This window comes from Diabrotica virgifera, chromosome 3 (genome assembly GCF_917563875.1).
Source record: "Diabrotica virgifera virgifera chromosome 3, PGI_DIABVI_V3a".
Taxonomy (NCBI): Eukaryota; Metazoa; Arthropoda; class Insecta; order Coleoptera; family Chrysomelidae; genus Diabrotica; species Diabrotica virgifera.
Genome location: NC_065445.1, coordinates 227,180,901 through 227,252,989, shown reverse-complemented (window position 1 = coordinate 227,252,989; position 72,089 = coordinate 227,180,901). Strand labels below are relative to the sequence as shown.

The 72,089-nt window shown below is 32.5% G+C and overlaps 2 protein-coding genes across 2 annotated transcripts in view; both read right to left on the bottom strand.

Moving 5' to 3' along the window:
• Positions 1–21,277, bottom strand: part of LOC114338959 (uncharacterized) — a 24,975-nt gene extending 3,698 nt beyond the window's left edge. Inside the window, exons 1-3 of the mRNA XM_050645885.1 lie at positions 21,250–21,277; positions 9,932–10,111; positions 3,700–3,944 (exon numbers count right to left, since the gene is read on the bottom strand). Coding sequence (XP_050501842.1) covers positions 3,700–3,944; positions 9,932–9,986 — 300 coding nt within the window. The 5' untranslated portion in view covers positions 9,987–10,111; positions 21,250–21,277. The remainder of the gene's footprint in view (positions 1–3,699; positions 3,945–9,931; positions 10,112–21,249) is intronic.
• Positions 21,278–37,748: 16,471 nt separating this feature from the next.
• LOC114338960 (uncharacterized) lies at positions 37,749–60,226 on the bottom strand. The gene is made up of 3 exons (XM_028289585.2): positions 59,983–60,226; positions 46,365–46,579; positions 37,749–38,095 (listed from the first exon to the last, which is right to left on the bottom strand). The coding sequence occupies exons 1-3, from the start codon at positions 60,041–60,043 to the stop codon at positions 37,790–37,792; spliced, it is 582 nt and encodes a 193-aa protein (XP_028145386.2). The 5' UTR covers positions 60,044–60,226; the 3' UTR covers positions 37,749–37,789.
• Positions 60,227–72,089: the final 11,863 nt, after the last annotated feature.

The window sequence follows — 72,089 nt, the reverse complement described above, 5'->3', positions numbered from 1 at the left end:
TATAGGACAGCAAATAGGTTAGATGGTTTGCAAAGAATAATGTCCCGCATATCAGATATAAGTAGTGAAGATGTGCTTGATCTAAATAGGAAAAAAACCAAGTATATGGTAGTCACTAAAAGAGAAGTATTAAATACACGGCTTTTGGTTAACATACAACTAATTGGTAGGCTGGACACCTACACATTCCTTGGTACCAACATAAACAGCCAATGGAACCTATCTACTGAAACAAAATAGCGTATAGGAAAAACAAGATCAGCGTTCGTAACGATGAAATCTTTTTTCAAAAGTTAGAGACCCTGAAGTACATAGAAGGTTGGACACTTCCTAAAACTTGTGACTAATATTGGTTAATCGTGTGACTAATGTTGAGGTCCTAGTTAGAATGGGCAAGAAATACTAGATTATTAACACGATCAAAGAACGCAAATTGGAATATCTTGGCCCTAATATGAAGAATAAAAAGAGATAAATATGGCTTATTGTAACTCGTTCTCCATGACAAAGTATTTGGAAAGAGAAGACAATAAAGAAGAAGCATATCTTGGCTTCAAAACCTGAGAAAGTGGTTCAATACATCTACAATTGATTTATTTCTACGATTTCTAATAACAGCAAGCATTTAGGCAACGGATAGGCACCGTAAGAATACGTAAAAGTCAATTTAAATCGTTTGTGGCAAACTCGGGTTTAAGTGATCTGCAACTATCTGTACGTTAATTTAGTTTTTTCTTTAATTGGGGACCGTGTTGGGGGAGATTTCCCTTATCCCCCTCGTATATCCGCCACTGTTCAGTAATTTTCTGAAGTACGGCGTAACTGCAGCTATACTGGTATTGGATAAGAAGTGCGAAGCATTCATGAAAACATGATAATTGTTATATCGCTCTAGCAGCATATTTTCTATCGCTTTTCTTCAGTTTTCTGAGGTCTTTTCGGAGGTTTCCTGAAGACTGAAATATGATACATCTATTTTTGACCAGGGATTCATATACAGCACGTAAATATGCATGAAAGACGTGTCTCTCTTCTTTTAATATAGTGCAGTCACTGAAGGTGGATATGAGCTATTACCTCCGATTTCGTTGAACCTCAATCGATTTGCATGAAAATTGGTGAGTGGTTAGAGGATATCTCAAGGAACAAAGGTGACATGGTGCCAACTTGCGCTTTTACCCTGGGGGTGGATGCCACCCCTTCTCGGGAGTGAAAATTATTTTATTAAAAATAACCCCATAATTCGATAGAGGGACAAAATATAATAAACAAAATTTGTTATATAAAGTTATTAAAATAAATCAAAACTTTTTGAGTTATTAAAGAATCAAACATTTTATTTTTTTGTGAGAAAAATGCATGTTTTTAACCGATTTTTGATAAATAACTCAAAAACTATAACTTTTTACAAAAAAGTTATTATTTCCAAAATTGAATCTAATAAAAAATCAAGTAAACTCCTTACTAGAAAAACCTTTTAATGTTAACTAAAAGTGAGTCATAGGTAACTGAATGTATACTTTTTTCGGCGAGTACCCAAATCTAAGTATACAAGCTTAAATAATGGGAAAATGATGCATTTTATAACATAAACTTATTAAATATTTGTCAAAGTACTTAGAAATATCTATCAAATGAGCCCCCGAATAAGTTGTTAAAATATATGCAACAAAAATTTTTCAAAATTTATCTTTTAAAATTTTTTCCAAAAAAATGTTATTTTTTTTAATAACTCTGTTAATATTTACGATCTCAGGTTCAGCTAAAAACCATTAGAAAGTTAATTTCAAGGGCTATTGAACCCCATTGAATTTAATCTTTTATATCCCTTACGTTTTTAAAAATAAAAGGTTAAATGGCCCCGGTTACATGGTTCTCGCAGCAAAATTTAAGTTTTAAACGTTTCTATCTCGGTTATTTTGTACCCTACAGAAATAGTAACACGGGTAAAATATTTGATACAGAAAAAACTAAAACTTGTTTATATATCATAGGTCTTGATCCCGCGTATGAAAAAAAAGTTGATTAATAGCAAGCTGAAAATTTGTTAATAGATTAAGGGTGTCTAGTCGGACAAACTTTGATATATGGGAACACTGGAATAGGGGAAGTTTTAATTTTGCAACAGTTTAAAAGTTTGGAACGGTCAGACCACGAAAACAGCACATGTATTTTGTCCGACAGAACAGACTTAAACTGTCCGAACAGAGATTAAACTCTCATGCAAAAATCAGACTGCTATTTATCACCAAATGGGCGTTTTAATGAGTGAAACATGTAGAATATGTCAAATGACAGGAATTATGACAGGTGATAAATAGCAGTCTGATTTTTGCATGAGAGTTTAATCTCTGTTCGGAGAGTTTATGTCTGTTCTGTCGGACAAAATAAATGTGCCGTTTTCGTAGTCTGACCGTTCCAAATTTTTAACCTGTTCTACAGTTAAAACTGCCCCTGTTCCAGTGTTCCCATATATCAAAGTTTATCCAACTAGACACCCTTAAGCTAATAACAAATTTTCAGCTTGCTATTTATTAATCAACTTTTTTTTTTCATACGCGGGATCAAGACCTAATTTTTTATGTATATTGAGTATTTTTGGAGTTATTATCAAAAGAAAATGAAAATTACGATAATTTTAAAAACTCTGATCTTTTGAATTATATCTTTTTTTCCAAAATATGCATTCTAAACCGGTTAAAATTATTGAAATCATTATTTATGCTAACATATAGAAATTCTTGTGAGGATTACTACAAATTTTAATTTTTGTGGAAATGTGGTTCTCTTATTTTCATAATAACTTGCTTAATTTTGATGCTATGAACTTCTTCTGGAGCTCATCTGATAGGTATTCTGTACTTTGACATGTGCTTAGCAGGTATATTTTATAAAATGCATCGTTTTTAAGTTATTTAAGCTTGAATACTTCGATTTAAGTACTCGTCGAAAAAAATTTACATTGAATTACCCATAAAACACTTTGAAATAATATTAGTTTAGTTCTTTAAGTGAGGAGTGTAATTAGTTTTTTATTATCTTCAATTTTCGTAATAATAACTTTTTTGCAAAAGCTTATAGTTTATGAGTTATATGTGAAAAACAGCTTTAAAACATGCATTTCTTTCGAAAAAACACATTTTTTGCTATTGGGGACACCTGGGGTCACGTAGGGAGTTAAAAATTTGGTTAGGGGGGTTTTTAAATATGTACTTTCGATTGCCTTATCCGAAGTAAGAATCCAGCCGAGTAAAGATTTTACCATTTTATCCCGCTATAGCCTTTTGCTTAGAATTTGTTTCTCTATCGATTTGTGGTACTATTTTAAAAAAAATAATTTTCACCGCCGAAAAGGGTTGGTATCCACCCCAGGGTAAAACCGCAAGTTGAAATTATATCACTTTTGTTCCTTTAGGTATCCTCTAACTACTCACCAATGTTTATGAAAATCGATGAAGGTTCAACGAAATCGGAGGTGAAAACCTTCAGCGACTGCGCCAATAAAAAATATTTTTGATCACTTGACTGTGAATTAGTGTACTTGACCTACACTTAACACCTGTATCCAATAAATTCAGAAGGCTATAGCTTCAGAATAATAGTGTAGTGTTGCGGGGTCCTTTGCTTTTTTGCTTGCTTTGAAACATATAGGTATTATTAACACTTACAATTATACTTAAAACATTGTTAATACATTACCTCAATTCCTTCTGTAGCTGTATGAACCTTTTGGAATAGCACAGTATCTAAAGACACAACTCCTTCTCTAAGATTCCCGGGAACGTATCCTTTTGCATCTGTGGTATAGTTCCAACTGGACTGGTTTGTATTGGTGTTTAAGTAGACACGTCCAATATATATAGTGTTATTGTTAGCATCCTCTCCAGCTGGTACAGCGTTGTCTGGTATTGTTCCATCGTAGCTTACCCAACGGAGATAATCATCTAAAATAAATATATATAATTAAAAACTAGGTAAATTTTGTGTCGAATTTTGACAAATATCTGTTGTTTTATTTAAAAAATATAACCAAATACAAATGAAATAAAGAGAAATACCGATCGCTACGTTGAACGTGGTCCAGAAATTTTTTGAAAGACATTTGAGAAAACAGTCAAGATGGTTTTAGTTATTAAGACGAAGTGGAAAGCACTCCTTTGTGGATAGTTGTTAATAGGATAGATGTAGAATATGATTTTAATTAAGTTTTGTTTTTTCGAAGTGTTTTCTGAATTTATTTCTACCATCGCAGATACATAATATATGATCGGGCGAGTAGGATAATAAAATCTGAAATAATTTGTGCTTTATATTATTTTTTATAAGAATATCTTAACGATGGGCAGCGTATGTGAAACTAAGAGACGTGTGCGTTCAAACCTTTGCGTACAAACAAACCAGTGCCTACTTCTAGTGTTCACTTATGGAGCTCAAACACTGACATTAACTAAAGCATCAATAAAAAAATTACAAATAGCACAATGAAAAATGGAAAGAATTATGCTTGACCTAACTTTGAGAGACAGAATACGAAATGGTGAGTTACGGCGAAGAACTGGAGTGGAAGACATCATAAAACGCATTACGAAGTTGAAGTGGATATGGCCAGAACACGTTGCAAGACAGAGGGATAAAGAAGATTTTAGAGTAGCGGCTAAAGGCAGACAAGCGAAGTCGGGGAAGACCACCAAACAGAATGACCGACGACATTAAAAGAATAGCGCCGAACTGGATTGCAGCTGCGCAGGACAGAGAAAGGTAGAGACATCTTGAGGAGGCCTATGTCCGACAGTGGACAAATTTGGCTGTGTGATGATCGGGAGGGTACAGTAACAGCTGCCCTCAACGCGTATCAAATTTATTTTTAAACATTTTTAAATTTCAACTCAGTCATTTCATTCATAACTAATTAACAAAAAAAATCTGAAAAGAATTGTTTTAGCAACTAAGCCGTTTTTCGTCTCATCACCCTCTGAAGACGACCTCATCCGCAGGACAACATCCTCTGACATAAGATACCATCAGTGATCAGAAACGAACAGTGCCATCACCCAAATATTAAACATCTTTTTCAATACATTTATTATTAATGTTTCTCCTTCTTCTTTGATTTTTCTATGACTATCCCATCTTCTCCAGGTGACTTATTGTAGACGGAGAGGCAGCGCTGAAAAATCTCTTTGAATTTACTAAAGCTAGATTTTTCACAGTTAATTACTGTGAGTAATCAACTAGAGAAATATACTGCGGCCGGTCAAGCGAAACGTAGAACAGGGGGTACTGAGAGGGTATCAAAGTTTCTTTCGTACGAAGGCAATTAAATCCATTTACTAATGCTGAAAATCAGTACACACATTCTAAATTAAATATAAATAAAAGTTATTATAGTCGGTCAGCTGTATGATGGGACAGAGCCGGTCGGTCGGCCCCAATAGTCGATTGAGGAAATGAAGCATTTTGGCTCGCAATTTTCTCGTCCAGCATGGATTTACTTGAAATTTTCACAGAAGGTAGGGAATAGTCCAAGGATCATTTTCTATATCACGCCGCTATCATACGCTAAAACCTTGGGGGTTGCCACTCCATCTCGGGGGTGGGAATTTTTTATTACATTTTAACCATGTAATTCGATGGAAAAAGTGATTCTAAGAAAAAACTGTTTTTTACAATTTCTTCGTAAAACTAATATTTTTCGAGTTATTCGCGCTTGAAAATAACAGTTTTTCGACGAAAAAATCGACTTTTTTAGAGGGTTTTTTGAGAATACCTCTAAAAATATGCATTTAATAAAAAAACTGTAGATATGCTTCTTTTCATGAGCATTTTTTAGTGCGTCACAAATGATAGAAAAAAAGGTAAGTCCGTGATAATACACATTTATAACATTTATTCTAACATGACAGTTTAGTTAAATATGACAATTGTCACATTTTATTTGCAATTTGGTATAAAAACAAATCAATTATGTTTATTGCATTTATAAAATGGTATTTTCTTTGATTTGTATAGTCTTATAAATTGTACAGATTATATTCGTGGATATATTATATTATTAGTAAATAATTTTTTTATCGATTATAGCGCCATCTATTGACAACTAGAATAAATGTTATAAATGTCACCGACAAAATGTAATCACCGACGTGCGTTTTTTTCTGTCACATACAATTTAATGCGTTAGAAAGAAATCGAAAAACTGTGACGCACTGAAAGATCCTCATGAGAAAAAGCATATCAAAATTGTATCTTTTAGTAACACAAACCAAACTCTTTTCCAATGATATCTTGAAGACCAATACAAACCGAGATACGGCATGTTAAAGCTTAGCTTTTTTCGTCAAATGCATAATTTGATATAGTCAAAGCCAAATACTGGGAAAAATTTGCATTTTTCGAGGAAAAGGTAAATAATCTTTTTTCAATTATACAATTAGACCTTTAAAAAAATAATAAAAAGTTTCTAGCATGAAAATTAAGCGACTTATAATCAAAAAAATCTCGGTACCTGTTTTTATCTATGAAAAAATCAGTGAAAACAACCCTCTAGCTACCTTCCTTATTCAAAATTGGTCTTCACCTTTCTGTAGTTCCCTTTATATTTATAATATCAATAAACTCAAGGAGTTTGACCTATTTAAATTGCCAAATTTTGGAAAAATTGGAGTTTAAAGACAAATTGATCTTTTGCAATTTGGTATTTTTCACCTTTTACTTCAAAATATCTCCGGAAATACTGAAGATATGAAAAAAGTTATAAACTTCTAAATTCTAGATTTTTTAATGTCTAAAATTACCCTGTGCATAGATTTTCATTGCAGTGAATAGTTAGCCAGATATTTATAGCTGTTTAAAATCTCTATTTACCAGAAAACACCCCCTTATTCGAGCCCTTTAAACCCGCCCCAATTAAAAACTAAGGGATTTTACGGAATTTAATTTACACAGTCTTATAGCTCTTTAAAAATTCTACAAAATCATTTTTAAAGAAACTTTTTATCGCCAAAAATATATAGAATATTTTTCGAGGTATTCTCGAAAAACCCTCTAAAAAAGTCGATTTTTTCGATTTTTGATTCGAATAACTCGAATAATGTTAGTTTTACGAAGAAAATATAAAACACATTTTTTTCTTAGAATTACTTTTTCCATCGAACTACAATGGTTAAGATGTGATAAAAAATTCCCACCCCCGAGATGGGGCGGCAACCACCCCCAAGGTTTTAGCGTATGATAGCGGCATGATATAGAAAATGATCGTTACATTATTCCCTACCTTCTGTGAAAATTTCAAGTAAATCCATGCTGGACGAAAAAATTGCGAGCCAAAATGCTTCATTTCCTCAATCGACTATTGGGGCCGACCGACCGACTCTGTCACGTCATACAGCTGACCGACTATAATAACTTTTATTTATATTTAATTTAGAATGTATGTACTCATTTTCAGCCTTAGTAAATGGATTTAATTACCTTCGTAGGAAAGCAAATTTGATACCCTCTCAGTAACCCCTGTTACTACGTTTCGCTTGATCGACCGCAGTATGTTTCTCTACTTTCTCTACACACTCACAGTAATCAACTGTGAAAAATCTAGCTTTATTAAATTCAAAGAGAATTTTCAGTAAATTCAAAGAGAATTTTCAGCGCTGCCTTTTGGTCTATTGTTTTTTTATCTCCGAGGTAGCTCTTTTTATTTGCTGTGTAGTGATATCTGGGATGTCTCCTGAGCCTACATTAGGTCTTTTAGTATTTGACTTTGGTCAGGATCTGGAAGTTCTTCTCCTTTATACAATTCTGAATAAAAATCTTAGGTAATTTTTAAAATATCTTGACTTCCGATATTTGCCTGGATCAAGAGTATCTACGAATCTGCTACAGCTTGTGTCCGACTTATGAAGATACCAAAAAGTTCCGAATAGAACTTGGAATTAGATAGGATGATACTGTCTCCCCGAAATTATTTAGAGCTGAATTCGAATGTTCAAGCGAATGGAACAATAGGATACTATGGGAATAGGGAACTTGCACATTTTCCTTTAAAAACTCATAATAACTTAGAAGTACAAATTTAAAGTCTTCTGTATTTTAAAATAGTTCAAACTACCCGTGACGTCACATAGTTTAACTATATCTTCCGTTTATGGTTATATTTAGGTATATTCTTCTGCTTCTTCTTTAGTTTATTGGCCTCCACTTACTTGGGTATTTGGCCAGCTCGTCGTCGCGGAATAAAGGAAAAATATTTATATTCTAATGACATTTATCGTATGTCATTGTAATAATATATACCAGTTTGTTGAGATTGGAGTTTGATATAGTTATTAAAGGAAAGGAAAGAAGGTTTACTATGGAAAATAAAACCATTTTGTAAAAGTACAAATTTTCCATGAATAGTTCAAACGATCAAAAATACTTGTAACGTCACATAACTGCATTTTCTACTGACGTTTAAAATTTCTAATTTAAAATTATATACAATTTTGTTTACTTTGTTGGTTCAGAATGTAAACATATAGCCCGATGACGTCACGACGCGTTTTGGGCTGGCTGGTATAATTTGAATTTTTAATCGTCTTTAGGGCCAAACGAAAAACAAACAAAACTTTTTTATCCTTGATACATGTTTTAAAGTAAGATTAACTATTTATATGGGAAATAAGCCACAATTAAACTGAAAAAAATAATTTTATTAACGTTTCGACGCCCAAATCAGGTGTCGTTGTCAAAATACAAAATACTACTAAATTAAACAAAAATGTTGTTGCTAAGTAAAATATTCTTCTAATAATTTATTTAATCTGACTCATTTAAACTGGCCATTCAGACATATATTATACATTTTAAAGTAGAAGACTTTAAAATGATATTGCCAGTATTTATGAGATGCGTTCCTGGGACGACTTTACTGAAAGATAGTTCATTCCATTACATGAAATCAACCCCAACTCAAGAATATCCGTCACAAAAAAATCATAGCATCTGATCTGTCTTTAAAAAGACAACCAAATGCAACGATGACAGTAAAATTCTCGCGTTAGAGATTCCATAGTAAATCACGAGGGAAAACCAGGAAAAAACCTCGTGATACTAACCCGTCATCGCAAGTATTTGGTCTTACATTTAATTTACTCTCAAGAAACTAGTGCCAAATTCTGACTTTAATATGTTTAAATTATAAATAATATTAATAATACATAGATATACAATAAGTAATACTAAAATATAAAATATGTACTAACTCAATATGTTATTGACTTACTAATTGTGATATTTTCTTTATATTGACTTCCTCTTTCAGTATGGGTAACCACATCCTACTGCTTTCTACCGAGGAATTTGCGACACAATTGGTTTCATTTAGCATAATTAGAGCCGCTTCTTTGATTTTTTTCATTGTAAAAAACAAGAGAATTTAAGCATTTTCTATTAAAATCGTTTTTTTTATTTAAACAATTAATAAACATAAAACAATTTTTTATTGACTATTCGTGTATTGTTCCCGAGAATGCATATGTCTGCAAATTTTCATTCATTTGCATTGAAGAAAAGTCAGTCAAATTAACGTCTAAATAGATTTGATGCAAACTATTGAAGTAAAGAAAAGCGTTTAAAAATATAACTTTCTATATGACTTTTATCTGTTATACAGTCTAATATATTCCTATTATATGCAATATAACTTCGAACTGGAACTTAATAAGTATATAATATAAATATGTAACAAAATGAACAAGCAACAAAAAAAAAAAGAAACAAGCAAGATTAGTGTGAGTAGTAAATGGTAAATACAAGAAACTTTTGTAGATTTATACTGAAGATTAAAACAATGTATTAAAAAACAGCATTATACAAAGAGAGAACAACAATTTTCTAAGAAAGCATTTTTGTAATACGGTAAACGACAAATACAATTCTCTATCTATATACTGACCTTGGTTTGCATAAGCAACTGCAAAAACTGCTGCCAGAACTAGAAAATTTTTCATTGTTAATTAGTAAAACTGATCTTACTTTCCTAATCAAACAACGTATGAATTAGTACTGGATTTTACAACAGAGAGTAAATTTATATATTCATCTTTTATGTGCAAATTAATAGTCTTAAAAATACCTAAAAGATAAGATAGATTAGAGTACTTCAATCAGATCAGCAGTTTATTATTGGTTTTGTATTGGATTGAATAAAATATAACAGGAAGTATAACTTAAAATTACCGATAACACACCTGGGTCATTTATTCAAATTCAAAATCTTTATTGACAAGTCTTTCTATCCGTCCATCTAATAGTAACGATATCGATAACATTTTATTTAAATAAAATCTTAGTATACTTGAGATTGCCTGCCTAGGTACTTTGGAGAATTTTTTTTTTTTTTTTTTATTTAATTTAAATTTATTTTGCAATCTGTTGAGTGTCAACAATAAACAAAAGTAATTACATTGACTAAGGACAAGAAAGATTTTACCCACTGGCAAAATCAAAGTACAATTTTTATAAAGTTCTGTACAAAATAATTACATTTCATAACTACTAACTCATTAGTTTAAAAGTTTACTCTAAATGGTAAGTCCAATGGTTTGAACCTCTTTAACCTACGCTGTTCTTGGGAATTGTCTAGGAGGTTAAGTGCAAACTGGTTTTCATGATCCTCCAACTTGGCAATGTAAGCAGCGCTACGTTTTGTGATGACTTCTTGTACCGTATCAGTTTTAAGGTCTCGATGAATAATTCTATTGTTGATGTACCGAGGTGCATTAGTGATGGTTCTGAGGGTTTTTGATTGGAAGCGTTGGATGATTTCGATGTTGGAGTGACTGGCTGTTCCCCATAGTTCCAACCCATATGTCCAGATTGGCATAAGTATTGCCTTATAGAGCAGCAATTTATTATCCAGAGATAGTCTTGATGAACGGCCCATTAACCAATACATATTTCTGAATTGGAGACCTAGTTGCTTTCTCTTGGTCCAGATATGTTTCCTCCATGTGAGACTTCTGTCCAAATGAATACCAAGATATTTTACCTCGTTGGCTGATGGTAATTGGTGATTGTTTAAAGTTACAGGGGGACAAGTTCCTCTTCGTGTTGTAAATGTAACTTGAATAGATTTTCCTTCATTCACTTTAATTTTCCATTCCAAAAACCAAATTTGTACTCTGTCTAGATACGCTTGAAGGATATGCGAGGCATAAATAGGGTCTGTGTGTGAGGCTAGGATTGCAGTATCGTCGGCAAATGTTCCTAGCATCATTTCTTCTGTAAGTGGTCTCTCCTCTAGTGGTTCCTGAAGAGGCGGAGGTATATCTGCGGTAAACAAGAGATACAAGGTAGGTCCCAGCACGCTACCCTGTGGTACGCCAGCTTTGATAGAATAGAGTTTGGAAATTGCATCTTGGTATTTAATAAAGTAACACCTACCTGACAAATATGACTCAAGAAGAATGTAAAAGCTGTGCGGTAATGTCTTTTTTAGCTTGTATAGGAGGCCTTCATGCCATACCTTGTCAAATGCCTGCCTAACGTCAAGAAATGCCGCTGAACAGTACCTTTTGGCCTCAAAATCAGCATTTATATGTTTTACCACTCTGTGAACTTGTTGGATTGTTGAGTGATGGGATCGAAATCCAAACTGGTGGTCTGGAATTAGATTTTTGATCCAGGGTTCGAGTTTTTTTACTAATAGTTTTTCGAAAACTTTAGACGTGATTGGCAAGAGGCTGATTGGCCTGTACGATGTAGTTTCTTCTTGAGGTTTCCCCGGTTTTAGAATGGTTATTATCTGAGACACTTTCCATTGATCAGGAAAGTAACCTAAGTTTAATATGGCATTGAATATAAACGTTATAAGTTTTATGCATTTGATAGGTAATTCTTTCAATACTTTTCCACTGATCAAATCGTACCCTGGAGATTTTTTATCGTTTAAATTATTAATAGCCAAGATGACTTCGGACGACTTAAATTTCGGAATAGGCAAACTCATTTGATATGGACTTTGAAGAAATGAGAATACGTCTACTTCCACAGGTGAATTCACTTGATTGGGAGTAAATACTTCGGAAAAATACTCTGCAAAACAACTTGCTTTCTCTTGTGCACTACGAGCCCATTCTCTGTCCGATTTTCTAATTGGAGGTGACGGTTTCTGGGGTTGTTTCAGTTTTTTCGTGGCTTTCCATAGCGAATAATCGGTATCTTTAGTGGAATCTAAATTTTCCAAGTAGTACTGAAGTGATTGGTTTTTGAGATCTTCGAAGAGCTTTTTTAATTCCATTGATGCACTATTGAATCTACGCTTATCAGCAGGATCTCTGGTCTGTTGCCATCTTTTCCTCAGTCTTCTCTTTAGCAAAATTTTTTCTTTGACAACTTGTGGGCAGTCATTTATTATGCATTTATTTTGTATTGTTGGTGTTGCTTGCCAGGCAGCTGATTGGATATTTGTAGTTAGTTGTTCCACAGCAAGAAAAATGTCCTCTTTGGTTTTTAGTGGAATGTCTAGAGACACCTTGTTCTCCAGGACAGATCTGAATTTTGGCCAGTGTGTGCGTCTGTTATAAAGTGAGGGGGATATTTCTTTAATAAGTACCTGGGTTCCAACTGTGAATAGTATAGGCGAGTGATCAGAAGATAATTTGTAGCATGATGTAGCTTTTATATTAGACCTAGGGATGTTCTTAACTACAGCAAAATCGACCAAATCGGGGATTTTATTTCTGTCCGAGGGCCAGTATGTTGGTTCGCCGGTTGATGAATAATCCATATTATTTGACTCTATGATATTTAAGAGAACTCTACCTCTCGGAGTGATTAGTCTTGATCCCCACCTGGTATGTTTGGCATTATAGTCCCCTGCTGCTATGAAGCGGCTCCCAAGTGAATTGAAATAATCTTTAAATTGTTCGTTTGTGATAGAGTGTCGTGGGAGGCAATACAGCGCAGATACTGTAAGTGGTCCATCCCAGTCTTCAACCACAATATTGGTCGCTTGAATGTGATTTGTTTGGTACTCGCCAGCATTATGATGTTTTATTGTATTTCTAACTATAATAGCAGAGCCTCCATGTGCTGATCCATCTGGATAATTAGTAGTATATATAGTATAGTTTGGAATTTTAAGGTAACTTTTTTGTGTAAAGTGAGTTTCGGATACTAGCAGTATATCTATTTTGTGAAGGTGTAGAAAGTATTTGATTTCCTGTGTATGTTGTGATAAGCCATTGGCGTTCCATGAAGCTAGTTTTAGAAACGCCTCCATCTTAGGATTGAATAAAATATAACAGGAAGTATAACTTAAAATTACCGATAACACACCTGGGTCATTTATTCAAATTCAAAATCTTTATTGACAAGTCTTTCTATCCGTCCATCTAATAGTAACGATATCGATAACATTTTATTTAAATAAAATCTTAGTATACTTGAGATTGCCTGCCTAGGTACTTTGGAGAATAAAAACAGTATTTCATTTTCATTATTTCATAAAATATTTTTGATATCTAATAACGATATTCGAAAACACGTTTTAAGTGGTATTGGGTAGATACTCACATAATATGATTCCGATAGTGGACAGATTTGTTTCAAGGATGCGTTCCTGCCCACGCGAGCCTTGGTTTATCTCCTAATATCATACCGAGGAAACTGCTGTCCTAACCTCAGACCATATCCAAACCTATCATTTCCCTTCCACTATCCGGATGGATTTACCGATAATGATCATAGAGCAAGGAAATGATTTTGATTAACAAATAGGAACTACAGTCCTCAATAGAACTTGGCGTTGAGGCACCTGTCCTGCAACCTGACACTCTGAAAAAATCATTATGCAAAAAACAATCCAACACAATTTCGGAATTTGAACAGAAACAAGATACAACTTTGGCGAAGAAAAAGCACTATGAAAGTAGGAATATGGAATATACAAGGAATCGTAACGAAACAAAATAACATATTCCCGGAAATTAAAAGACTAAGCGTATTTATGATATATATCATATATAATATATATATCAACTAAATACATATATATATATATATATATATATATATATATATATCAAAATTAATTATATATATATCAACTAAAGGAAATTAAAGGAAAATATATAGACATATAGAGTGGCACTCACAAACTAGAAATAGCAGCAAAAGGAGTAACAATATTAACAAAAATAAATAAATAAAATACACACAAGATTATTATCAGCAAGTAAATGAACGAATAATGGAAATTAACATGAACCTATTAATACATTCTTTCACGGTTTTTGCTGTATATTTTAAAGAACCGCTTGGATTGACATGAAATTTGGCATACGCATAGCTAACATGTTAAAGAAAAAAAGTGATATTGTGCCTATGTGTTCTCTTGTCCTGTGGGTGAGTTTCACCCCCTGTTGTGGGTGCAAAAATATATGTGCAAAATAAGTCCGGAAATGAATAAACTGACTAATTTTAAGCAACTTTTGTTCTATAGAGTTTTTTCACTAAGTCAATACTTTTTGAGCTATTTGCGAGTGACTATGTTCATTTAAAAAAAATCTACGTTTTTAGACAGTTTTCGCAAATAATTGAAAAAGTACCTATATATTTTATCGAAAAAAGCATTCTCAGCAAAAATATAGCATGTAAAATAGTAAAACAAATAATGGTGTACGCACGAGGTCACTACACCTAGTAGAACCAGGGTTATAGCTAATGAAAAATAGAATAATGTTCGCCAAATTGCAAACGGAATATTTCAACGTGAAATATCCAACAAACTAAGCACTTTTTGGGGAAAACTCAGAAGAGCTTTTTTAAAGTGATTTGAAAAAGCTTTATTTCTGTTTTATAAAAAAGTCCCTAGCATCAAATGTAAGCAAGTTACGCACAAAATACAGTTGGTCAATTTTGGTTTGGCAAAAAAAATCGGGAAGATCAACCACTAACTAGCAACTTAAATGAAATTAATCATTATCGCTTCAGAATTTACTTTAATTATGTTGTGTTTATATGATCTGTAAGTTTCATCGATTTAAAGCGTTTATGTTGAAAAAAAATTGGTTTTAAAATAAATTTTTAAAAATTTTTAATTTTGAAAATTTTTTTTTAAATAACTTAAAAATTGTTAGAGATACCAAAAATCTCAAACAATAAAAAAGTCGGCTTTGCTTTTCTGAATATTTTATATTTTTTTGTTTGTCTGTAAGACAAAAATTGGTTACGAATTGGTGTTTCTCAATTTGCATCCACTCGTGATTAGATAATCGTTTAAGCCCTTTTAACTACAGCCCTTTCAAAACTAAGGACTTTGAACCGATAAAACTTACACTCTTATGCAAAATTTAATTACGGTGAATTTTTATTTGGGTGGTTTTGGTGTAAAGTTGAAATTTTTGGAGTTATAGAGCAAAAATTGAAAAAAAACACGATTTTCGGGCGCCATTTTGTTTATAAAAAAAGTAGCACAATATCTGCGGACTTTGCATACCTGCATTATTAATATATAGGGTGAGGCAGATAACTGGCCTATTAGAAATATCTCGAGAACTAAAGGCAACAGAATCATGAAAATTGGAATAAAGGGGTTTTGAAGGATGATCTATTAAATGAAAATATTTTCATCCTTTGCAACTTCCGCTTATACCGGAAGTTGCTTATAACTTCGTTTTTTTAAATAGGACACCCTGTATATTTTTACATTTTTGGATTCTCTTCGATGTCTTCTTTTTTAAAATATGAGGATTTGTAATATTACACAGGGTATTTTAAAAGATAATTACGTTTTTTATTAATTTCGTAGCAATATTCACACCCTGTAGAATTGTAGTAGTTTGACATCTAAAACTCTACTTACGTTTAAATGATTTTTAATATACTCTACTATTGTTAAGAATCATTAGTATAGCTAAATTTTTAATCTTAGTATACAGGTTCGTCGAAACTCGGAATGAGTATTTTCTGAGTTTTCTTAAATGGAACACCCTATATTTTTGTATTGTAATGAAATGATATTTTATAGTACTTTTTTACTTCTTAAGCATTCCCTATACCTAACTGCTTTAATTTGTGAGTTATTGGTGATTCAAACTAAACATTAATTGCAACAAAAAATACAATAAATTTTATAAGGTTGGTCGTGAAAACACTTAATCCCAAATAATTTTTCAGAAATAAATACATAATAATCCAGACTGGTCCTTAAAATTACCAATAATGGTTTAGCTATCGAAATACCTACGTAGTTAAGATTGTTGGTGCGATTAACAATTAAGCACAAATTAAAGCAGTTAGGTATAGGGAATGCTTAAGAAATAAAAAAGTTCCATAAAATATCGTTTCATTACAATACTAAAACACAGGGTGTTCCATTTAAGAAAACTCAGAAAATACTCATTCCGAATTTCGACGAACCCTGTATACTAAAATTAAAAATTTAGCTATGCTAATGATTCTTAACAATAGTAGAGTATATTAAAAATCATTTGAACGTAAGTAGAGTTTTAGATGTCAAACTACTACAATTCTACAGGGTGTTAATTTTGCTACGAAATTAATAAAAAAACGTAATTATCTTTTAAAATACCCTGTATAATATTACACAACCTCATATTTTAAGAAAGAAGACATCGAAGAGAATCCAAAAATGTAAAAATATACAGGGTATCCCATTTAAAAAAACGAATTTATAAGCAACTTCCGGTATAACCGGAAGTTGCAAAGAGATGAAAATATTTTCATTTAATAGATCATCCTTTAAAACCCCTCCATTCCAATTTTCATGATTCTGTTGCCTGTAGTTCTCGAGATATTTCTAATAGGCCCTTTATTTGCCTCACCCTGTATACAATTATAAGATTCGATTCCAACAATAAAATTGCTGGTAAATAACTTTTCCTTGTATTTTGCTAATTAGCCCAGAGTAATAAGCAGAATGGGGGAGACACGTGTGGTCAAAACAGCAAGAGATTGGAAATCGGTGGAAGTAACGACCGACCCCGCAAAAGATGAAGTAAAAACCTTCCATAGACGTATCAATCCGCAAATGAAGAATCAGAATTGCTGATAAAGAGGAAGAACAAGAAGAAGAATATTTTTAGAATTTGTTTTTAATATTGCTTTAAAGTTTCTATTATTTTTATTTTATTTGTGAATTTGTTAATACCTCAATTCTTTCCGTAGCTGTTTGCATTTTATGAAATAGTACAGTATCCAACGATACAACCCCTTCTTTAAGAGTCCTGGGAACGTGTCTTTTTGCATCATTAAACGGATCCCAGTGGTCATTTTCTGGATTGGTGTTTAAATAGACACGTCCAATATACAAGTTGTTATTGTTAGCATCTACACCAATTGATACTGCATTGTCTGGTACTGTTCCATCGTAGCGTATCCAACTCAATCATATTCAATAAAGAAACATATTACTACAGATAATTTATAACTAGAACTATATTTTATGTAGCAAAAAAAGAACAACTGTTAAGGTGCATTTAAATCAAAGCGAACTCGAACGAACGAAGTAACGAATTGGTAGGTGTTCGTTTATTATTCGTTCGCTACAAAGTAAAACCATTTACATTTTAGCGAACTAACGCATTCGTTGATCATCCGTCCGCAATAGGGCTTTTCATCGATTGTCATTTCTTTCGAGCTTCTGTCATGTGTCGTCTAATATTAATATATCTACGTCATACATTATTGGTATACGACTGACTATACCAATGATACAAACCAAATACGTATGACGTAGATATCTTTACGACACATAACAGAAGCTCTAAAAAATGAATATTGTTGAATAGCCCTATGTCAGACACAGATGAACATGTAATCATTAGCGCTGCTAGTTTTATAGTTATTGCGTGACGTGCCGAAATAAAGGGGAGAAGAGAGTATGGTGTTCAAATTTGATATGATTTGCTTACTTCGGTCTTTGTGGGTTGAAATTTATCCAATAAAAACAAAAGTTATAAATTGTGTCAGTACTACTACCTGACTTTTTTGAAGAGCCCTCTTTTTGTCTTTGTCTTCTAAATGATGCCAGAAGCGAATAAGTGTTTTTTTAGTTTAAAGACATCACAATTCATTTCAGTAGAAATTTTGTTCCAAGCATCAGTTTTTCTGTTTATTATTTTATATACAACTTTCAATTTCGGATTCCATAGACATTCGTCGTTTCTATACGATTCAATTAATTGAAATATCTTTTTATTCGTTCATTCCATATTGAAAAATTATTTACAAATACAAGTTTTGACAACTACACAATGAACAGCCCTCTCAAACTAATTCGTAAAGAAAAAACTGTACTTTCCAAATGAATCGTTTCCTTTGACGATTCGCTGACTTACCGACATGAATCGCTTTGAACATGTGCGAATGCGAACGAATTCATTAGGTCGTGCTTGATTCGCTAAACAAATACTATTCGCTATGTGCAAATAATTGGAGGGGATACGAGAAACGATCGTGCGCGAATCGCGGAGAAACCTTGCCACTTTCTAACATATTTCTTACATATTTTATATTGCCAAATTGACGTATATATCTGTCATTGAAGAAAATTGTATTTCGCAAATGCTGTGTTATAAATTGTAAAAAGTATATGTTGCTCCATAATATTGATATGATAGTGAATTTAATTAATCGTATTTTGCTTGTAGTACTGCATTTGAATAATTAATTTTATTTACTACATACCAACAATGTTTACGTTTTGGTAACATAACCTTACTTTTACTTTTTCTTATTATTCTTTTTTGGGCTCTGGCGTTGACAATTATCCTGTAACCAGGACTAATATAATTGGCTAATATACATAAAATTGCTAAAAATGTTGCTGAGCTATGAAACCAGGTGTCGCTCTTCCGAACTTGATGGACTGGACGATAAAGGGCTAAGAAGAAGGGAAACAGAAACGATAAGAAGTGGAGATTCATTCTCAACGGAATAAAAATAGCCTTCAGAAGTATAAAGAGTAGAATCCAAAATATTTGATTATAAAATAGAATCACTCAGAATTGTTAATACAAAATGGGGTTAGTTCAATTATGCAGACCAACAGAAAAAAAAACAGATAAATAGACAATAAACTGATTATTATAAAAAATACAATTGTTAACAAAATAGAAATGAAAATAATAAATTTAGTACAGAAAAGTAAAAATCCTGTTTGTTTAAAATACCCTCGTACTATATTATATACAAATAATAAGATGGTAGTTATAAAACTAAAATAATAAACTGAAAATAGAAAGTGCGTGGGAGCGAAAACAAAATAGAATTAATAAGAATATAGAGATTAATACGATAACAAACTGCATATACCTGGAGAATAGAAATTATTGAAAAATAGCTCTAAAGTAAGATGAACAAGGTCTAAATGTAGATATATAATCATAAGAATACAATGAATATATAGAAGAACCAGAATAGACAAACAAAACCCAAACATTTGTGAACTTGAGAAAAGTACTGAAGAAATCACTGGAAAAACTCTAAATTTAACATGTGTGTATATTTTCTTCATGGGGAAATTATAATTCTCAATAAAATACCCGAAGAATGAGATAAAAACAGCCAGAAAATTACAAAGATATAAACTAAATACTACCCTGAAACTTACAACTAAAATTTGAGAAGAAATTATGAACTAGAGGATAAGTTTAGCGGATGAACAACAGTTTTCTGAGATCGTGTACAGAGATGTAATATGAATTACATTGTCCAGCTATAAAGACCTGGAGAAGGAAGTAAGAAATCAAGTACAAAAAGCAAATATACTGGCAGGATACCTTAATAACACTATATGGCGAAACGGACAAATTAACACCGAGATGAAGTCAAGAATTTATACAGCCAGTATAAGACTAATAATGCCATATGCATCAGAAACAAGACTTGAACACAGGCACAACACAAATATTACTGGAAACAGCAGAGATGAGAGTACTGAGAAGAGTTACAGGAAATACGCTGAGAGATCGAAAGAGGAGTGAAGAAATTTGAAGAAAATTTAACGTAAAGGGTAAAAACGATTGGACACTAAACTGAAAAAACAAATAATGGAATAACTACATAAGCAGGATAGAGGAGACACGTATGGTCAAAATAGCAAGAGATAAATCATGTAGAAGAAGTATCTGCCGACCACAAAAGATGGAGTAACAACCTTCCATAGACGTATCAATCCGCAAATGAACAAGAAGAATTGCTGACAAAGAGGAAGAAGAAGAAGAAAAAAAAAAAAAAAAGAATGTGTGTGTACTTTGTACGCACGTAAGAAGTTATAATTTTATTATATGATTTCTTAAAAATAACTATACTTTAAATAGTTTTTTTTTTAAATAATAAATGATGGTTTTGCTTGTTTTCGATTCAGAGGGTTGCACACCAGCTAGATAGGCACTGTTTCTACCCTTTCAGGCGTCATCAGTAGCTTTCGAAAGTGTGCCCACCTCTGAACCGAAAAATTATTTTTATTTCCTTTACTCGGATTTGAGTACTGAAAGTTCCTCTGCTGTCCGTTTTTCCTAGACGAATGAAAGCGAAATGTGATCGTTTCCCTTTCGTTTTCTATATTCGTCGTCTGCTGTCTTATTAATTGAAAAAGTCGCAGATTAAGGATGTACCAGTAAGAACTTTCAAACACGAAAAATCTCAGTGTTAAAATACTATCTACCATTTTAATTTATTAAATTGGTGGATTCTGCATTTGAGATTCTTCAATTTTTCAAGTTTTTTTTTAAATTTTTTTAAACACCAAACTAATTTTGTGCTTGCTGCTTTCAAAAAAATAAAAAAAGTATAGGATTGCACTGGATTCGAACTCAAGACCTCTCGATCTCTGGCTGAATGCTATACCAAACACGCTACGACGACTGTGTTTTTATCGGTTCGGACATACCTAATCGTTACCTCACCGTAACAAACAGACAAGGCGTGAAGTATAATAAATATACAATAAAATGATTTAATAACACTCATCTTACTTCTGAGGAAGGCAAAGCCACAGACACAAAAATTATAATACATATATTTACTAAAAACACTAATATATTGTTTTCACACCTTTTCTTGCACTGATATATTCATACATAACTAGAAAGATTTAACAACTAAACACCATACTGTCTGTGTGCGCATGCGTGCAGTATTATGAAATTTTTCTCTCAATCGCGCCTAAAGAAGTATAACTTCAAAAAAACATGAAATATGCAACAAAAAACTTTTTAAAATTAATATTAGATTTATACTCACCTTGATTAGCATTTGCATCGAAAAAAAACACTGCTAGAAGAAGAAATGATTTCATTGTCAAAATTGATATTACTTAAGGGGATGGTACGAACTTTCGGCTTCAATGCTACTTAAATGGGTTCATTTTTTTCGTCTCCTGAGAAAACTTATAAGTATTTTTGAAAAATTTAAACGCAGAATGAAAGAATACGTTATTACCGAGGGCCAAAAGTCACTCCAAACTTCTATAATATTTATTTTAATAAGTTACAGGGGTGAAAAACTAAGAGAAAATTTAGTGTGATTTTTAATTTTAAATATCTCATTCAAAAGAAACTTTTTATTCATTCTAAGGGATTTTCGGCCCTGGGTAATAAAATAATCTTTCATTCTGCATTTAAATTCTGCGTTTAAATTTTTCAAAAATACTTATTAGTTTTCTCAGGATTTGAAAAAAAGATTACATTTAAAATACATTAAAAATTTTGACAGGCGTCAAAATGTTCCTTTCCTCTTAAAGGAATTGGTAATTTAAATCAATTTAAATAATCATGTATAAGATATAGAAAAAATAGGCGACCTTACATTGTATTCAAGAATTATAATTGTAATCTGAAGATAAGCAGGATGATTTTATTTCTTAAAAATTATACAATCAAGATGTCATATTTAAAATATTTATTACAAATAATTTGAGCGGAAAAATGTGGTCGGAAGTTCCATTCAAAATTATTAATGATGAATAATAAAATCGATAATAATATTAAAATTAAATTTTACGGAACAAATTTTTGTTTGAAAAAGCTAGAGCTAGAGCCTTATACTTTAAACTTACCTTAAATTTATACACAATTAAATTGTTATAACAATAATTGTTTAACTACTCGTATCGAAATCCACCCTCCAAATCGTAAGCAGCAGCCACTAATAGTGTTGCCCAAATGTTTAAAAAATATTCGATCGTTGGTGTAAAAAATATCTGCTTAATTTTTTTGGCATTTATTTCACATTGACTTCTTGAAATTAATGATTCCAAATGTCTCGGAATTTCAACATCGTCGTTTATTTTTATTACGTGTGACGTGAACGTAATGTGAGTGCTTTCAAATTGACTGAATTCTCTATTAGCTGTTAGAAGATCTCCCAATTTACTGCACATTTTTTTCACTTAAAATTTAGTCCAGTTACTGTTAACAAAATTAGAATTCCGTACAGGTTGGAACAAATTTTATATCAAAGTTTAGGTGAATACAAACCCAAAAAAAAAAATAAATGGGCCCAAAATAATTAAAAAGGGGTCATTTTTGCACAATATTTACTTTTTTAACTGTTGAGGTAATTTACATTTTAATGAAGGTCTTTAGGATTTTTTCTGCAAACCTGAAGAATAAATCTTTTATTTAAGACTTACTAAATTAAATTTGACCCCTATTTATTTAAATAATTATATACAAATTTTAAAAATAAAATTTGCAAAAAAATTTTATTTGCGTTTTAAATAAGCACTATAAATAATTTTATTTAATAGGAAAAGTTGCGCTATGTTACCAGTATTAAGCAAAAAAAATGGTTAAAAAATATTTAATAATTCATGAGATATTTAATTTGTTTATTAAATTCTACAATATTTTCAATTGCAAGAATGCGGTTGTTAGCAAAAGAATATAAATCTGTATAAAATCTCATTACTTTTATTTTTATATATGTGTTCGATAAATGTATTGATAAATTCAAATTTTAATTCAACTCTAAAATTGTTCTAATTTGTTTATACAGTCAAACCAGCTTATTGGAATAGCCTTTGTGCCAGGTAAAAGTATTCCTATAACCGGGATATTCTAATAACCGATCATTGGTTGCTCCTGTAAATGTTTCGAGACCTCAAATTTCTATTCCTTAAACCGGGATATTCCTTTAAGAGGTATTCTAATAAGCGGGTTCGACTGTAATTTCTTTTTTTAATAACGTCGCGGGGATTACACATTATGAAATGTTGTTCCGATAATCGGGTTCCTGGGAATTTTTCACTAATTAACAAATTTTTTTGTCGTTTTTTCTTCTTCTTTTTTTATAGTAAAAGATCTAGTTTTGCTTATAGAGGGGGTTTCATTAAAAATGTCCAATCTCTGAGTTGTAGATTCTAGACCTAAACATATTAAATTTAACCAAAATCACTTAAATAAAATATGTCTCCTTATTGAGTTACTCGGTGTTTTATTTACAAATTAAAAAAATATTTTTGCTCAGTATTTTAAAACTATTCGACGTATCCTTTTCATACTTGGTAGAAAGTGTAAGTATCATCCATGATACTACGACAACCAGTTGTAGTAGTAACATGGTATCATCCACCCTATGAAATTATGCTAAATACAAGTTTCCGGCTATTACCAGAGGCGTGCGACAGGGGAAAGCAAATGGTTGACTCTTCCCAAATTCTACGTCACTAGTGAAATTGCCATTTAAGCACAATTTTTAGATTCTTAAATACTCTGTATGTAAATAACACCCTCTTCACTCGTAACGATAAAGTCATTAGTTTTCGAGATATTTGAAGTTAAACATGTAACTTGAAGTTATTTAGCTATTTTTATTAATGTGTTGTGCGGCTTAATTTTTAGTTTCAATTTTCTCGAAAACTAATAATTTTATCGTTAAGAATGAATAATATACTGTTTAGTCTTAACGATAAAATCATTATCTTTCGACATATTTGAAATTAAAAATTAAGCGGCACAAAACATAATTCAAAATAACTGAGCCGTTACATATTTAACTTCAAATATCCCGAAAACTAATTACTTTATCGGTACGAGTAAAAGATTATGTTATTATCATAGAGAGTATTGGAGGATCTAAAAATTGCGCTAAAATACCAATTTCGCCAGTGACGAATTTGGGAAGGGTCAACCATTTGCTTTCCCCTGTCGCACGCTTCTGGTAATAGCCGGAAACATGTATTTAACATAATTGCATAGGGTATATAGTACCTATACTTCTTACCAAGTATGATAAGGATACGTCAAATAGTCGTAAAATACTGAGCAAACATAGTTTTTAAATATTTAAATAAAACACCATGTAACTCAATAAGGAGCCATATTTTATTAAAGTAATTTTGGTTAAATCTTAATATTTTGATGTCTAGAATCTACAACTCAGAGGTTGGACTTTCTTAATGAAACCCCCTCTATAAGCAAAACTATATCTTTTGCTACAAGAAAAAAAAAGAAGAAGAAAAAACGACAACAAAATTGTCAATTAGTGAAAAATTCCCAGAAACCCGATTATCGGAACAGCATTTCAAAATGTTTAATTCCCGTGACGTTGTTAAAAAAACAAATTTTAAACAAATTAGGACATTTTACAAATGCCATTTTAGAGGGGAGTTAAATTGAAATTTGAATTTATCAATACATTTATCGAAAACATACATCAAAATAAAAGTAATGAGATTTTACGCAGATTTATATTCTTTTGGTAACAACCGCGTTTTTGCAATTGAAAATATAGTAACATTTAATAAACAAATTAAATATCTCATAAATTATTAAATATTTTTTAATCAATTTTTTTTTGCTTAATACTGGTAAAATAGCGCAACTTATCCTATTAAATAAAATAATTTATAGTGCTTAATTAGAACGCAAATAATATTTCTTTGAAAATTTGATTTTTAAATTTTATATATAATTATTTAAATAAATAAGGGGTCACATTTCATTTAATAAGTCTTAGGTGAAAGATATGACCTTCAGATTTCTAGAAGAAAACCCTAAAAACCTTCATTAAAATGTAAATTACCTCAGCAGTTAAAAAAGTAAATATTGTGCAAAAATGACTCCTTTTTAATTATTTAAACAATAACCCCCTTATATGATTTGGATACTTTCTTGAAAATATATTTTGTACTCACCTAAACTTTGATATAAAATTTGTTTCAACCTGTACGAATTTACATTTTGATTTACATGTAGTGTAATCTTATTTTACTAGACTATATGCCACAATTGTTTTGTTGGCGGTTACGTCAGTTATTAATATAAGTAAGTTGAAATCACAAATATAATATGACTTTTCAATCGGAGGAGTTAGTTAAAAGAAGATAAAATATAGAGAGATTTGGTAATATAGATAAATACGAGTTGGTTACTAACTGTACTAAACTAACCAGACGCCACAACCTCGCACATCAGAAGTAACCATAAAAGAAGAAGTTACGATAAATACACGGGAAGATCGAAAAATTCGGAAAGGCGAAAAACAGAAAAGTATTGTATACAGTTATGACAGAACAATTAAGGACAGTTAACAAAATTATAAAAACCGAAAGAATGGAGAATAAGCGAAGTATTTCTACTGTTCAAAAAAGAGATAAAACAGCCGCCAGAAATGACAGAGGTATAAACTAATACAGAAATGTACCTGCAAAAACTAATCACTAGGAACTGAAAACATCTATAAAAATTATATCTGAGACCCAGGCGGCATTAAAAGCAGTGGTATCGAATCTAATTGACTCTGATTGAAGTTAGTTTAGAACCAGAGCCGGATTTAAGGCAGTGGGGGCCCCTGGGCAGAATTGGTGTGGGGGCCCTACCTCCTACCATTAAAAAATTGTTGATCTACTATTATAAATATAATTTTAAATAATAAAAAGTACAAGAACTGTAACTTGTTACAGTAAAATATTAAAAATAATAGTAAGATCTATGGTTAAAATCCGGGAACTTTTCAAGATATTTTAATTGAAAATTTCTTGATTATGTGGGACATATAAATATCTAGTTGCATTAAGACATCGTGGCCAATGCTCATTTTAGAGAGATGATTCAAACACTCTTGGGCCATCATAGACCGAAGTCGATTTTTAATTAACTTAAATTTTGAGAATAATCTCTATCTACTGCAGTTAGTTAGCATCAGAACTAAATATAAACAAAGTATCACCTCAACGTTTGGAAAAGAATAATTCATATTCTTTTCATTTAGAAGTTGGTACATTTGAAGTTCTTTGCTTATATTTGATGACCTGATTTAATCTTTAAATGAATTGAAGAATCTTACAAACTGTACCAGATGGACACATACGTCTTCATCTAAATCATTTCTATAAATGTTGGTAAGCTTTAGTAAGTGAGCTTCAATCTCATTGAGAGTTAAATTTTACAATTTTCCAAAATGATGTAAAAATCCAAAATTGGAATAAATGGTTTCATATGCAGAAAGCCTCTGACTTAAAGAGGTAATGAAGTGATCTATAATAGCGATCAAATTTTGGGTTTTAAACTTCTCTGATGTTGTCATATCTTTCGAAATTGTCACATCTTGACTGTATGATTTGGATCTTGAAGAATACGACTTGTGCTGTTTGTCCTCCCTAATGTCCTCTCTGTTTCTAGTAAACACACTCGATTATAGGTAGAAACCATTTGCAATGCTACGAGTTTTAAATTGTTGCTCCTAGTCTTCCAAAATTTTGGATAATGCTCCTTTAATCTGATTATAACTTTTGACTAGTTCTTTTGCGGCATTACGTCCATGAACATCTAGTAGTATTTGCTCTTTTAGGAACAATAATATTTTTGCCACGGTCTGCGTTGCTGTCGCTTAAAGACGCAGCTTTTAAACATTCTGTTAAGCTGTATCTATACAGTAAAGTAAGTGAAAAATAAATATAGCTAGTTCTTCTAAGAAATTCAAAAATGTTGTGCTATGCTAATGTATGATAGCACTCAGTTGCAGCTTTTGAAACTAAATTTAGAGAGTGGGCGACACAAGGAATCCACAACTCCAAGATATTAAGGTACTTATTCATACGTGGATGCTCCGTGCTCGGTATAGTATCTCCACATACACGTAGTGGATACGTTGGTGATCGCCACACGGCGCTAACCTTCTTTGATTCAACCGGTTTGCGGTTTATATGTATCTATATATATATATATATATATATATATATATATATATATATATATATATATATATATATATATATATATATAAGGAGAGGTTAGCGCGAGTTAATAAATATCGGCATGGCTCGCAATAAGTATGAAAAACAAAATATGCACAAGGTGGAATGCAACCATAGACACGTGTTTCTGACTTATTAGTCGTCATCAGTATGATATAGCTAAACAGGAGCAATGCAACCAATTTGTGGCTATAATGTTAGAAGACCCTCAGGATTCGAGAGCAACAACTAACAAATCCACGGAGGAAGCTACAGCTACCTGAGGCAAGGAATGCCAAACGTTTAGAACGTTTTAAACAATCAAACAAGGAGAGGTTAGCGCGAGTTAATAAATATCGGCATGGCTCGCAATAAGTATGAAAAACAAAATATGCACAAGGTGGAATGCAACCATAGACACGTGTTTCTGACTTATTAGTCGTCATCAGTATGATATAGCTAAACAGGAGCAATGCAACCAATTTGTGGCTATAATGTTAGCTTCCTCCGTGGATTTGTTAGTTGTTGCTCTCGAATCCTGAGGGTCTTCTAACATTATAGCCACAAATTGGTTGCATTGCTCCTGTTTAGCTATATCATACTGATGACGACTAATAAGTCAGAAACACGTGTCTATGGTTGCATTCCACCTTGTGCATATTTTGTTTTTCATACTTATTGCGAGCCATGCCGATATTTATTAACTCGCGCTAACCTCTCCTTGTTTGATTGTTTAAAACGTTCTAAACGTTTGGCATTCCTTGCCTCAGGTAGCTGTAGCTTCCTCCGTGGATTTGTTAGTTGTTGCTCTCGAATCCTGAGGGTCTTCTAACATTATAGCCACAAATTGGTTGCATTGCTCCTGTTTAGCTATATCATACTGATGACGACTAATAAGTCAGAAACACGTGTCTATGGTTGCATTCCACCTTGTGCATATTTTGTTTTATATATATATATATATATATATATATATATATATATATATATATATATATATCTATATATTTCGTATCCATTTGAGCAGCTACACCGAGCACGGAGCACCCACGTATGGATGGATACCTACCTTTTTGTTCTATAATTTCAGCCTGAACACTATTGTATTTTCCACTGATAACTGACGCATTAACGTAAGACGGTCTCCTGCAATTTTTCAAATCGATATCATGTTTTTGCAAAAATGTCATTAGAGAATTATATACATGTATATCTTCTGCTTTATAATTGCTATTTGGCAAAATATAGTAAACCTTTCAACGAAACCTTCGATGTAACGAAATATCACAGTTAATTAATTGGTATGAACTGAATAATATTTTGACTTCTTAATCCTTGAAACATTTTATTTAATACATTTTGGCCCATCGGATGTACAATTTCCTCACATATGGTTGATGAAAGTTTGTTGACATGTCCGCGTCCAGGATTTGAATATTTATTAATATGGTGCTTCAAAAATTGATCATATTCAACTAATAACTGGAGTATTCCCAAATAATTTTCATTTTGTGATGAACTCGATAACTCATTTTCGCTGCGAGATGCTAAATCTTGTTCACAAATAAATTTTATAACACTAAAATTAGTCTTTGAGTTACCATTTTCCAATAATTCTTTACTTGTTCGGCATGTTTTATTATTTCAGTATCAATACGCCCAATTCTTTCGTGTGCTTTAGACATTTCGTGATTCATAAGCGTACTCTCTCCATGTTTCCTATCACAAAATCCTCTGTGGCTAAAACACACTATGATTAAAAATCTGTACGAACACTAGATAAGAATTTACAAACGAAACAATACAGTCACCTGGTGGAAAGTGAAAAACATAACCATGAACAGAACAATGTATTATATTATCACTCCTACGCTTCTTCATTTTATAGCTGTCATACATTGTCGAGTTCCTGTATCTCCTGCCAATATCTGTTTAAATGAATCTCTTATGTTTGGGGCTTTGTGGGGGCCCCAGGCAGCTGCCCAGCCTGCCCCCCTTAAATCCGGCCCTGTTTAGAACTGTCTTCAGGATCTGATTCGGATCGTAAAAAACATCAAAGTAGAATCCATAAGGAAAAAATTTCCTGTAGCTGGCTGTATACCATTAATTACAAAAATTGAAGAAAAAAAATCTTCTGTGTAAAAGGTATATTTATTTGAAAACCCCAATAAAGGACTACATTAAAAAACAGAACGCTTTCGCTCTAAAGAGAGCATCATCACTGTTCTTTGTTCTACATGCTAAGCCACCAAAAGTACATGGGTTAAAACCCTTAAAATGTCGACTAAAAGTCTTACATTGACATGTTGCATACTAAATCCTGGCGATGGATGAAATTTAGAGAGATACCTCAAAGCATTATATGACTCATCCATGAAGCATGTGGGTGGTTAAGTCGATTTCTCTGCCTTCACAATGAGAAAGGTAAAAGCCAACTGTTGGCTTTTATCAGTTGGCTTCAGTTGGGTTTCACCTTTCTCTTTGTGAAGGCAGAGAAATCGACTCAACCACCCACATGCTGCGTGGAATAGTCATATAATGCTTTGAGGTATCTCTAAATTTCATCCATCGCCAGGATTTAGTATACGACATATCAATGTAAGACTTTTAGTCGACATTTTAACCCTCTACCGCATACGAAACCTTTTGTGGTTTTAAAATTTCGAAGTATTGTAGTATGCATAATATTTACTGCCCATAGAAAATTCCGACTGCATCATAACGAATACTCATTAGGTTTGTTCCAACACGACCGAGAACCGTCACGAAACGGTAATGCTCCTGCGCAGTAAACAAAATCCGTTCCAACAAAAATATGATCGTCATCGGATCGTCCTTCCCACTGTTCCAACAAGAATTGTGATCTTTCGGTGACGGTTTCGTGATGATCATTTCAGTAATCGGGCAAATGCATAATGTGCTGGTTGGACTGACTTGCGCACTAGGACTTAATTCTTTAAAGTTTTTGAGCCTTTGATCGACTAAAAGCACACAAGCTGTCATCAATAAAAATGACAAATATATGATTACCGTCATGGGACGATAACTGGGCGATACAATTACGAACATGCGCACAACAAACGGTACAAGTAGTTTCGTGACGGTTTCTGGACCGTCCAAAAGTTCATGTTAGAACAAACCTATTATATTATCCATATATATGTTTGGTTGCCTACCAGTCAAGAGAAAGATCGTTATAACCTCATTCATTCGTACACATGTAATGAATGTACGGTAGCTTGTGTAAGACTCCACTTTGAAGTAATATTTTTTATCGAAATAGTGAATTTATTTGTGGGAAACAATTTTTTGGAGAAAGTAAGTATTATTTTTTATTGTATAAATCTTTTTCTACATCGAATTTCACTTTACAATGTAGGTTTATGATGTCATCTATTATCAAACCATATATGGTTTCGTATGCATTCCGTCTAAATTGGTATAAATCAGTAAAATCCATAAATGGTTTCGAATGCATTCAATCTTACTTTAGTTACAGCATTTATAGAAAAATTATCATTTGGTTTTTGTTTTCAGAATGGACCCTGGGAAGTTTTATGGCTCGTCTAGATACGTTAACTGTATTCCTGATGATGGAGATCTAAGTGAAGACGATGTTGGTTCAGATTTAGATCATGAGTATATTCCTGATAATAAAGAACTAAGTGAAGACGAATTAGGTTCTGATTCGGATGATGAGTATATTCCTCGAAGTCGTCATTCCCAGTCTGATGATAGTGATAGCAATGAACAAAGCAATTTGGATGAAAATCTACCTGGTTGCTCTGGTATAAATAGAATTGTCAACAAAAAAAAAGAAACCTGAAAAATTTTTATGGAAATCAGGTCACTTGAAGCATTTTAATAAAAGTGATTATCCATTTAAAGGCGTTACAGAGCTGCCAGAATGTATCCTTGAGTTAGAAACTCCTGCAGATTTTTTCTTGTTTTTGTTTCCAAAAGAATTAATATCCACGATTGTTGAACAATCAAACATAAAAGCCCTGCAGGATGACATAAACAAACCTGCCAATATTAGCGAAAACGAAATGGAGCAATTCATAGGAACTGTAATATTTATGTCATTGGTGAAATTACCATCATCGAGGCTTTACTGGAGTGCAACTTTAGATCAACCACAAGTATTTGAATCTATGACCTGCAATAGATGGGAAATTATAAAGAAAAACCTTCATTTTAGTGATAATAGTAACTCCGTTCCTGTTGGTAATCCAGGCCATGATAAACTGTTCAAAATTCGGCCTCTATTAGACAAGATTAAACAAAGACTTTTATTGGTTCCCAACGAGGAACATCTAGCTGTGGACGAACAAATTATCCCTACGAAATGCCGGCACCACCTCAAACAATATAATCCGGCAAAACCTCACAAGTGGGGATACAAAAATCAAGTACTTAGTGGTGTATCAGGTTTTAGTTATGACTTTGACATTTTTGCTGGTGAACAAAGCAATACTTTTCCAAATGGAGCGCCTGATTTAGGAGTCAGTGGAAATGTTGTCACTAGACTGACAGAGACAGTGCCGAAGAACGTTAATCATAAAATATTTTTCGATAATTGGTTTAACAGTCCAAAATTGCAAATTTATCTTACAAAAAATGGATTGTTGCCTTTAGGTACGGTTCGATTAAACCGTGTTCCAAATTCAGGAATCCCATCCGAAAAAGAATTAAGAAAAAAGAACGTGGTTTCATTGTAGAAAAAGTTGCCCTTGTTGAAGACGTAAACATAAGTCTAACAAATTGGTTCGATAACAAGCCAGTAAATATGTTATCAACTTACGTTGGTAGTGAACCTAGAACCACAAAACGTAGATTCTTCCGAAAAGAAAAAACATACAAAGAGATTCCATGCCCTCAAGCTGTTGAAGTTTATAATCAGCTTATGGGAGGAGTGGACTTATTAGACTCGATGCTGGGGCTTTACAGAATCCAACTAAGATCAAGAAAATGGTATAAACGAATTTTTTTTCATATGTTGGATCTATGTGTGGTAAACGCTTGGATACTTTGGCGTAGAAAAAATGAAGAAAATTGCTATATGCCATTATTTGACTTCAAACAAGCCGTTTCTGAACATTTATGTAAATCTGGAAAGTCACTACCAAGAAAGAGAGGTCGTCCAGTATCACAAAATGGGACTACAATGTCTGGTGGTCCAGGAACTCCAACGTCTAGTCGTCAAGGAACTCCACCTGTGTTAACCAATGGAAGGACCCCAACACCAACGAAAAGAGCAAGAAAAACTCCCGCAAGACATCAGGAGATACCATTAAATTCTGTGCGTACAGACAACATTGGACACATGCCAGAATGGCAAAAACTTCGCCAAAAGTGTCAAATATGTACAAAAAAAACTTACACTAAATGTATAAAGTGTAAAGTATTTTTGTGTTATAATGAAAAAAGGAATTGTCTATTAGAATTTCATAACTAATACGTATTTTTGTATGTTAACATTTTATTAAAATATGTTCGTATAATGCATGCGAAACCATATATGGATTTTCAAAAAATCTTCCAGTTTGTAGTTATTGCATATGAAACCATATATGGGTTTTCAAAAAAACTTTTATATATAGGACTAAAAAGTTATTTTTAAGGTACTAATGCCTTTTCTATGCCTTAATAAAAATCATAATACATAAAAATATTTTTTATTTCATGTTTGCAATAATTCATGCAGTAGAGGGTTAAGGGTTTTAACCCATGTATTTTTGGTGGCTTAGCATGTAGAGCTTGCAAAGAACACTGATGATGCACTATTTAGAGCGAAAACGTGCTGTTTCTTAATGTAGCCCTCTATTGGGGTTTTCAAATAAATATACCTTTTACACAGAAATTTTTTTTTTCTTCAATTTTTATCAAAGTATGTTTACTCTGGGTCCCTGGACAAACTGGTTTTGTAGGGAAGGACAAAGTGAACCTACTTGCTAGAGGAGGAGCAAAATAATCATTCACAGGCCCAGAACCTGTAGTTGGTATAGCAAGTATCACAGCCAAAAGAACAATATCGGAGTAGGTGAAGCGATAAAACTTAACCATTGATACGAAAAATGGGTCTTACACATAAGGGATCCAAAGATCCCTTCGAAAGGAGTAGGACTGACCTGTGTATTATCGTAGGTTTCAGAACAGGACACCGCCTGCTCAACGGACACGTGAACAAAACCAGACTGGGGGAAAGCGTAAATTGCAGACTCTGTCAAGCTGATGACGAGTCGGTGGAACACGTTCTGTGCAACTGCCCAGGCTAGATAGGATAGGCTCAATACATTTGAGCATTATTAACTAGATCAATAAAACTTCGTAGAAGTAAACAAAGGAAGTTATCAATCGAAGTAGCACAGAAAACGACAATAAATATAGTTCCCATACCACCAGATTGACAACAGGTGGAATACTTTCTTTGGTTACACCTGCTGAGATTTTCAAAATTTATAAATCATACAGGATCCCGAGGAAATTAAGATGAGAGAATTTTAGAGCTCAGATTTGACCATAGTATTATGCAGCTTATGTTTATACATTTTTAATTCATTTACTCTTTTGTTTGAGTATTAAGGAATCTTTCTTGTTGGAGCTTTTACCACGCTGAGCAGATGAGTTGTGAATTATTTAAAATTCTCTCATCTTAATTTCCTCGGCATCCTGTATGATTTATAAATTTTGAAAATCTTAGGAGGTGTAACCAAAGAAAGTATTCCACCTGTTGTTAATCTGGTGGTATGGAGACGATATTTATTGTCGTTTTCTGTGCTACTTCGATTGATAACTTACTTTGTTTTTCGGTAGATGGCCCTAGTTCATCCGTGACATTTCTTTCTTTGCAATTCCGAAAGGCCCAAAGTGTAGTACGTGGAAGACTCTGAGAGAGGAGGATAAGGGACTACTGATGAGGGGGAAACAACCCCCGAAACTGGTATAGACTCTTCCTGCACTCTCAGATTTGACCATAGTATTATGCAGCTGCTGCATTTTCGTGTTGCAAAGAATTTGAGAATGTTTATACATTTTTAATTCATTTACTCTTTTGTTTGAGTATTAAGGAATCTTTCTTGTTGGAGCTTTTACCACGCTGAGCAGATGAGTTGTGAATTATTTAAAATTCTCTCATCTTAATTTCCTCGGCATCCTGTATGATTTATAAATTTTGAAAATCTCAGGAGGTGTAACCAAAGAAAGTATTCCACCTGTTGTTAATCTGGTGGTATGGAGACGATATTTATTGTCGTTTTCTGTGCTACTTCGATTAATAACTTACTTTGTTTTTCGGTAGATGGCCCTAGTTCATCCGTGACATTTCTTTCTTTGCAATTCGGAAAAGCCCAAAGTGTGGTACGTGGAAGAATCTGAGAGAGGAGGATAAGGGACTACTGATGAGGGAGAAACAACCCCCGAAACCGGTATAGACTCTTCCTGCACTCTCAGATTTGACCATAGTATTATGCAGCTGCTGCATTTTCGTGTTGCAAAGAAATTGAGAATGTTTATACATTTTTCTTTCTTCGTAGAAGTGTTACCTAAGGCCATAATAGCCACTGTTAGGAAGGCTGGGCTGAAGGGACAACTTTAACCTAGTGACGTGCGAAAATTGATCTCTAAGGCAGGCCGCACATCAAAGAAACATGAAACGTAAATTACGTTTCATGGAAATAAACCACTGCTAAACAAATATACGTCCGGCCATTTATGAAACTCTCCGAAAATAACAACGTGTCATGAGCATGAATCAAACTTGTTTCATTGGTAGGCGGACTTTGAGACTTGTTTAGCAGTGTTTTCTTTTCATGAAACATGTTTTTCGTTTCATGTTTCATCTTTTTCGTTTCATGTTTCTTTGCTGTGCGGCTTACCTTAGGTCGAGTGGAAGGATGATAAAGCGCTCAGTCAAACTGAACCTAAGCTAATCTAATATTTTTAACAAAGTACAAAAACTCGAAGACGTACCTCAAAGTTTTTTATTAAAAAGGTCAAAACAGGACGCGTTTCGGCTCAGCAAAAGCCATCATCAGCTTAAGCACAGAAACACAAACATAACGATCTGACCAGACCAGGAAGGAGGAAGGATTAACTAGTTTAAACGACACATATTGTTACACAAACATTCATCGTTATTTCATTCACCTAGTTGATCCTTCCTCCTTCCTGGTCTGGTCAGTTCTTGATGTTTGTGTTCCTGTACTTAAGCTGATGATGGCTCTTGCTGAGCCAAAACCTGTCCTGTTCTGACCTTTTTAATAAAAAAATTTGTGGCACTTCTTCGAGTTCTTTGTACTTTGTTACCTCGAGACCATATTTGCGAAATATGGATACCTCTCTTCATGTTAATTTTTTGATTTAATAAACACCAATAAATCTTTTTGTGGTGTAAATTACTACTAAAAACTTAATACTAACGACAAACTCAATATTATTCCTAAGTTCTGTTAATTTATTGCACAAATATTAACCTGTACCATTATCTGCACTATAATTATGTACTCTGATTTTCACTTAACTAACTCGAAGGGTTTCTTTCTCTTGACTCTTCTATTTATATCCGTGTTGTCGAGGAGCTGGATGGTCTCAATATTGACGTGTTGAAGAAGTCCTTGTTCGTGACCCTTTGCAAATTTTTCCAATGATCTTGTTAACTATATCCATTTCTAAGTTCTTGTTCTTATAGTTCCAAGGTACGTTGACAATGTTTCTCAGCACCTTGTTTTGAAATCGCTGGATGATGTCCAAATTACTCTTACTAGCGCAACCCCACAGCTGGAAGCCATATGTCCATATAGGTTGTAGAATCTGTTTACATAAAAGTATTTTGTTGTAGATTGACAGAGTGGATTATCTTCTCAATAGCCAACACATTTTTTTATACTTGATGTTAAGGTGTTCTCTTTTATATTTAACATCAGCGTAGCCTAGCATCTTATGTAATACCCAAATATTTTGCAGTACCAGCATAATATGGTATTTGAATACTATTTACATTAACTAGTGTTCTTTTTCTTGTTTGTAAAATTAATGTGCACTGATATCATTTCGTATAATTTAATTAGCTAACGTTTAGTCCAGTTTTTGTCTGTTAACAGAGCCTTGTAGACTTCTTGCTGCTTTTTCAGGGTCTTCACCTACGGCCAAGACGGCAGTATTATCAGTAAAGGTAGTTTTTTTTTATCTAATTCACGGATAGCTCTAGTGTATAATAGATACAAGACTGGTCCTATCACAGTACCTTGTGGTACACCTGCATTGGTATCTTTTAGTTGCGAGTAGGCTTCTTCTTGCTTAACCCTAAAAACTTTATCTGATATTCCAACAATTCTGTGTTTTGTCTTAGTAAAATCCTGCTTAATCTGTATTTAAGTTCTTCATGCCATACTTTATCAAAATCTTGCGCCACGCTAAGGAAGACAGCGGAGCAAACTTCCTTTTTTTTTTAGTGACCTCTCTATTATATCCGTTATTCTATGGACTTGGTCGATAGTTTAATGACTTCTTCGAAACTAAAATTTCTGCGATGGAATTGGGGCCTTAACGTCTATGAGATGTTTCAGCCTTTTAAGCAACAGCTTCTCGTATAGCTTCGAAATAAAGGTAGTAAGGAAATCGGTATGTATGATGATACTGTATTTGGTTGTTTCCGGGTTTAAGGATATTATGACCTCCGCCACTTTCCACATCTTGGGAGCATTATCCTATTCTTCTTCTTCGGGTGCTATGTCCGTTTATCGAACGTTAGCGATCATGTTGGCTATCATAACTTTATTCGCAGTAGATCTGAAGAGCGATTCCGAAGTGTGACCAAACCATTGCCTCAAATTTCTTAACCAAGATGTTCTTCTTCTTCCTCGACTTCTTCTGCCTAATATTTTACCCTGCATAATTAGATGTAGAATGCTATATTTTTCTGGATGTCTACAAACATGCGCAAAATACTCGAGTTTTCTAGACTTTATCATTTTTACCAGTTCTCTGCCTTTCTTCATCCTGCTCAGAATAATATCATTACGCATTATATTACTATTACATTATATACATTACATTACTATTAAAGGCATTTATAAGATACGCCAGCTTTACTATGGCTGTTCAAGAGAATTGTTTTAAGATTTTTCCAGTTATGAAATCAAACCCAGGTGCTTTCCTGGGATTGATATTTGCTTTAGTTTCATTGAATACTTCTTTTGGAGTGTTTAGTTTAATTTTACCTTCTTCCCATGTGCTGTTCTCCCATTCAACTATGTTATCACCTCCATTTGGCTAGACTGTTTCCTCGAGATATTCAGCAAAATTAGCCTTCTCTAATTTGCCCAGCTTCTATCGATATTTCTATATGGAGTATATTGTAAGCTCGGTCGTTTTAATTTCTTAGTCCCTCTCCAGAGAGAGTAATCATTTGTTAGTTCTCTTATATTTCGCTAATTTCTCTTTTAAGCTGTTGAGTAGTTAGATTTATCAGATGGACCTCTAGAGCACTGCCAGATCCTTCTGAGCTTTCTTTTCCCTCGATAAGCTAATCCAATGGTAAAAAATATTAAATAAAATGCATAGATCGTTTAGCTTCTAAATTTATTAGTCTCTTATTTTATATTATTATTCCGATTTGAAGTAATATACTAAAACTGAATAAGTACTGGTGTATGTTACTCTATCTTCGATAGGGAAGTACAATATATGATTACGTGCTATATCGATATTCGCAGAGTTAAAAATCTTTCCCACTTCTTGCAAAGTATTAAATTTTGTTTTTCCTATATACGTAGTAGAGTTAAATCCCAAGGCTTGCTCCCAACCGCCTCTGACTGGAAAGTACAGGTCGGAATCGAAAAGACTAGTGAAATCTTCACTCGTACTTGAAATCCAATCGACTTTTGTATCATCACCCACAGTGGTTAATACCTAAAAATAAAATGTATTTTAAATGTATGCTTTTTTAATGACATAGACATTAGTCATTCAACCAGTTGCAATTGGGACCGTGCAAGTTCGGAAAAGCGACACCTGGTTTCATAGCTCAGCAGCATTTTTAGCACTTTTCATTATATTGGCCAATTATACAGGGTGCGCCAAACCTCTGGTCTTCTTTGACTACGGCTAAACTATGAGATATACAAAAAAATGTTTATAAGAAAACTAACGTGTATCAAAGAGGTCTATAATTTAAAATTATTTTCAATTATACAGGGTGAGTCAGAACGACGGTATGAACCAAAGTTGTATTTTTTTAAATGGAACACCCTGTATATTAAATCATTTTTGAATATATTATTTAAAAATATGAAAAATTTGTATAAGGTCTTATAGGCCTAAAGTTAATAATTTTCGAAATATTTACATTTTTATTGAGAAACATGGTAATATTTATAGGGTTGTGGATTATGTTTCCAAGGAAATAAAAATTTAGGTGACAGGTCAAAGTTTTTAAAATATAGTGTTATTTTTAAATAATTTAATATTTTTTACTTTTAGCCATCAAATATACAGTGTGATCACTATTTGCAAATACAAAATTTTCTCATTTTTTTTAAATGGGACACCCTGTATATTAGTTTTGCGTTTTGTAGTAAATATTACAATCTTTCTTTTGGTATGAGGTTGTATGTACCTAGCATGTTTCGTTTTGTAGATATTTTAAAAAAACTATAGATTTTACGTGTTTGCGGATTTTTTATTTAAATTTTTTTTTTCAAAAAAAAATAATTATAATCCGGTTTTAGAAACATACACTAAAATATAAAATATGAAAATAAAAACGTAATTAAAGATTAAAATAAATCGTATGCTAGCACAACTCAATTGAATTTAATAACTTTAAATTATTTTACAAAAAATATTTTACCATATTAATGAATGCATAAATTAGTTACTAAATTAAATAAACAACCAAATTTTAAATCAACCGTAGTATTTTTCTACTACAGCAACTTTCCTGTACCAAATTAATTGTTAGTTATATTGTATTTACGAGTAAGATCAGTTAATAACTTTTTAATTTACCTACATCTTGAGAACGTATAAAGTATGCTTTGAAACAAATGAACGTTATGGAAGTATATTAAGAAGTAAATAGTATCTATGTACCTACTCGTGTCACAAAAGCTGGTAATAATTTCTAATGGTTTCGCCCAAAACAAATGTCATATCCAAAAATTTTTCGGTTAAAAAATTAAAATTTAAAATATAAAAAATTGTTACAAAAATTTCAACTACAAAAGTATTACCAGTTTTTGTGACACCAGTAAATACTATTTATATTAATAAATAATTTGGATGATACATTTAACATTCATTTGTTTCAAAGCATACTTTATAATAATTTTTATATTTCCAAGATGTATGTAAGTAAATTTAAAAGGTAAATTAAAAGTTTAACTAAATACAATTTAACTAACAATTAATTTGGTTCAGGAAAGTTGCTGTAGTGGAAAAATTACTACGGTGGATTTAAAATTTGGTTGTTTATTTAATTTAGTAAGTAATTTATGCATTCATTAATATGGTAAAATATTTTTTGTAAAATAATTTAAAGTTATTAAATTCAATTGAGTTGTACTAGCATACGATTTATTTTAATCTTTAATTACGTTTTTATTTTCATATTTTATATTTTAGTGTATGTTTCTAAAACCAGATTATAATTATTTTTTTTGCAAAAAAATTTTAAATAAAAAATCCGCAAACACGTAAAATCTATAGTTTTTTTAAAATATCTACAAAACGAAACATGCTAGGTACATACAACCTTATACCAAAAGAAAGGTTGTAATATTTACTACAAAACGCAAAACTAATATACAGGGTGTCCCATTTAAAAAAAATGAGAAAATTTTGTATTTGCAAATAGTGATCACACTGTATATTTTATGGCTAAAAGTAAAAAATATTAAATTATTTAAAAATAACACTATATTTTAAAAACTTTGACCTATCAGCTAAATTTTTATTTCCTTGGAAACATAATCCACAACCCTATAAATATTACCATTTTTCTCAATAAAAATGTAAATATTTCGAAAATTATTAACTTTAGGCCTATAAGACCTTATACAAATTTTTCATATTTTTAAATAATATATTCAAAAATGATTTAATATACAGGGTGTTCCATTTAAAAAAATACAACTTTGGTTCATACCGTCGTTCTGACTCACCCTGTATAATTGAAAATAATTTTAAATTATAGACCTCTTTGATACACATTAGTTTTGTTATAAACATTTTTTTGTATATCTCATAGTTTAGCCGTAATCAAAGAAGACCAGAGGTTTGGCGCACCCTGTATTAGTCCTGGTTGCAGGATAATTGTCAAGGTCATTCCCCAAAAAAAATTACGATTGAGGTTATGTTACTAAAAGGTAAACAATTGTATGTATGTACTAAATAAAATTAATTATTAAAATGCAGTACGGCAAGCAAAATACTTTTAATTAAATTTATTTTTATATAATAATTGCATATCCTATCAATATTGTGGAGCAACATATCATTTTTCTTCTTCAATGACAGTAGATATGAAATATACGTCAATTTGACAATTTAAATTGACAACATGAATCATTTAAGAAATTTACAAGATTTCACCGATATTCGCGCACGATCGTTTCTCGTATCCCCTCCAAGTACTTGCACACGGCGAATAGATTGTCCAGTCAGACAAATACACAACCTTATTCTCCTCCTCCTCTATCTGTTCTCCTTCGTAAGGATGTAGTGGCGTCATGTAAGTCGTTTGATTATTTCTGTCCAATTCTCTCTCTCCTGTGCGTGTTGTTTTGCTTCGGAGAATGAGTAACCAGTCATGTCCTTTATTTGGTCCGACCATCGTAATGGAAGTCTTCCTCTGGATCTTCTGCCTTCTACGTTGCCTTCAACTATCATTCGTTCCATGCCTTCTCTTCTTCTAGTTATATGTCCAAAATATCTCAGCATATTTTGATTGATAGTTGTGCTGAGTCTAGTTTTTATGTTAAGTTCGGCTAATATTGAATTATTTGTGCGATATGCGGTCCATGGTATGCGCAACATTCTCCGGTAGACACCCACATTTCAAATGCCATTATACGTTTTGAATCTACTTTTTTGATGGTCCAAGTCTCCGAAGCGTAGGTGGCGATAGGAAACATTAACGCTCGAACAAGGCGTAATTTTATGTTTTTTGTAATGTCAGTATTCTTCCATATTTTTGTGAGTTTGGCTGTTGCCGATCTGGTCATTATGATGCGCCTTCGGATCTCGTCTTCGCATCCTCCACTGTTAGTAATAACGGAGCCTAGGTAATTAAATTGTCTGACCACTTCGCTACCTGCCAAGTCTCTTATTTCCGGTTGGTTGTTTCTGATTCTATCGATGATCATTACTTTGGTTTTCTGTATATTTATTTTCAAACCATATTCCGTACTCACCGTTCCTAGCCTATTCATAATTTCTTTCAGTTCTTCTGGTGAAGAACTGGACCACAACCTTGGAGCACAACCTTATACCTAATACAAAATTAACTGATAATTATTAATGGAAGAAAATACGATAAGGAAACTACGGGTTTTAGTAGACAGACAATACTGGACCACTGGATAGGGTGTTCTTATTCTTTTGGTACCTATTGGTTTTCGAACAGCGATTATTCTAGCTATAATTATTACGTGATAAACTGATGTTTTAAATAGATTTGTTGTTGTTGTTGAGAACCATTTACTAAGGTTCTTTAACCATGATATTCTTCTTCTCCCTATACCTCACTTTCCGAATAATTTGCCTTGAAGGATTATTTTCTTGATAGAAAAGGAGAAGAAACTTAAAGGTTTCAAGTTTCTTCTCCATCGCTTCAGGGAGTGTCAAGGATTCAACTCCGTAGTGTAATATTGAGAACATATAACATCATAGGAGCCTTACTTTGATCTCCAGATTAAGGTTGTGGCTTTTAAAGAGTTTGAAAATGTTGTTGAATGTACTGCTAGCCTTCTGTATTCTACATTTTACTTCTTGTGAGTGATACCATTGTTCGTTTACTATTGTTCCAAGATAGGTATACTCTTTTACTGGGTCCACTGGTGTATTCTTGATAAGCAGCTGGACGTCCCTAGTTTTATTTTTGCTGACTACCATAAATTTAGTTTTTGATATGTTTATTTGGAGTCCAAATCTTTCACTTACTTCATTTACTTTGTTTATTAGTTGCTGTAAACTGTTCAAACTGTCTGCAAAAATTACGGTGTCGTCTGCATAACGGATGTTGTTTAGGCGTTCTCCATTTAGAAGTACAGTCGAACCCGCTTATTAGAATACCTCTGAAAGGAATATCCCGGTTTAAGGAATAGAAATTTGAGGTCCCGAAACATATATAGTAGCAACCAATGATCGGTTATTAGAATATCCCGGTTATAGGAATACATTTACTTGGCACAAAGGCTATTACAATAAGCGGGTTTGACTGTATTACATGTTAGCAATTTTCCAAGGCGTCACTAAATATTTCCTCTAAATTTAGGTTAAATAATGTACGTGAATAAATAATGTACATCCTTGTCTAAAGCCTCGCAGAATCTGGATCGTTTCTCTTAGCTTATCTCCAAGATTTGTTCTTATTGTGGCTGATTGATATAAATTATATATTATACGCCGGTCTTTAACATCCATTTAGGCTTTTGTTAGAACATCCATCATTTTTCGATGTTGAACGGTATCACATGCTTTTGGTAGTCCACAAAGTAGATATAAATATCGCAAGTTATATCTTTGCATTTTTTCAATAATACCTGTAGACTAGACATAGACTACATTTTTCATGAATCCAAACTGCGTGTCTTGTATTCTCTCTTCGCATAGCCTTTATAGTATGCTTGCATGATAAGGTGTTAGTAGTATCAAATCGAATGGATTTGTGACGAAAATTGGAATACTGGTCATGCGCATGGGTCACTTTATGGCTGACAGGTACGGGAACAGATAGCGAGTTGCATTTCGGTGTTGTCCATTCCATTGATCCCTATAACTTATTTATATATTTAAAATGAAATTTAATCACTCCATTTGATAACTCAAACTTGAAGTTGAGATAACACTCCAACAGTAAACATGAAGTGAACAAAAGTACACAACTAAAATGAAAAGAGATATTGAAAGGTATGTGGGTCTCCCCAGTTGGAAGGACGGTGATTCAGATAGATCATGTTATGATTGAAAGTAAATATTTACATGAATATAATTCAAACGTTAAGAAGTATAAGAGGAGCTGAAATCGATTTGAACCATTATTGCATTAAAGTCACATGTGGGAGGACGCAGGAAGAAAAAGTGAAAGCGAATAATAAAACGAAGAGAAAGTACAATGTTTAGGAAGTAAAAGTAAAAACTCTATCAAGTAGAAGTAAAAAATAAATACGAGGAAAAGAAATAAATAACAATCTCCAACAACGTGACCACAATTTGAGCCTGGTAACAATTTAAATCTGCCGCAGGAGAAGTTAAGTGCGATTCCAAGAGATTTACAAACAAATATTGGTTTGACGAAGAGTATGAAGAAGTAGCAAATGAAAAGTAGAAGTCCAGACAGCAATTGTTAACAGATAAGGAAGAGTGCAGAAAACAAGAATATAGAATAATTTGAGGAAATCTGAAAGCTCTTTGCAGAAAGTAAAAGCGATACAAAGAGGTGAGGTTGTTCTGCCAAGAAGTTAAGAAGATGGGGAAAGGTTACCAAAGATATGTACTCTAGTTATATGACGACAAAGACGGAGATTTAATTAGTGATCCGGTAGAAATACTGTCGGAGTGAAAAAACATTTCAAAGAGTTATTAAATGGGTGAGGTGAAGCGTGAAGAGTATAGAGAAGGAGGTGGTAACAGCAATAAAAGTAATGAAGAATAACAAGTCCTGGGAAAATGAAGTATGCATAGAAATGATCAAGTTTGGTGAAAATTAACTTCAGGGAACGATATATTAACTAATAGTGCAAGTATGGGAAGATGAAATATTGAAATATTGATAATGTATTCGATAGAGTTAATCTGAAGATGCCACGGGTGGATCGCGTTACAAACGTTGAGGTTAAGAGGAACAAACAACGAAAAATAAAAATGAGGAAAACTGCAATATCTTGCACTTATGACGAGTGAAGATATTTACAGCATTTTGCGGCTCATAATCCAAAATAATATAGAGAGCCATCGAAAGATGACGAATATCTTGCTTGAAGAATCTAAAAGAATGGTATATTTGCATTTCAAAACACGTTTTTATATCAGTTATTTCGGAAATAAGATTGTAGCGTTTTTATTTTTCCTAGTGTAGATTTTAATTCGGTTTTCATTGCTTCATGGGCTTTAACTTATTTTTCTGTAGATTTTAGAATCTCTATCGCCGTGTTTCTCTCAGAAAAACCTATGCTCTATCGAGGGATGCGATTCTCACGCAAAGTGTGAGACTTTAATAGCTTTTGGGTAAAAGATATCGTCCTTGCGTCCCATAACTCATTTAAAAATTAGGGTTGCTAAGCACTTTACAAGTGTTAACGAATCTGTTTTTTAAATATTTCTCACGGTTTCCCATGATTTTAATTGGGTAGCGTCCTGACGCTAACGAACCCTATAAGTTAAAGAATTCTTAAGATTTTGTGACATTCGTGAGTTAAACTTTGTTGCAGTAAGTTGAGTCATTTTAGTCATGTGGTGAATGTTAGTTATTTTGTGATAGACTAGCCTGGATTCGTCTGGTAAGTCTTTAAAATACCATTTTCTTCATAGAACATTCGCTGTGAATAATTCATTTTGTTCACAGGGCTGGTCCCAGATAACAGCCTTATGCTGTCCATCTAGTTCTTCATATCTTCATCTATTAATGCTGTTCTTCTGGGCTTGTAAATAGCTCACTTTACATCGTAAATATACGATATGCATTTTCTTCCGCAATTGAACTTTAGCCCTGTTTTGCTGCCAGTCAACCATCTGAACCTGAAAGAATGGGCCTTCACTACCTGTGTTCGCAAGTGAGTGGTGAATTGTTTTGTTATTTTCATTTCGACATGACATAGGTCATTGTCTTCTTAGATCTTTAAAAGAGAATATAGACATATAGACTTTATTTTTTTGTAGATTGTTATATATAGATATGTTCGTTATGTAATTTTTTTGTGTAATTACTATAATATTTATAATTTTATAGAAACAAAAAAAGCTTTTTGTTATTGTCGAATAGATGACGAAATATTAACGTCAATTATCTATTTTTAATTTTTTTGAGCAATTATTCAATTTTTCAGTATAGTACGTAGAGTCATTAGACATTATAGTCATCTATTTTACGTCGTTTATTATCGGTCTGTGTTGTGTTGACCAAATATTAAGTCAACGTATTTGAAGTTGTCTTTTTTTTTGGTCAACAATTTTATAGTTATTTCTCTCTGTGTATATTATGTAAATATTGAGTATTACCTTATTGAGAATATCTTATTGAGTATTTTAATAAATGGTACATTGAAACGTACGATGTTGCATTTTATTTAATTATTATTTACAGCTCAAGACTAGAACATTTGGTTTTGTAGTAGCATTGTTGCTAATTTTTCTATTGTTGTGTTAAGTTTCGTTAATTTTTCCTTTGATAGTTTAGCGGTCAAAACTCCTGGCGCCCTGTATTAGGTATTGTTCTGTGTATTCAGTATTTCCGTTTTCTTTGAGTCCAAGTGTCAAACCATCAGTTAATGTTATCTATCCATCTTTTGTCGATTGTCGTTTCAGTTGACCTATTCGCGTATCATTCATTATCTATTCATTTAACATTTTTGATTGCAACAGAAGTCCAACCCAAAGAACCACTCCCACATGTCTTCAGACTGAGCAACGTGGTTTTCGTATAGTCAATGTAAGCGATTGGACCTTTCCATCTTCGGTTATTCCTTATTCCATCTAAGGATAATATCGTCCTGATCCTTCTGGTTCTGCTTCCATGACCTCTTGTCCATCCTATCGTTATAAGATTGGCGATGATGATTGCCAAACTCCCTAATGAAGATGGCACTTAAGGCACGAGCTAGATCGTAGAATCTATTGATAATTATATTTTCTGTCAACTCTTAAATAGGTATGTATTATGGCATCTCTGGTGAAGAACCTCTACATTAAAGGTAATACAAGAAGCCCTCATTTTACAACTTAATTAAGATTTAAACCTTACCTGAATCTTATTAGTAACTGTAAAACACTGATTAAAAAGTATAACATCTATTGAGTTTGAAGTATTAGTAATTGTTCCAGGTACATATCCTTCAGCATCTGCTGTTGTATGATAGACTCGGCCAATGTAAGTTGTTTGTCCTTCTGAATTAAGTCCTCCTTTAACGGCCGTAGCTGGAAAATCGTCCGTGACGTCTACCCATTGCAAATATTCTTCTGAAAATTGATTTTAATAAAAATACACACATCAAAATAATCTAGGGGACAAAAAAAATGCGAGATTACAGAGGGATTTCAAATAACTTATTTCAAATATTTAAAAAAGAAGTTATAAACAAGCGTCAAGAATATAAAATAAACATGTTTTCTTAGAATCATTGCAATAGTTCTTAAAGAAATTAAGAGAGAACTCCAGAAGTGAAAACGTCTAACATAAAAAAAAATAAAATACTTATTTATTGCCCCTCAACTCCCAATAAAGTAGTCTTTAGGTTAAGTTAGTATAGTGTATGACCTTCACGGTTGTTAATTAGTGCCCTACATCTGTTACTCTAAGGTTAGTAACTTTCTGCGGTATTCTGCTCCACTCGATTGAAAGGCCCTGAAACAGTTGCTGTCTTGTATTGAACGCAATATTTTGTTGTAAAATGCATCTGCCCAATATGTCCCATATAATCTCAATTGGGTTTAAATCTGGCGATTGGGCAGGTCATGATAAAACCTCAATTTATTATTATCTTCGAGGAATATTTGCAAGACCCTGGCATTATATGGACGCGCATTGTCGTACATTAATCGACATTGGGAACCAGCTTGTTATGAAAAGGGTACAACAATAGATTCGAGAATAATATCACGGTAGTCTGTTGGAGTTATAAACCGTTCCAGGCAAACGATATTGGTTATCCCACCAAGAGTGATGCCACCCCATACCATTATACTGGCGCCTTGCTGACTATGAACCTCCTGTACTGCAAAAAATCGTTCAGCATTGCCACACCGAGAGAACAATTTCTTTTCTCCTAAAACACCGATTTCTTTGAGCAATATTTTTTAAATGTTAACATATCCTATTAACTTAAACATACCGGTTCACATATAAAGAAACGAGTTTTTTAAACACAACTCAATAATTTCTTACAGATAATTTCTTCAATACTAAGAAATGCATTAATGGTTACATTTAATTTTCTTATCCTAAAGTTTTTATTTCTTAAATTGAAAACTACAAATATTTTGCAGTATAAAAAATATAATGTTAAGTTAATCCATATTTATATTTGTGAACAAGAAATTTTCTTGCAATCAAATAAATATTTTAAACCACAAGAAATAATTCTTCGGAAATACCCTCTGTAGTAACTGTGGTTATAAAATAAAAACTTTGTCATTAATGCCGAAATGTTACTTGCAAAGAGATTTTCTTCCACAAAAGAATTGCGCAGATTAACTATTTATGATTTAGTCGTCAGTGTTTGTCAAGATGGCGTGATATGTTCATGTTCATATAGATGGATGTTGGATTTATTGGTGTACTTTAAAAATTAACGGATATTTTGAAGGTACGTACATATATAGGTATTAAATAAAAGTAAATTGAGTAATTTAAGATGTAATAATAATATTTTTGCGTATCCGAATGGTTAAAAAAGAAACATAATAGTATCTTTATATGCTTTTAGGTATAATGATGGACGACTCTGAAATAAAGGAGCTTATTATTCTAACTGGGAAATATGCCACAATTTAAAGCTGGGACAGAATGATATAATATATACATAGCTTCATACAATAGCTTCAGAACAATATTAAGAAAGGAGTTATTAACCAACTACGGGGCCTTCCAGAAATGGTAGAACTTCATACATGTAAGTACCTTTTTAAAAATGTGTATACTTATGTATCAACTATAATAGGTTTCTTGAATGTATCGTCTTCTATAAAAATATACAATACAACGCTATATCAAACATGGCGGGTGCAACGCTGAGGATTTTTTCTATTAATTTATTTGAGATAAAGAAATCAGTTAGTCTAAAAGAAATATATGATTATGGCTAAGAAATGTTATTGCCGAAAACCGTGAATTAGTTAATATGTATTAAATGACTTAGATGTAAACTAATAATACTTTCCCGTAATAAAATTTCTTGATGATTAGGTATGTTGTCTCTTTTAGATTATAAAATTTAAGAAAATTACATATTATTATGTCTGCTTCAATGTTTTACATTGGTTGTATTTTCCCTCTTGTTTTAGCTAAACAATGTTTATTGTGTGACTTAATATTATACAGATAAATAATTAATATTTCATTAACAAAAATAAAAAATAAACAAAGATGTGTAGGTTAAATAATGCCATGTTTGAACTAAATATGATTGATTATTATTAGTATTAGTAGTTCTAATGTGGGGCCGTGTATTTGTTTTTTTTGTATTTCCTAAATTTGTCAAAATAAATATGTATATGTGTATAAAAAAATATTATTAAAGTAGGTTTACTCTTTCTACATAACGATTTTGTTTTAGTGAATTGCTGATATACAAAGTGCTATTAACAAAAGAAAGAAAATTTGAGGAAGTTGGATTTGCCTCTCCATCCTTTTATTGTTGTGTAGAAGCCAGTGGTTTAAGAGTGGAGAAAATATTTGTATGTAATAATAACGTTTTATATCTTGTTTTATTAATAAATAATGATTTTACCTTAACACAATGATTTATTTCGCCGTATGTAATATCACTTTATTTTCAAGAAATATTAACTTAACTCTAAATATACGTTTATCTCTGCGAAATATATTTCTTAACATTAAATAAATTAATTATTAATAGTAAAATAATAATATTCCTTACTAAGAAATATTATTGCTCAGAAAGAATAGTTTGTTAATGTGTAGAAAATATATTTTTATGACTAATAAAATTAATTAACATAAAGTGTAATTTCTTTCTGATAAATGGGTTTGAAGTTTGCCAGAAAGCCATAGTTCAATCATGTTTAAGATATATTTCTTTGGCTATAGTAGAATTTATTTGAAATATTTTAGAAAATTATATCTTACATACAAAGATATATTTCTTAGGCAATATGCCAAGTCGATCTTTCTTAAATATTAATAAAGTTTCTTTATGTCATGATTTTTTTTCTCTCGGTGCAGAGATCGTCTCTTTGTCAGAACAAAGTAGAGGCCCACTTACCTCTAAGCCAATTTGCGTGTTCTTGTGCCCACTGAAGTCGATGCTCGCGATTTCCTCTGGATAACACAGGCACTCTCATAGGTCTACGAGCATCTAAACCTACTTTATGCAGTTTATTTATAATAGTTTGGCAACTTACAAACACTTGATGGGTCTCTTGCAGCCTCATTTGTAATTGTGATGCAGTTGTAGTGAGATATCGCAAAGCCTGCAGCTTAAGAAAACGGTTTTTAATCTGGTTGGTTATCCTTGTACGGCCTGTATGACATTCAACAACGTCACCAGTTTCATGAAACCTTAACCACAAACAATTAATGACATTATTGTTCGTGTGGAGGACCTCAGCAGTGTCTCTTCTGCTGTGACTTCTGCCAGGTCTAAGCATCCCGATTGCACGCCCCTGTATTTCGTGATTTAAATGATGTCTCTTCATTATTGCCAATTGAAAAACAATAAAAATCCACATACAGTTGAGTCCGGGAATCTTTACCCGTGCGTCATCATTTAAAGCATACGAAATAAGTCGATGATAAGTCGGAAATTGAAATTTACTAAACGCAACAGCAAGTGACAGTAGAACGTAGGCTATGTTTATGCCAAATTTCATGTCAATCCAAACGGTTCTTTAAAATTTAGAGCAACAACCCTGAGTAAAATGAACTAGTTAAATAAGCTTGAGTTTTTTTTAAATGTATGATACATTTTATGATATATGATGATTTATATTCAATGTTTATCAAAAACTTTTGATATACAATTCGTGGTTTTATTGGGCAGGCAGGCTCGCATCATAACTGGAACCAGGGCCCGCTGATCTGTCAGTACGCCACTGAAAGCGCCTATCGGCATAATATAGATTTTGATCCATGGAATATCCACTACTTATTCTCAAATTTTCAAGCAGATTGATCCATTCTGTAAAAATTGCGATTGGTTCCTGAACTTAAATCTGCGTATAAATTTATCAAAAATATTTATTGGTTTTTTCAGAATTCGAAAAAATGAATACATTTAAAAACCATTGGCCCAAAATTTTGCGCCTACGCCGTTAAAGATTTAAAAAATATATACAGGATAGTAATGTACAGGATTTATAATGTACAATATTTTATATGTACAGATAATATATCTACAGGATTCGAAATAATAAAATGTTAAACCGCGAAAGCCATTTCCCAGGGGTCCTATTTTCGAATTCATTCGAGCATATTTCGCATACGAAATTAGAAGAATTTCGCTTGAAATCCGGTGTCTTGTATTTTCGAATTCCTCGTGTACGAATTTTTTCGTATACGACGACTCGAATGGGTATGAACCATTCAAATCGTGATGCTCGTATACGAATTATTGTTGTCATTTCATCTGCCATGATAGTTTTAGCTGATAGTGTTAATTGTGTTGTTGTCTACAATATTTTTACATTGAAATTTATTTTCAATGGCTGGTTTAAATAATTCTTTAAAAGAAAGAAAGGACATGGACGATTATGCCTTGAAAATATAACCTAACCTAACTTTATGTACGCATTTTAGCATTGGATCTAAGCTCCAAACTTGACATATGACACCGTTGCCATATCCTCAATTTTTTCATACTATCACATTACATAAAGGTGCATTTAAAAAATCGCTTTGAAGTAAAGTTTTGAAAAGTAAATAGTAGAATATCAGTGTAAATACTGGATACGAAAATAATATTAAACAAAATAGCACACTTTCTGCGGACTTTGCAAATCAATATTAGTAATATACGTATGCAATCTTAAGATTCGATTACACTTAAAATAACTGTTAATCAACTTTTCCCAAAAATAGCCTTTTTTATAATTTATTCAGACTATAAGTCGTTATCTTTATACATTAAACGTTCTTATGCAATCTTATTCTTGTACATTATAACCCCAGTATATATAACAAATATAACATTTTGTTTTTAATACTGCCATTGATTGAAATTATACAAGAAATAGACCAACAAAGTATGGCAACATTGTGACTGTTCAGATGACAAATAAGTTCAATGTTATTCGAATTTGCAGTGTTGCCGGTGCAAATTCTGCTCGTATACGTATAACATTTCGAAGGACGTTCAAAAATACACATTCACGTTCGTATACGAAATTTTTCATTCGAGTTAACTCGTTTGCGAAAATATTCGATTGAATTCGAAAATACGTTCCAAAATTCGAAAATACGCCAGATCATTGAGGCGTTTCGTTTTAAGGTAAGTATACACTGTAGACTTTTTAGGTAGAACTTATTAGCAGTTTCGATCTGGTTATTTGATTACTTCAAGATGATAGACAATGAAAGTAATAGATAATAAAGCGAAAAAAGATTGGTTTTCATTAAATAGGATAAGAACAAAAGCTTACAATTAATACAAAATTACGAAATTAATCCCGACTGTCGAATTGTTCTTGTAAAGAATATGGAATGTGGAATAGGTAAAAAAGCTATTGAATTAGCAAATGTTGCGAAGGCGTGTGTCTTTCTGAAGGTGAAACTGCCAGTCTGAGATGAGCATCTGGTTTCTTTATTTTTGGAGAAATATTTTCCACTAAAAATTCGTAATCTTCATGGCCTGTTCGTAAAGAATTCTTGTATGAATTTCTACCATCATCAAGCACTTTCTTTAACAATTTGGTCTAAACCCCTTCTGCTTCTCTTCTATATATCTAATTTCTGACCCAGATTTTCTTTTTTCAAATGATGAAAGGGTTGCCAATGCGAGTCTATTATACTATTGGATATAGAAATTGAGTCAATACTCGCAATCTTAAAGTTTGTATTTATTAGTTATTACAAATTATGGGGCAACCGGTTTCGAGGCTTACATTTTCTGTCTCATCATCAGGCCCAGTACATAGTCTTCACAATTACAAACTACAAGCTAAAAATCACAAAAAGGCAGAAATGTACATATATATTATAAAAACAACTATGTCTTGATTTAAATTAAAATACATACAATAAAGCAAACAACTGAATTGAGTAGTATTGAATTGAGTAATCTATAAAATGTATATTGAGACATTTTACCATTGGGAGTGACTAATGTGATGATAATTCTCGTCAAATTGGTCACATTTTGTTTTAATTTAAATCAAGACAGTTGTTTTTATATGCAGGGTGTTAGTAAATAAGTATAAAAAATTTTAAGGGCTAATTCTACATGAAAAAATAATGCCAATTTGCTCTATAAACATATGTCTGCAAATGCTTCGTTTCTGACATACGGGGTGTTGAAATTTCTGTTTCAAACTGCCAATTTATTTATTGCTCTAAGACCAGTTGAGCTATGAAAATGAAATTTGGTGAGTTTTAGGAGATAGTTATTGCGCATTTTTTGACATACAACTAAGAATTTTGTCTGCATCATTGGCGCGCAAATGGGTAATAGTCTGACTTTTTTTAAAGAAAAAAATAGTACGCCACTGAGATATTTCAAACTAAAAATTATTTTTAAATTTCACGTTTAATTTTTGATAAAAAACCTTTCTCGCCTCTTTTCGTATGGTGCACCGTTTTTATGCAGAAAAATAAAACATCTTGACGCGTATTTTTCATTTCTACATTATAAAGAACTATCCAATATAATAATACTAAACTAGAACAATAACAGAAAATATTATTAATATGATTTTAACTAGGTGCAAAGCTGCAAGAAATGTTTAAAATGATCTTCTTTACAGGTAACAGAAGAATTTTTTATTCATCATTGGCGCCCGTATGGGTGATGGTCTGAATTTTTTTAAGAAAAAATAGTACGCCACTGAGATATGTCAAACTAAAAATCATTTTAAATTCCTTGTTCAATTTAAGAAAAAAATCTTTCTTGCATTTTTTTCATACGAGGCGCCGTTTTTATACAAAAAAAACATCTTAACGCTTACAAAGTATTTGAGGTACTCTCTATTCGGTAGGGATACACCGGTCACGGATTAATAAAGAAACAAACGAATCGGCAGGTCGATTGTAATATTTTAGGTATACCAGTAACATAAGCGTAGATCTCGGGTGCGTAGAGGGCCAATATCTATTTAATTATTGAATTTTTAGTAATTTTTTGATTAAAATTTAATAAACAGGATAATTTAAGGAAAAATAATAAGATAAATAATAAAATACAATGCACCCTTGTTAGAAATACCATTCTTAGCAAAAACTTAATACTAACTTAGGAGTAAGATTATGCAAAACACCTGACTATAACATTTTCCCGAGCAGATGCGAAGAGACTTCCTTGACTAAAAGAACAATTAGGATTTACCCGCAAGTAATATTTTAAATACAAAAAAATATATAGATTAGTGCCGATTCGATATGCGGTCTACCATCCAATATGCGGTCTATCGCAGAGTAACTAATTCGTTATGTGGTCTATCACAGAGTAGTTATTTCGATATGCGGCCACCACTAAATAATGTTAATGCATTCAGTAAATTTTGCAACTACTCGTATATACAGTATGGTGCAAATGAAAGGAATAAATTCTTTATTTCGTAAACCGATGACATTAGGGAAAATCCCGAAACAGGTCGATTTTTGTTTTTAAATTATGATATTTTGAATGAAGTAAAAGACAGACGTACTCTCAATCATTTATTGTAACTTCCGACGACCGGTTTCGCTCTCTAAAGTATGCAGAGCATCTTCAGGTCAACGGTTACAAGTAACTAAATGATTCGGTTACAAGGAGGTACTACCTCAGTATTCATTAACATGATATATCTGCTTAAGTTATGCTAACGGGATATGGTGGAATAGACGGAGAATGTTGCAAAGGTAAACAAGTTTATGGAATTTGGGAATTTTTGAGGGTGAAGAGATAGTTGGTGAAAGACAACCAACAAATCTGTACCGGTTTTAAAGATTTTTATTTCTATTTATTAAAAGATTTTTGTTTTTATTTATATTTATTAAAGACTTCTATTTATTAGTGTATGTGTTAGTGTTAGACTAACAACGTTTGGATCAAAACGGGTCGATATCTAATATGTATGTTAGATGTGGACGTGCAGCTGTAACCTAAATTGTTAAAGTCAATACTCCTTGATGTTTTAATGAGAGGAGTAGTGGTCGTAAAAAGAATGAAAAATCGGAAAGCTTAAAAATTGTAGCTAAAAGGGTATATTAGAAGTCATATAGTAATAACAGTAATAAATGTGAATTGATAGACAACAATGTAGGTACATGAAATTGAGATATAAATTAAAGGGTGAGAATTAGAGTAGAAAAGAAAAGAAAGGAAGGGATTAAAATTCAGTTGAAAGTAATTGATTGTAAATTGAGACTATGTATTATTGATATAAGCAGTGAAGAAACATTAATAAACTATTGAAACAGATAAAAGAAAGGAATAGTAATAAAATATATTTTGGGGGTATACCTACATTGTGTTTTAAAATCTGTCAATAAACCCATTCAACATATGATATTTTGGCATATATATCATACTAGTGTCGTCATCCATCTGGGGGTGATGACGTAATCGATGATTTTTTTAAATGAGAATAGGGGTCGAGTGCTAGCTCATTTGAAAGGTCATTAAATTCACTATTTAGGCATATAAACATTTACACAATTATTTGTACAGGGCGTGCAAAAAAATTTTTAATGAAATTATTTGACAAAAAAGAAGAATGTATGTAGTTTATTTAATTCAAAATACATTTTACTGTTGCCCAGAAACAGAAAAAATGTTTATTTCAAAAATAAACATTGCTTTTCGATTAAATTCAATGTTCAAGCCAGCTCCCGCCAGCCACCTGTTTCTTAGGAAGTTTGAACATTTAATTTAAGCGAAAAACAATGTTTATTTGTGATATAAACATTTTTTTACTGATTTCTAACAGCAATAAAATGTATTTTAAATTAAATAAATTATATAGATTCTTCTTTTTTGTCAAATAATTTAAATTAAAAAAATTTTTTGGGCGCCCTGTATAAACAATTATGCAAATGTTTATATTAATAAATAGAGAATTGAATGATCTTCCAAATGAGCTAGCACACGACCCCTATTCTCATTTAAAAAAATCATCGATTACTTCATCACGCCCATGTGGATGACGTTACTAGTATGACATTTATGGCAAAATATCATAATTTAAAAATAAAAATCGACCTGTTTCAGGATTTTTCCTTAAAGTCGCCGGTTTACGAAATAACGAATTTATTCCTTTCATTTGCACCATACTGTATAGTATCAAAATAAAGCTCATTTTTTGACCTAGGTATTTTAATTACGGTACTGTCTTGGCATTTTAATTATTCAAGTGAAAGTACTTAATTACCCAAATAGGTGCAAAACCAAATTAGAGAAAGTATGACAAACTAATGCAATTTTAATAGGTAATTTAACTAAATGGGTCGACAAACAAATCAGGAATGCTATAAGAAACTATAAGGACATTTGTTATCTTCCAGTTGAATTTATTCTGTCGAATTGGTAACGCCTTATATTGTTAATTTTGTGAGAATCTGTTCGTGCTGTTTAACCGAAAATGCCAAGACGTGTTTTAGATGTAGATACTCTAATTTGTAACCTACATAAGTACTTTATTGCGGAAAAAAACAATGGTGGTCCTTTAAAATCGGTAACGTCTGTACAACAACGCGTGTGCGATGCTTTAGAAATTAGCGAATCAAAATTAAGATCTACAATTAAAAACGAGAATAGTGAAGTGCCGGAAAACGATCACCACCATACTCGCCTGTTATTAAAAACGAACAATATGTTAGAAGGACGAAAATTTCAAATTCGTAATATCATATATCAAATGCGTGCAAATAAGGAACATGTGACTTTAGGTACAATTTTACTTAAGTTAAAAGAGAGGAAATTTGGTGACATCGGCAGAACAAGTTTATGGCAAGTCCTACATAACATAGGATTCAAATTTAAAAAAGAGGATAACAGAAAAGCGCTTTGTGAAAGAAGTTCTGTTGTACACAAGAGAATTGAGTTTCTGAGAAAATAAATATAACATATTTAAAGAAGAAGGGTCAACTTTTGTATATTTAGACGAAACATGGATATTTTCTAAGGGTGCTACCAAGAGAATATGGCAAGATGACAACATAAAATCGATCAAGCATGCTAGTGGCGAAGGGAAGCGACATATAATTCTGCACGCGGGAGGGAAGACAGGCTTTATAGAAGGTGCTGATTTAATATTTTCGTCTACATCAAAAAACAGTGACTATCGTGACAATATGAACACGGAAATGTTTGTGAAATGGTTGCGTGAAAAACTTCTTCCCGGATTAAGTGAGCCCAGCGTAATTATTTTAGACAATGCGCCTTATCATTCAGAAATACTAAACAAAAGTCCAACAAATTCGTGGAATGTAGATAAGATTAAACAATGGCTAACAAATGAACGCATATCTATTCCACAGCATATATTAAAGTCTGAGTTGTTACGTTTGGCAAAAGAACATGCAAAACCAAAAATCTTTGTGGTGGATCAGGTTACTGAAAGTTACGGGCATCAAGTTTTACGTCTTCCACCATACCACTGCCAGTTTAATCCCATCGAATATATATGGGGAATAGCAAAATAATATTACGACAACCATATTGGGCCTAATGGGTATACAGACGAAGCGGTTTGGGAAACTTGGCGAGAAGCACTTTCAATTGCAACTCCAGAAGTATGGCGGAACTGTATATACAAGTGCGAAAAATTAATTGAGGATTGGTGGATTCGTGAAAATAAAATTAACGAAATAAGCCCAATCATAATAACAATTAACGGTGACGACAGCGATGATGATGACAGCGATGGCGATGATAGTGTGAACAATAACGACTAAATCATTTTAGTAAAAAAAATTGGTACGTATATTGACTTAATAATATTTAGCATTTTACTTAAATATTTGATGTTTACATAATGCCCTGCTGTAGGATTTCCGGATCCTTTTCAAGGCGTGATTTGTTTGAAATCGAAACTATTTGTAGATATTGTAGGTACATACGTAATATTATAATATTGTTTTTAATAATTTTTATTTTCGGGAAAAATACCCCATTATACATATAAACTATAAAATATACATGACTAACATAGAAAACATGCGATCTGATAAAAGAATAAAACAAGCTCAAATTAGTTTAGAATGTCATATAAACGCTTTTTACACGCGTCAATTGACTTTAATTTAAAAACATCCAACGTCAATATATCACTTAAATTGATTGTGACTTTATAGAAAACCATTTTAGAGATTAAATTAAAACATCAACAATACAGCAACGTTTAGCCTTCTACCTTTTATAAGTTATAATTTGTTTTATTTTTATTATATTGATATTCATGCAACAATTAATATTAGGTATATTGATTTTTGGCTACGGATAATGAACTGTTATAAAGAATCACGAAATTATGTCGTTTAGGCTTCTGAGGCTATACAAACACCTAAAATTTAAAATTATTTGATTTATATAAGAACCTCCTCAAATAAAAAATTACTGCGCCCATGTGTAAATAGTTAAACTACAGCGGACCAGTAAATTCGTTCATTTCTTTCTTAATCCATGACCGGTGTAAGTCTACCGAATAGACTCTAGTTTCCATATGCATAGAAACTTAGTTCAAATACTTTGTAAACGTTAAGATGTTTTTTTTGTGCATAAAAACGGCGTCGCATATAAAAAAAGGTAAAAAAGATTTTTTGTCGTAAATTGAACCAGCAATTTAGCAGATTTTTAATTTGACATATCTCAGTATCTCAGTGGCGTACTATGGTTTTCTTAAAAAAATTCAGACCATTAGCCGTACGCGCGCCAATGATGAATATAAAATTCTTCTGTTACCTGTAAAGGAGATCATTTTAAACATTTCTTGCAGCTTTGCACCTCGTTAAAATCTTATTAGTAATATTTTCTATTATTGTTCTAGTTTAGTATTATGTATTATATTGGATAGTTCTTGATAATCTTTTAATAAATGAAAAATACGCCTCAAGATGTTTTATTTTTCTGCATAAAACGGTGCACCATATGAAAAAAAAGGCAAAGGCTTTTTATCAAAAATTAAACGTGGAATTTAAAAATAATTTTTAATTTGAAATATCTCAGTGGTGTACCTACTATTTTTTCTTTAAAAAAATTCAGACTATTACCCGTATACGCGCCAATGATGAATACAAAATTCTTAATTGTATGTCAAAAAATGTGCAATAACTACCTCCTAAAACTCACCAAATTTCATTTTCATAGCTCAACTGGTCTTGGAGCAATAAATAAATTGGCAGTTTGAAATAAAAATTTCAACACCCCGTATCTCGGAAACGAAGCATTTGCGGACATGTACATATTTATAGAGCAAATTGGCATTATTTTTTCATGTAGAATTAGCCCATACAATTTTTCATACTTATTTACTAACACACTGTATATGTACATTTCTGTCTTTTTGTGATTTTTAGCTTGTAGTTTGTAATTGTGAAGACTATATTTACTGGGCCAGATGATGAGGCCGAAAATGTAAGCCTCGAAACCGGTTGCCCCATAATTTGTAACAACTGATAAATACAAACTTTTGAGAGTATTGACTCAATTTCTATATCAAATAGTCCCCTTTTTCAGTTCACGTTCTTGTTTTTTTTCCTTATATGTAATTAACAAAACTATACGGCGCGCGGCGGCTGAAACACGTTTTTTACGAAATAATATTTAAAGATTTCTATTAATATTAACTTAAAGAAATACACAATATGTTTCGTTTAATTTGTATAAATGGATTATAAAGCGTTTTTATGAAGCACATTTGTTCGGAACACACTGTAACTGTAATAGAACGAAGGTGACATTTTGCCATAAATTGGTAACATTTATTTGACAGTTGAGGTATTGACACTATAGATTTGTTTTTATTCTTTACTCTAAGTATTTGTTTTATTATATGTATTGTTTTTATTACTTACTTTAAGGTAAGATTATAACTTAAAATTCTAGTTTTCTATTTCTAATGTTTTTATTTATTAACATCGAATTTTAATTTGTTTTGTTGTATAATCCAATATTATTGCAATTGTTTGCAATATTATTTGATCTATTTGATTTAAAATGGATTCAGGATTATTTTATACTTTGGCAACAATGACAACTTAGATCTCTGACATAGATAATGACGTGCAACGGTAAGTAAATTAGACAAACTGTATAAAATTAGCAATGGTCAATATTTTTTAGTGACTCATTTATACTTAAAAAGGCTAATGTTTTTTGTAGACACTTATGACAAATTAATTATTTTAAATTAATTTATTCTATTGTAGTAGAGCTCTGAAGATGGCTTTGCAGCCGAAAGCGCTCAGCTAGGAATTAAACTATTACACAATTTTAAAATAGTTTTCTTTTTCCAGACATTAATTTAATATTTTTTTATATATTTATACTTACCTTGTATAGCAGATGCCTTAAAAACACCTAAAATAAGTATTATCAGAAATTTAGTACTCATTGCTGTAGTTCTGTATTCACTCTAGTTTACGACAGGAATATTTTACAGCTATATGAAAATACGAATAAAGTAATGTATTTAATTAATCTTAAAAGGATGCTCAAAGATAAGACATTTCTAGTTAAAATTAAGAATAGTAAACGCCAAGTTTAAACTATTTTTTATACTTGTAGATCATATATATTGATAAATAGAAATAAATGGTTTTGTTTATTATCTATAGATAAGTATATTTAATTGAGATTTTTGAAAACAAAATCATTGCGAAACTTGTTCAGGCAAGACAATATGATGACGATCTGATTTTTACGTCAAAGGGAAGGACGTAAATGAAATGGCGTCAATAGAAAATTTTGTGAGCTTCATTGTTCTGGAGCTATTTTCTTGTGGCAACTTTTGCAATTTACTATTTTATTTGGAAAATAAGCCACAATTTAATTGTGAAATTAAATTTATTTGACATTTAATTCCACTTCAGAAAACGTTATTAAAATAGCAAACATTAATAAATTAAACAAATATTATTTTTGTTGCTTAGTAAAAAAAATTCTTCTAATAATTTTATTTTATCTGACTCATTCATATTGACAACAGACATATATATTTTACATTTTAAAGTAGACGACTTTAAAATGATATTTCCAATATTTATGAATTTCGTTCCTGGGACGACTTTATTGAAAGATAGTTCATTCGATTACATGAAATCAACTTTAACTTAACCTGGTAGCGGTCGCGCTCATTTCTGTAAGGTAAGTAGTCGCGCGTAGAAAAAAAATATCACAATATAGATTTAAATACGAATTTAAATCAAATTTCTATTTTATAATATTTTTATTTACTTGTTATGTTAAAAATATCTATCTCCAACAATTTTAAAGCTAATAAGTTCTCACCAAAGCCATAAATTCCACAAAAAAAAATTCTGCGCACTACTACGATCTTACAATGTGGAAAGCAATGTTGAATAATTTTTCATCACGGAAAAGGATAAAATGTGAGATTTTTTCTCACGGCGCGACTGCTCCCGGGTTAAGAATATCCGTCACAAAAAGAATAACATGTGATTCATGTGAATAAAAGGCCCAAAGAATAATAAAAGTACCGGTGAAAGCGGAGTGGTAGCAGAGATATTGAAGGTAGGAAGAGATAATATACTGCAGCAAAAGTAGCAGGACTTCTAAAAATAAATATGGTAAACCAAAAAATGCTACAGCAATGAAAAAATCCAGTCATCTGTTAAAGAAAATTACATAGAAATCGGACTATTTAAAAATTATAAGAACTAGAATAAAAACTTATTACCTAGAGATAATAGGTGAGTACTAGGCTTTTTTCAGACAGGGAAGAACGAAAGCCGATCTAGTTTGTATGCTAAAATTGTTACAAAACATACAAACATATAACAAATAAAAAAAATGAATAACCATTTTTAATTTCGTTGCAAAACAAAAATACAGCCGAACTATATTCTAGTCCAATCAGAGAGTGCAGCAAGCACCTCTACCGGTTTCGAAATTTATTAGTCTCTCATCAGGAGGCACATATGCTGCTCTCCCTGATCTAACCAAAACAAACCCCAGCGTGCAGTCCCGGATTGCAACGAACGAAATGGCATAGATGCCCTAGCGGCAACTGCTACAAAAAGACTATGTTTTCACTCTAATGGCATATAAAACAACATAATGCTATTCTACATCCCACCAGAATGAAAACAATGGGAACCTTCTCTGGTTACACCTCCGAGGCTTCTACAATATGCAAGCCATACGGATGCTGAGACTAAGGAAGATGAGGGAATTCTACAATTTACAATTCACATCCCATCTGCTCAGCGCGGTAAAGTTCCAACAAGAATGGTTCCCTTCGTACTCCAATCAGAGTAAATGTAAATCAAAAATGAATAACCATTTTTAATTTCGTTGCAAAACGAAAATACAGCCGAACCATATTCTAGTTCAATCAGAGAGTGTAGTAAGCACCTCTACCGGTTTCGAGACTTATTAGTCTCTCATCAGGAGGCACATATGCTGCTCTCCCTGATCTAACCAAAACAAACCCCAGCGTGCAGTCCTGGATTGCAACGAACGAAATGGCATAGATGCCCTAGCGGCAACTGCTACAAAAAGACTAAGTTTTCACTCTAATGGCATATAAAACAACATAATGCTATTCTACATCCCACCAGAATGAAAACAATGGGAACCTTCTCTGGTTACACCTCCGAGGCTTCTACAATATGCAAGCCATACGGATGCTGAGACTAAGGAAGATGAGGGAATTGCAGATAACAAATAGTTATACATACAATCTAGACTTTATATTCTCTTTATTGATCTTAAACAGGCCTACGACTCCATTTAACGCAACGGACTTTACGAAGTACCTAATGAGATTGCTAGCAATATCAGAGAAACTGATACGATTAGTTAAAATGACGCTAACAAATACGAGAGACGCAAGTTTTTCAAATCAGTTTAACGTCAATTAGCCCAGTTGGGATAGCATTTGACCTTGCATTACGAGCTGCCCCAAATTTTATTTTTCTAATCTTAAGAGGGTGCCAATAGTAGTATAAATTTAAAATCTCGACTGAATTTGACAGTTGCGTTAGCCGCCATCTTGATTTTAAACAGGAACCGTTTTTGCTCAATATCTCCGCCATTTTCAACTTTTCGACAAAAAATATATAGACTGAAATTGTTGAAAATGCGATTTACTTTAATTTCGTTTATTACAATTTTTTTCGTGCGGTCCATATTTTCCGAGTTATGGGGAAAAATAGTGACAGAGCATATTTATTGATTTATTAAATTATCTCGTTTATTATTAGTTTTACGACAAATTTTAATCTATACAAAAATGAAGAGAATTAAATTTTGCACAATTTTGATCTATTTCATTTTTTTGATAAAATCAATATTTAAGGTAGTACGTATGCGATAATTGCGCGAGCGTAAGACCCGATTGATTTTATAGCAATTGTTTTTGTTCAATATCTCCGCCATTTTCAACTTTTCGACAAAAAGTGTAAGGACTGAATTGTTGCAATTACGATTTACTACAATTTTTCGGGAGAACCAGTGGCGGGTCTAAGAGGGGGGATGGGAAAATTCCCCCCAACAGGGCCCAAAATTAAAAAAAAAATGTTGAAATATTAAAATATGTTAGCTGACATGAAACTTAATTATCGACAGACAAATTCAACGAACAAAACCCGCTAGTTAATAAAATTAAGTGAACTTAATGCATATAAGTTATTATTTATGTCTTTTATGTACTTAGTTTGGTTGGTGTTTTATTGGAAGTTTCAAAAATTGTATAAAATATAATTTTTATTTTTGTTTATGTACAATTATGTCGTAAAGTTAATAATAAATGAGACAATTCAATAATTATGCTTCTCCTCCGTTTCCACTATTTTCCCCCTTAACTCGGGGAATATTACTCGCATAAAAAAATTGTGGAAAATAAATTGTAGGAAATTGCATTTCCAACAATTTTAGTTCCTACCGTTTTTGTCGAAAAGTTTAAAATGGCGGAGATATTAAGCAACAACGGTTCTCCTTTTAAATCAATATGGCGGCTAATGCAACCGCGGAATTTAGTCGAGATTTTAAATTTACAGTACTATTGATCTCCCCTAAAGGATAGAATTATAAAATTTGGGACAGCTTGGAAACAAGATCCAATACAGTAATTATGCTCCCCCCACCACTTTTACTATTTTTCCACTTAACTCGGAAAATATCAACCACATAAAAAAAATCGTTAAAAAGAAATTGTAGGAAATCATATTTGGGACAATTTTAGTTGAAAATGGCGTAGATATTTAACAAAAACAATTGCTACAAAATCAATCAGGTCTTACGCTCGCGGCTTTATCGCATACGTACTACCTTAAATACAGTTGAGTCCGCGAGTCTTTACCCGTGCGTCATCATTTAAAGCATACGAAATAAGTCGGAAATCTATTTCACGCAACAACAACTGACAGAAAATGGATACTGTTCCGATTACGGGTTTTATTATAAAATTTGACGTTATCAAATATATAGAATGTCAAATGTAAGTTATGCTTCAAAACTTTTGTGCAGAATTACAGCTACATTTGAAGTAGCTTAATAAATTCTTTTATTATTATTGATTAATATATAAATAAACAATTTATAAAAAAATTCAATAACATATTTTATTTTTGTTATTATATTCACTTTGACGGAAATCTAAACACAATCATTTCTTTACTGTGCGAATGACGTTAGCTTTGTATGTTTTAAATATTAATTGCCAAAATATAATTATTTACCTTAAAATTTCAAAGCCCAATATAAAATTAGTTGTGAAAACAACTGTTTGTGTAATAGAAAGAAACTTCAAAACGCAAAAATTCGACAAAAACCGCAAAAAATTCAACTGACTGACAGCCATAAAAGTAAATAAAGCAGAAACGTCAAACAAATTGTGCTTAAAATATGAAAACATACCGAATCGTCTTTTTTTGTACCTATCTCTTTTCAATGCACTGTGTCTAGATGGTTCATAAAAATAACATGTGTTTTTACTTAATAACAAACGGCAGCTGGTTTGTCATGAGTTTCATGCGTGGAAGAGAATGATGCTAGATAAAAAGTAATAGTATGTGTTTTATCTCGCCAGGTATTAATGACGCACGGGTAAAGACTCGCGGACTCAACTTGTATTAACTTTAGCAAAAAAATGAAAGAGATTAAAATTGTGTAGAATTTAATTCTCTCTATTTTTGTGTAGGAACATTTTTGTCGTAAAACTAACAATAAACGAGATAATTCAATAATTTTGCTCTAACTGTCACTATTTTCCGCCATAGCTCAGAAACTATCGACGGCACAAAAAAATTGTAACTTTAGAAATGATAGAAAATCACATTTTCAACAATTTTGGTTGTTATACTTTTTGTCGAAAAGTTGAAAATGGCGGAGATATTGAGCAAAACCGGTTCACGTTTAAAATCAAGATTGCGGCTAACGCAACGGCGGAATTCAGTGAGATTTTAAATTTACACTACTATTGACCCTCCCTAAATATTAGAAAAATAAAATTTGGGGCAGCTCCTAATGCAAGGTTAGACCTGTTATTCGTCTAACCCGACTGGACTAAATATGGGATTAAAACAAGGAGAGCCCTGTCAACTGACTTATTCAACCTAACACTAAATAGATAATCATTATTAGAGGAGCTAATAATTAAGATCAGTATCCTCTTAACTTAACTCATACACTTAACTTTACCGAGACATAAGAAATGAGAGCGTTGAGGTCAATAACTGGAAAAACACTGAGAGACTGAATACCGAACGAAAGAATAAGATATCTCTGTAACATACAAGATATAGTACGGTGGGGAAGACAGGGAAGACGAGAGTGAAATCAGCATGTGACGAGAATGGACAGCGAGAGAATAGCCCGTATAGCCAGAGATTTGAAGCCAACAGGCAAGAGACCAATAAGAAGGCCCTTTAAAAGGTGTCGAGATAGCTGGCAGTTAACATCACAGCTACGAATATAAGCTCAAAATCGGTTAAGAGCAGGCCAAAAGGCCTAATGTAAGAAGAAGAAGACAACAGTGCATATGTTTTGCAGATAACTTGATATTTCTGACACACACAAGCTAGAACTTAGAAAAATGTTCAGAACATTGAAAGAAGAAGCTAGATAATAGGGCTAGACTAGAAACCAAGAATATTGAAATGAGAGGAAGAAATACAGAAGAAAATAAACGGACACTCTTAAACACGAATGACTGAGAGTATAAATTTGAGAAGGTAACAGAACGTGAGTACCTTGGACTAACATATACAAATAGAGGAGACGAAGAGAGAAAAATCGACAAACAGATATTGAAAGGTAGCAAAGCAGTAGGATCGTTAAACATACTGTGTTAAACAGTATTGTACGTATGTCAAACTTGGACAATAAATTAAAAAGCAGAAAAAAACCTAGAGATTTGAAAGAGGAAAATCCGGAGAAAAATTTTTGGTGGTATAAAGGAGCCTAACAGGGAATGCTGCACAAGAAAACACCAGGAACTAATGAAATGTGCAAGAGACCCAAAATAACATAGAAAATCAGGGCACAGAGAGTTAGATGGCTAGGACATATTTCACGAATGCCACAAGAAAGAAACGTCCTACGAGTTTTGCAAGTAAGATAACAGTGGAAGAAAAGAAGAGAAAGGCCATAAAGGAAGTGGTTTGATGCCGTCCGGACTGACGTACAAGAAATGAGAACAAGAGACTGGAGAGAACATGTTTATTTTTAAAACTATCTTTTTATACATTTTATTTTAGCAAAGAGAAAGAAGATATTTTTAATACTATTCAATATTTCCTGGTATAATTTTGGAAAGAAAGTTAAAAAATTATCTCAATTAGGTCCAAAATCTTTAAAAAGGTAATTGGATAAAGTAAAAAAGTCCCCACCAAATTGGGGACTCTAATTCAATAAAAAGTTTGTCAGCTGATCTAGGGCGCAGTATAATGGAGCTCATTGATCGCAGCTAATAACAGATGTATCTACCTTGTGTAGCAAGGGCGCGAAAGCGTGTTGTACCTAGATTTGATGAAAGTATATCTACAGACATTAAATTTAATGTCGCAATAGAAGGAATAATAAGAGCTACAGAAATAAAAGGTACAATTATAACATTAACGTCGCAACTTGTGGCGTATGCTGACGACATAGTATTAATTAGGAGAAACCTGAACAGTTTAAATGAAGAATTTACGAAGTTATGGAAAGAAGCATCCAAAAGGGGTTTAGAAATAAATCAAAACAAAACAAAATACCTAATATGCTCAAGAAAAAATCCAGTTAATGTGACAAGTTTAAATATTGGTGAATATGAGTTTGAAAAGGTAGAACACTTTAAATATCTTGGAGTCTCAGTTAATGGAACTAATTATAGAAGCATCGTAATCAGTGAAAGAATCCAGGCAGGAAACAGAGCCTACTGAAAATACAATAACTTCCTCAAAGATAAGAAGCTTACTCAGAATACTAAACTGAAAATTTACAAAGCAGCAATTAGACCAGTAATCACATATGGTGCTGAAGTAATGTGTCTGACCCAGAAAGAGGAAGAAAGATTGAGGATCCTAGAGAGGAAAATAATTCGGAGGATAGCAGGCTCACAAAACTTAGGTAATAAAGAATTTAGAAAACTCATGAACCACGAAGTAAGAGTACTTTTGAAAGGAGAAGACATCGTTAGATTTATCAAGGCACGGAGACTCAGATAGATGGGACATTAAGAAAGGAGAAATCCAGAAGTCTTCATCAAGACAATTTCCAAATAAAGACCTGTATCAGCATACCACGAGGAAGATCCAGAACTAGATGGGAGAACCAGATAGTCGAGGACTTTAAGAAGATGGGAGTCAGAGAATGTGTGAAATGGGGTGGAATGGGGGAACCATAAGCAAAAAAAGGAACCAATGGAGAAAAATTGTAGAAGATGCAAAGTCACAAAACCAACTGTAAAACCAAAATGTTAATGCGGATTAATTCACCGTGACAAATGAATCAGAAGAGCTCAAAGAGGGCGGTAATCACTCCGCTAGGAAACTAGGAAACATGATGATGATATCTACAGACGAAAGAGAGAAATGGTTGGAATTATTCTATTTCAATACATGGAAACGACAGGAGTCAAAACAAATTACATCAAATATACTAGAATGTAAAAATATGGGGCTGTCTACAGTTTTGAAAAAGTGTCAGAATTTGAATAATTAGGAGTAACCATAACGACTATGGGAACAGAAGGAAAAGAGGCAGGCAAAAGATTAATGAAGAAGAGAATAGCAATCTTCTTCTTGTAGTGCCTATTTGTTTCGGATGTTGGCGACCATCATGGAAATCTGTACTTTGCATACTGCTGCTCTAAAAAGATTTTTGGTTGTTGTGTTGAACCACGTACGTAGATTTTTCATCCAGGAAATCCTTCACCTTCCTGGTACTTGATTTCCTTCTACTCTTCCTTGCAAGATTGGTTGCAGCAGTCCATATCTTTCACTATTCTTCTTACTCATGATGTGACCGATGTATTCGATTTTGGCTGTTTTTTTGTGATTAACAGCTCTTTTTTTGAATTCTCAGCAAAACACCCTGATTAGTAAAGTGGTCGGTATAACGTATCTTCAGGATTTTACGACAAAGCCACATTTAAAAAGCCTCAATTTTCTTGCAGGTGGCGATTGCGAGAGTCTAATAGTAATAGATATGTCCAGAGAATAGCCATAGAGATTAACTAAATTCAATACTGAGAGCAAAAAATGTGCCAAGAACAGTTAAACTGTGACTGTAAGTAGCAAGCAGTACGTTAGCGAAAAGTAGATTATGAACCAGAAGGATGAAAAGAAATTGGAGATCTGGGAATGAAAGTTACGTAGAAAAATCCTGGGATAAATAAAAAAATGATGAGGATGTATTGAAAATCAATAATTACGGCAAAAATATGAGCCCAACATGAAATTGTTAACCTATTTTCAAGGATTAAAGATAGATTCCTAAAGGAGCTGTTGATTGATGTAGTTATACCATGAATTAATTGTGACAAACAATACATTGTCCAAACCAATAGACGAGTCAAAGATCGTATTACTTCTCATAAAAAAGATTGTAGATTATATCCAGATAGGTGCTCTTTAGCTAAACATGTGAATGAAGGCCACAATATGGACTTTAAGTCTGTAAAAATTTTAGCAAATAGAAAGAACTATCACAAATGGACTTTTCTTGAAATGGCATTTATTTATCAGAAATAATAATTAATAAATAAATAGATATTAAGCAAATAACATAAATCCATTCGTTCCTTCTTGAAACTGACAAAAGCTTGAATGTCAATAATAATTTTAGTCTAGATTGTACCTCGCAATAATCTCTCTATATTCTGTCAAAATATTGATATGGTTGTGTTTTAAACCTTTCTGTGTGCGTACATTTTAAAATATTTTAGTATTTAATTGTTTTTAGCATATTCATTTTAGCGATCTTTCTTTATATTTTATTTTAGCGAAGATAAAAAATTATGTCAATTAACTCCAAAATCTTTAAAAAAGTAATTGGATAAAGTAAAAAAGTCTCCACCAAATTAAGGACTCTAATTCAATAAAAAGTTGGTCAGCTGATGTAGGGCGCAGTATAATCGAGCTCATTGACCGCAGCTAATAACAGATGTATCTACCTTGTGTAGCAAGGGTGCGAAAGTGTGTTGCACCTAAATTTGATGAAAGTATATCTTCAGACAAAAGAGAGAAATGGTTGGCATTATTCTATTTCAATACATGGAAACGGCAGAAGTCATAACAAATTACATCAAATATGCCAAAATGATAAAAGAAGCGGCTGTCTACAGTTTTGAAAAAGTGTCAGAATTTGAATAATTAGGAGTAACCATAACGACTATGGGAACAGCAGGAAAAGAGGCAGACAAAAGATTAATGAAGAAGAGAATAGCAATCTTCCTCTTGTAGTGCCTATCCGTTTCGGATGTTGGCGACCATTATGGAAATCTGTACTTTGCACACTGCTGCTCTAAAATAATTTGTGGTTGTTGTGTTGAACCACGTACGTAGATTTTTCAGCCAGAAAATCCTTTGCATTCCTGGTACTCGCTTTCCTTCTACTTTTCCTTGCAAGATTAGTTGCAGCAGTGCATATCTTTCACTTTACCTCATGATGTGACGTGTATTTGATTTTGGCTCTTTTTATTGTGATTAAGAGGTCTTTTTTTTCGAATTCTCAGCAAAACACCCTGATTAGTAATGTGGTCGGTATAACATATCTTCAGGATTCTACGACAAAGCCATATTTAAAAAGCCTCAATTTTCTTGCAGGTGGCGATTGCGAGGGTCTAATAGCAGTAGATAGGTCCAGAGAATAGCAATATAGCAATATAGATTAACTAAATTCAATACTGAGAGCAAGAAATGTGCCAAGAACAGATAAACTGTGACTGTACGAGGCAGTAAGTTAGCGAAAAGTAGATTATGAACCAGAAGGATGAAAAGAAATTGGAGATCTGGGAATGAAAAGTACGTAGAAAAATCCTGGGATAAATAAAAAATGATGAGGATGTATTGAAAATCAATAATTACGGTAAAAACTTGAGCCCAAGATGAAATTGATAACCTATTTTCAAGGATGAAAGGTAGATTCCTAAAGGAGCTGTTTATTGATGTAGTTATACCATGAATTAATTGTGACAAACAATACATTGGACAAACCACTAGACGAGTCAAAGATCGTATTCATTCTCATAAAAAATATTGTAGATTATATACAGACAGGTGCTCTTTAGTTAAACATGTGAATGAAGGCCATAATATGGACTTTAAGTCTATAAAAATTTTAGCAAATGGAAAGAACTATCACAAAAGGACTTTTCTTGAAATGGAAATTACTTATCAGAAATAATAGGCAATTAATAAATGAATAGATATTAAGCAAATAACAGAAATCCATTCGTTCTTATTGAAACTGACAAAAACTTGAATATCAATAATGATTTTAGTCTAGATTGTACCTCACAATAATCTCTCTATATTCTGTCAAAATATTGACATGGTTGTGTCTTAAACCTTTCTGTGTGCGTACATTTTAAAATATTTTAGTATTTAATGGTTTTTAGCCTATTCATTTTAGCGATCCTTTTTTTATATTTTATTTTAGCGAAGATAAAAAATTATGTCAATTAACTCTAAAATCTTTAAAAAAGTAATTGGATAAAGTAAAAAAGTCCCCACCAAATTGGGGACTCTAATTCAATAAAAAGTTTGTCAGCTGATGTAGGGCGCAGTATAATGGAGCTCATTGACCGCAGCTAATAACAGATGTATCTACCTTGTGTAGCAAGGGTGCGAAAGCGTGTTGCACCTGTGCCCTCGTCGCCGGTACCGTGACTGCTCTCCATGCCGTGCCGTGCCATGCCGGTGCGTGTGTAGTATAGAGCCATAGAGCATCCCGGAGATTGAGTGTTGTCTGTACATGCGCGAGTCTCCGACGCCCGGCCCGTGGGCTGTCGTCTGGGCCAGTGCTCTCCGGTCTTTTGCCTTCAAAGGGGGTGAATTAGTTCTGCAGGAAGCGCGCTCACGCGGCATCCCAAAACAACCTGTCGAATCCCGGTGTCATTACTCCGGTGACCGACTACACTACAGACTCCCGGGTTAAAACGTCGCTCAATTGCGCTACAGGTAGAACAATGTAAGGATGAACTCTGTTTTATAATTACTAATTCATAATGCTTATTTGTGAAAATATGTTTGATAAAAAATTATAATTAAAAATTTAATAATATGATAAAAATAAAAACCTGGTTTATATTAGAAAAGACTGCACTTCCATTAATACGTGGGGAAAATATTGAAAAAGCTACTATCATCCTAACCTATGACAGGCATTTTTGTGGTTTAACAAATATGTGTCAACATTTCAATTAATATTGTCTAAAGACTGAACATAAATAATTTTGGGTTTTTGTTTCTATCTCCAAATATTTACGTATCGTCTTGTTTTTGAAAAGAAAAACATGAAATTCTTAAAATAATTACAATCTTATCTAAAAATGCAATCACACTCGTACGATATAATCATCAATAGTTTATATTTTGGATTATAACATATAATATTTGCAAAATACTACCTAGCATTGTTCGGATTACTAAATTCTTACCCTTTGCACGGCCTACCCTCACGTAATTTGCAATATTCAAACATAGGTAACTCCTAAATATGCACTTTGACCTTTAAAGTATTTCAAAACGATATTCTTCTTCTTATTTAGAAACATACAATCCACGATTCTATTTATTTACATTAAATAGATGTATATAACCATTAATCTTTTAAATAATCTAGTATATGTTGGATGTTTGTAGATAAGGTGGTTTTGATGTCATCTGAAATTCCATATTTTTTCTTCGTAGCACTGGCATTCAATCACAATATGCTTCACCGTCAAAGAGAGAGAACAGTTTCTGAAAATTGGTTTTTTTTTATTAAGA

Coding starts and splice junctions, on each gene's coding strand:
- LOC114338960 (XM_028289585.2), bottom strand. CDS start 60,043: ATGAGTACTAAATTTCTGATAATACTTATTTTAGGTGTTTTTAAGGCA. Junction 46,580..59,982: donor TAAGGCATCTGCTATACAAG/GTAAGTATAAAT, acceptor ATCAATTTTCAG/AAGAATATTTGCAATGGGTA. Junction 38,096..46,364: donor CAGTTACTAATAAGATTCAG/GTAAGGTTTAAA, acceptor TTTTATTTTTAG/GTATTAACCACTGTGGGTGA.